The 70,907-nt window shown below is 48.3% G+C and overlaps 2 protein-coding genes across 2 annotated transcripts; one reads left to right on the plus strand and one right to left on the minus strand.

The window, feature by feature from the left end:
* The first annotated feature begins 2,728 nt into the window (after nucleotides 1-2,728).
* Nucleotides 2,729-44,162, plus strand: KIF19 (kinesin family member 19). Its single transcript, XM_044416942.1, has 20 exons — nucleotides 2,729-2,773; nucleotides 5,197-5,277; nucleotides 21,234-21,344; nucleotides 23,806-23,893; nucleotides 24,800-24,936; nucleotides 26,910-27,035; nucleotides 28,673-28,867; nucleotides 29,985-30,131; nucleotides 32,847-32,969; nucleotides 33,940-34,087; nucleotides 35,466-35,640; nucleotides 35,877-36,075; nucleotides 36,248-36,518; nucleotides 37,079-37,200; nucleotides 38,721-38,875; nucleotides 41,000-41,108; nucleotides 41,444-41,543; nucleotides 42,127-42,533; nucleotides 43,245-43,404; nucleotides 44,011-44,162. Exons 1-20 carry the CDS (start codon nucleotides 2,729-2,731, stop codon nucleotides 44,160-44,162), a joined length of 3,051 nt encoding a protein of 1,016 aa, XP_044272877.1.
* A 4,920-nt stretch (nucleotides 44,163-49,082) lies between these two features.
* BTBD17 (BTB domain containing 17) lies at nucleotides 49,083-57,123 on the minus strand. The gene is made up of 3 exons (XM_044416943.1): nucleotides 57,030-57,123; nucleotides 52,674-52,950; nucleotides 49,083-50,163 (listed from the first exon to the last, which is right to left on the minus strand). Exons 1-3 carry the CDS (start codon nucleotides 57,121-57,123, stop codon nucleotides 49,083-49,085), a joined length of 1,452 nt encoding a protein of 483 aa, XP_044272878.1.
* Nucleotides 57,124-70,907: the final 13,784 nt, after the last annotated feature.

Here is a 70,907-nt window from a genome sequence, read left to right on the forward strand (position 1 = left end):
CAGGTGCCGCCATTCTTGGGCAGAGTGACATGTGCAGGGTAATCTAATGAACATTAGCAGTTGGAATAGATGGGGAGCAGCAATGGACAAAATGCACAGGTAAGGCAGTGATCTAGCTATAAAGATCAGTCTTTATAGAAGAGGTGACCTCAGTGGTGTTCCTCATCATTAAGACTGGCTGTGTGCACACACTTCACTCAGGAGAACATCCATTCCACCAGGGTACAGATTGGTGCTGAGATGAACGCTAAATGGAAGTCTAGGTGCTGACTTGATCAGGCAGCAGCCACTCCAGGGATTAGCAGGCAGAGCTAGACATAATCACAGGGGAATGAGTGCTAAGGCTATTTATTTATTGGACATATTTCTGTGCCACTAAGTATTAAAATTCCCCTCAGTGGTTTACATTCCATAATTAAAATCACATTAAAATATTAATATTAAAATAACATTTAAAAAAGTTTTTTTTAAGAAAGAATCCAATTGCAGTGATAACTGCAGGTCAGTACTAATACAGTAATAGCCCAGGCTATGTCTGGAGCAGCCAGTATGAGCCTCCTCTGCACATCAGAACTTTTGCTGCTGGAAGAAACGGAACCTCTGGAGAAGTATCGCAGAAGCAGTGATTTTTTTTGTCATAGAACGCACCAGAACAGAGTTATGGCACCTTTTTTCAACAGATTTTCCAAGTTTTAAAAGTAACTTTGAAAATTTGATGTTTGGTTCACATGGATTTGAATTGCCCTGTCAAGCGTAGCAGGTCGGCGGCAAAATCATTAAAACAGTGCGTGCGGGCTGCTTGTGTGTCAAATCCGATGCATGCGTACTTCGTCCGCGCTGGTTGTGATGGTGCTGCTCGGGTTGTGGTGCTGCTTGGCTTGTGATTGGTCATGTGGTTGCGTGTTGAGTGCTTACTGCGGACAGCGACCATTATGTGTCGTTACACAACTGATGTGTGTGGGTGTGTGTACAGTGATTACGTGCAAAAGGTAAATAATTTCATGAGTTCCAGCACCTTTTTTCTTACAAAAAAAGCACTGTGCAGAAGTAAAGGATTTATGGAATGGGGTGCACATGCTTTTCAGGCCCCAAGGCCCGCATCTGTTGGCAGATGGCAGGCTGAGGGTGATACATCTACACATATATGGTTATATTTTTACACTGCCCAATAGCCGAAGCACATTCATGTGTATACACTGCACAGATCCATGTGCACATGGACTCCCCCATATACAGACATGCAGGTATGCACAAATGCCCACACTCCCCCATGTACACGCGCACACAGTCTTCCTCACTCCGCCTCAAAGTGCAACTGATTAGCTGAATAATAACGGGGAAACTGCTGCCAGGCCTTGACAGCACCGGAGACTACAAAGGGTTGGCAGCTTTAGCTCTAGAGGATGCTAAAAGGGTCAATCTTAGCTTATTCTGAAGCTAAATCTCACCTTTTTGGCACTCTGTGGCCACTTCAGGGTGAGGGGGAGGTGAAGTTTAGATTGGTGTGTTTAGAGCTCTGAAGCTGTTTATTGCTGAAATCCAGTGGTACTTTGCCATTTTCCCCATCCTCCTACAGTTTGCCACAGCAAGGAACTGTGTCCAAGCAAGGCGAAAGTGGTCCTCAGACCTCCTGAGGCGAGACATCTCTCACCTAAAGGTAGAGGCTTGTTGCTGTACTGAGAGACATTAAAGGATAAAGGAGAACACATGGCAATGCAGACAGAACATTGTGTTTGAACATGAGAAGTCCACGGTGAAATCCCGTCAGACAGGCAGACTCACTGAGTGGTCTACTTTACAGGGTTACCATGTCAAAACCGAAAAGCACTCTGAACATTGACAGATGGCTTCCCACCTTTTGCCCTCGTCTGAAAGGACAGATTCCAGCCTGTAAGTCTGGGACTGTAATTTCACTGCATCCTCTTCAATGGATGCCTTTCCTCCAAATCTCAGATCATGAGTGTCGAGGAAACAGGCCAGAAGTTAGTCGGTGGGAAAGCAAGGGCATCCTGCACACAAACAGAGAGAAACTGCTTTGCTCTGCTTTGCTTTGCTTTGCTTTGCTTTGCTTTGCTTTGCTTCCCTTCTTCCAGGACTAAGCCTTGGCACTGAAACAGAAATCAGAAGGCGAGGCAGCGGGAGCTGATCGGAGCTCTCCAGTTCCGACGGATGAAACCCCGGCTTGCTCCATCGCTGCGGCGGCCAACGACGCTCCACTTTTTCTCCGGTCGTGACCGGCAGGGGGCGACGGAGAGCGGAGCAGAGGCCCGGCCCGGCCCGGCCAACGGTACGCCGCTGTGTCACCAGGAGGAAGCCCGCTTCGCTCCTGGTTGTTGTGTACACTTTGGAAAGATCTCCAGGGCACTCGCAACACCCGGAGACAGGCCGAGGCAGGCGGCGGGGCAGGGAAAGGCTGCGCCTCTACTGATCCCGGCGGGGGGACAGCAGAGGCGCCCGAGGCGAGGCGAGGCGTGGACAAGGCGGCAGCTCTCCGGAAAGGGAATGCTGCGGGCTGAAGCGGGGCGCAGTTAACAGGAGCGAGGTTCCGATCATGCCCGTTGCGTGGCGGCGCCGGAGCCTTCCCTCGGGCAGGGGAGCGCCTGCCTTGTTTTCGCCCCGGGAAGCACGGATGTAGCCCGAAATCGACCGGGGAAGGAGGCTCCTCAGCACGTGGCGGCCGCGGCTGTTGGTTCCGCGCCTGAGCGAGCCTCCGCGCAGCGCACCTGCCATGATCATGAAGGAGACGAGCGACTCCAAAGACCAGCAGCTGACGGTGAGTGGAAGTTGCTTCGCCTTTCTTGCTCCCTTTCGCGCAACTTGGAGGAGGAGGAGGAGGTGTTTGGGGGAGCCATGGGATGAGGGAGAAATGACTGCCCACCGCCTGGGGACCAATCATTCAAAGTCCCGCAGGGCTTCCTGAGTGCTCGGGCGAGGAAAATTCAGCACAATACTTTATATTTCCCAGACTATGGGCTTAAAAGGGGGGGAATCTAACGAAGCTGTTTAATACACTGGACTAGGACTGACCTAGTTAACCACTGTGTTGTGTTGGACAGTACCTGAAAATAACAGAGAGGCTTGTGGCACGTGAAAGGCCAACGTATTTATTCTGGCATAAATTTTCTTGAGCTCTGGGCACTTCAGATGCATGAAGTGTTAACCTCAGACTAGCAGGTTTAGATACATCCATCTACCTGAGGTTAACACTTAATGCGCCTTTGTTGATTTTGCTGAAACAGACTGGACGGTGTGGCTGAGAAGGACGACTCAGCATGACTTGTGAGGGTGCTCTCCAGTCTCAAAAGCTCAGTTTCCCCTATCAGAATGGGACTGAGTGCCATCGGCACAGCTGGTCTGGCAGGTTAGCAGCAGGTTAGTAGCACAGCCACCTTTCTGTAGTGGACTTGGCTAAATCCTCTTATGCCCTCGACCTAAGAGGTCAAGGCGTTGTAAACATCTCTCATTACTTATAATGACCCAGGGCAGGACATCTGCCTGAGTTCTCCCCAGTACCTCTCTCAGCAGGGGTGCTCCCAGCTAGTCACTATACAGATGATGGGGTTAACCATCATCCGTATAGTACTGCTGAAGAAAATTCGGATGTATCCTAACAGAGAATCTTGCCCAGTTGTTCTTTGTGGGCAATCTGTGACTGTAGTTTTGTGTATCCGGTATGTATCTTTAAACACACTGTGCAGTCTGATGTATATGACCGGATATTTGGACAAGGAGTAGAGAAGGGCTGTTCTGGCTTGAAGACACAGATGCTGTTAAATAGAGCATAAGTTAACAGGCACATCAGGAAATCACACTGGTAATCAATATTTAGATACTCAGGCTTCTGTTGTACTGTACATACAATCTCTTCCGCATTTATGAACATTATAGTAATGACTGCACCATGTACTCACATAAATGGGCAACCTGGAACTTCCAATATAAATATTCTAAATGAATGCATGCATTGTGCAAGATAATTCTCCTTAAGAAAACCCCAGTTAGCTGAAATTCCAGCTTATTTAGGAAAATTCTCGTGGAAGGTATTGTGTTTGAACATATATGAACAAGGTTCTGGTCATACGTAATCACTCTCTCCATTTTCCATACTTTGCATTTCCTGGCTGCTTTCGAGTGGCCCTATGGCTTAAGGTGGGTGATGTGTACACGTACAACAAACGGAATGAATTAGGGTTGAGAGAGGGGGTTTTAAAATGGTGCGTGGATACAAGCAGTGTTTCATGAGAGCAACCTGTGATGCTGTATTAAGTGGATTTGGGAAGTGAAAAGGCATCTTAAGCAGCATTTCCAGAGCTGCCAAAGGAAGAAACAACCACATATTGCAGACAGAACAACACATAGCTGTAAGGGCTGGTTTCTCCAGCAACAGCTGGTATTTAATTTTCTATTAACTTAACAGCTTCTAAAATACATAGGCACACTTTTGCCTGAACTTGTACCTTTTTGGGGCTCTCTCCTCGAAACCTTTCCTTCAGATTTCAGATATCAGGTTATGAAAGAGGAGAATGCACTCTGCATGTGCTTAGGGGTACTTTCTTCAAGGGGACAACCCCTCCATTGAAATAAGCCCCGGGGTGGCTCCCTGCTCAACTGAAGTCCCAGAAGTGATTTCAGACAAGACAGCAGGCATCAGGGGGCAACATCTGGCTTTGTTGGCACTTGCACGGTAAAGAGCAGGTATTTCGGTGTGCAAACAGCTCAAGTCACTGAACATCTTGCAGCTTCAGGCTGTTGGCTTTAGAGGGCGAGTGGGGAAAAGAAATGAACCTCGTGGGCTCATGTGGCTGAAGCGACTTCTGTTGATCCATGGCTTGGTAGTGTGTGAAGCGGAGACGCTGCTCTCGGAGCGGTGTTTCCTTTCTTCCAGGAAAAATACTGTAATTGTCTGTGTGCGGCTGCCTGCCAGGCCTGCAAGAGGCACAGTTGGTTGCCTCTCCAGTGGCAGATGTTACCTCAGGTGAAGCATACTGGGCAGGGAGCAGTTGGAAGAAATTGACCAGAAGTGGACTGAGTCAAATTTAGAAGCAGAAGGAACGTCTTCCATGTATTGTGCCTCTGAGTGGCCATGACAGGGAGGGCTGCCATAAAGGTAGGCACTGCGTCTGTCTCTCCCTCCTTTCCTACTTTGCTAGCAGCAGGATATCTCTGTAGCTCATCCATCTCCTCTGTGTGTTCTAGGTGGCGCTTCGCATACGGCCGATCAGCATGGTAGAGCTGGAGGAAGGAGCCACGCTGATCGCCCACAAAGTGGATGACCAGGTAACAAGACTTTCATGAAGGGGCAGGAAGGGCACTCTGTAAGGGGTGGCTCTTGAGTGAGCTTGTGAACTGGGCTTTGAAATCCAGAATCAAAGCGAGCTTCAGGAAGTGATTGGATAATGGGGCCGTTTGTTAATCTAAACATGCACAAAAGCATCCCGTGAGACACTTTGCTGACAACCAGGGCAATCTGAAGTTTCAGTGCACAGGCGGCAAGGGGTGCTACCTCTTTGCATAATGAGAACTGCTGTGGGTCTGGTCAGCTTTCCAAACTGTAAGTTGTGGCAACTCATCCCGGAGGTAAGGCTGGCACTGGTTGATTGGGGAGAAAAAGGCATTCACAATATACAAAACTAGGAAAGTGCTTTTTGCCGTTTGTCTATTTAGTCCACTGTGGTTTACCCCAGCCTTCCCCAGTCCAGTGTCCCCCAGATTTTTTGGACTGCAGCTCTCTTCAGTTTCTACCAGTGAGTCCAATGGTCAGGGATGATAGGAGTTGCAGTCTAAAACATCTGGAGGGCACCCAATTGGGGAAGAGTGGTCTGGCATCAATTTTTCAGGGCCTTAGGCAAAAGTCTTCTTGATCACGAGTGACTTGATTCTTTGAACTGGAGGTGCCAAAGATTAAGTATGGGGTCCGTTTGCATCCAAAGCACGCCCTCTGCAGTACTGCTTGCAAAGCAGATGCCACCCACACGGATCCCTCTTGAGCTGAGTGGAGGCTTTATTCCTAGCATCCTCCATGCTGGAGCTTCTTGTTCCCCACTTCCTGTGCTCTGTATGATTCGTTTGAGAGTGATTAAATTTCTATTTCATGTGCTCTGTGGTTCGGGTTTGGCACTGAAAACAGGCTGGCCCTTGGTTCAAATGAGACTCTGGTGGTGGAGGCACTGATGGATGTTAAAGCGGGTGGGAAGGAGGAATGCTGGAGGTGTCACAATACCAGGACTGACAATTGCCATGCCAGAGGAGGGAGCCGGGATGCCAATTTTTTTTTTTAAGTCAGTGAGCTATGAATGAGAGGCCTCAAAAGGAAAAAGACATGAAGCACTGTGCGTGTTTGAGCCCAGGTAGCTGGAATGATCTAGACCAGTGATGGTGAACCTTTTAGAGACCGAGTGCCCAAACTGCAACCCAAAACTCACTTATTTATCGCAAAGCGCCAACACTGCAATAAAACCTGAATTCTGAGGTTTTAGTTTAGAAAAAACAACTCATACATTAACATCTTTTGTCTTAAAAGAAAAACACAATAACAGAACTTTCAATGATACAAACAGCTTTTTATTGAAAGGTAAAAGTTTGCATTTGGCGTGCTTTTGCACAGTTAATGTGATCTTTGCCGTTGTATGCATGCTGATAATTTGTCAAACCTTGGCTCAAATATGCTGGGGGGACAACATAACATTAAAAGAATTTTAGTCTCTTAATTAGAACATCTCTTTGTTAAATTTTAGATATTAAATTTCAATTTTTCATAAGAAAACTCAAAGCTAAAATCTTGTGTTAATAAAAATGAATGTATTAAAACTCACAGCCAGTCCAAGCAAATGTGTGTGTGTGTGTGTGTGTGTGTGTATCCTTGGCAGTGCACTGACTGGCCATGTGAAAGCTCAGATGAGTTGCGGCTAATGAGTCGCATCTCGTGACGTCATCACCTGGTGCCGCTACTCCTTTCCGAGTATGCGCATAGTCCCTATGTGCGCTGTTATCCGATGCTCGGCTGCTGGAGCGATGCTGGGGCGACTTGGCTCACATGCCAACAGAGGGGGCTGTCTGCCCACTGTGGCACGCGTGCCATAGGTTCACCACCACTGATCTAGATCAATGTTTTCCAGACTTCCTGTCTGTGGAAAGAACTTTACAACATGTTTACTTGCAGTGGAGTCTCTTGGGTCTTTGCAGTGGCTTCTGGGGTGCACTGTAAGACACACTTTTGGTTCATGTCAGGCTTGGCTGCTGCCATGATGAATGGTGTGTCTGTCTTTCAGAGAAGATTACTATTGCACGCACGCGCACACACAATCCTGAAGTAAAGTTACTTGATTTGTGTGATTAAAGATCTTAGCAGCCCTTTGCACTGAAAGTCTTGGGTGACCTAAAGGACAATTCTTCCTCAGTGAGATGGATGATGACAGATAGATAGGTGTTGTTGATGACGATAGATAGATAGATAGATAGATAGATAGATAGATAGATAGACAGACCCACTGAAGTAGATAGATGGGCAGGTAGGCAGAGGTCTAGCCATGTTTCTCAGCATTCTAGGATGCTTAGCAATAATGAATGGTGTCAATAGTTCCAGAAATCAGAGTAACCATTTGTGTCCTTCTGACAAAAATAATAGTTGCCAAGAGCATCCTTCTCAAAGGCAGTGCATGTTCCATATATCTTTGCAATCTGTAATACAGGTACTAATGGGACAGTGTTTTACACTGTGTCGTGTACAAATGGGCCAGGTAGTGGGGAGGAAACCCAGATGCAAATGCAATGTCATTTCATTGGGTATATGGGTCAAATAGAAGCAAAGTAATAATGATGTAATATCAGTAGCCAATACCATAATATCTTTTCAGTTAACAGCCAGTGAGAACAATATGTTTTAAAAAGTGGCCACAAAATGAACTAGACATCTAACTTTCAGAAGGGAATTTCATAGGTTAGGGGACACCAGTGAGAAGACCCTATCTTTAGTAAAAGCTGTAGCAACAGCAATTTTTAATTAATTACTTTAAAGATTTCAGTATATGCAATTCTTACATTAAAATAAAGAAATGGTAAGGAGTGGAATCATGTGGTATCCTTTACTTTTGCATCTGCTTTTTGCCTATCAAGGGCAGACAACTTCTATTGTCTTAAAAGCCAATCTCAACCTATTTGCTAGGCTTGGGGGAGAATTTTGATAAGAAATTACAAAATTCACACTTCTTGAATCAATAGGTGAATTGAAGCACAATTCATTATTCATACTTCTCAGATTTTTGCAGTGCAGTTACCCAGAAAAAAGGAGTGGGAGAGAAATACAAAACTGCATGTGTTGGGAGAAATTGCTTAGAAAAAATACTGAAAGCATTATATTAAGGAAAACTGCTTGCAAAAATGTTTATGTTAAGAAAAATACATATTTTAGAAAATGCAAACAAAAATGTATACAATTTCATACAAACTATTTGTGTAAGTTATGACTTGATGTGAGAATGAATGTACAGTTGGAAAAAAGAGAAACTTAGGCAAACTCATGTGAACAAGTCCATCCAGCCCTATTCCTTCACCCTCCCTCCTTTCAATACCGTTGCCTCATCTTGCTCTTTTCCACTCTCTCTTGGCCTTTGCCTTCTTGTTAAATGATTGTTTCACTTCTGCGGTCTCTCCAGAGCAGGTTGAGGGAGATCTACCAGGAAGGCCAGATGAGGCTGGGGTTATGCAGGCACAGATTGGAGTCACTCCCCTAGATGTTGAGGAGCTTCTCAGGGCCCTGGATGTTACTAAGGCGCCAGGTCCTGAGGGGTTACACCCGGGAATTGGCAGGGGTACTTCAGGAATTGAACGGGGTACTCTCGCATCTGTTGAGCTTCAGTTTTGAGGCCTCATGGAAAATGGAAGATGTTCTAGAGGATTGGAGGGTGGTGCCAGTGATCCTCATCTTCAAAAAGGGTACCAGAGGGGACAAGGGGAATTACAGGCCAGTTAGGCTTATGTCCATTCTGGGAAAGACAATGGAAATGCTTATAATAGGGAAAACTCTAGAAGCCCTAGATAGGGAAGGGAGGTTGGCAGCCATGCAACATGGCTTCCACAAAAGTAGGTCCTTCCAGATAAACCTTGTGGAATTCTGTGAGAAGGTTTTGAGGTGGCTAGACAGAGGGGGCCTGGTGGATGTGGTTTACTTGGATTTCGGCAGGGCCTTTGACAAGGTGCCACATGATATCCTGGTTGAGAAATTGATGAGCTTCAGGATAGGTTGATGCACTGTCCGATGGATTAGGGCATGGTTGATGGACCACAAGCAGAGGGTGACTGACTATCAGTGGGGAATCATCAGGATGGTTGACCTGGCTCACCAGGACTCACTTCTGGGACTGATTCTGTTCAACCTTTTTTATCAGTGACTTCTTCATTTTGGGACCAGGTTTATAGGAAATTCTCTCACCATGGTTTCAAAGAAAGGGTAAAAGCTAGAATGGAATTGATTCCCATATGTAAGTGCACTGGTAAATGAAGATTTCATGCTTACTCAGTGTTGGCAGAGCTGCTGGCATCTTTCAAATTTATGAAATAAGTGAAGTTAACTAAAAATGAATTCTGGCTGGCTTTGGATGCATACAGCTGCAGTGTGGCCCTTCTCGTATAAAATGTCTAATGTGGCAGGGTTGATCAGAAAGATGACTTCCATGCTAATCTCAGAGGACTCAAATCCCTTCAGCATGCCAAGGAAAGCTCCACTTCTGGCCCATCTCATATGTGCTTCCAGTTTCACAGCCCACCAATATTTTACCCACAACTCCACAGCCCATGAATCTTGATGTTCTGCACCAATGTTCACATTGCCCCAGCTTCACTTTTGCCGGCTTCTATAGCTTCTCACAAGATTTCCCTAAGCCTTTAGCTCTCATGCTTCCACCTCCTGCTTCCTTCTACCTCCTTCTTTCCAATTGGGTGACCAATTCTGGGCTACACATTACAAGAGGGACATAGCAAGGTTGGAATCAGTTCAGTGCAGGGTCACAAGGAGGGTAGCCAGATTGTGAGGATGCCGTATGAGATGAGACTGAGGGAACTGGGACTTTTCAGCTTGCAGAAGAGGAGGCTGTGAGGGATCTTATAGCAACATACAGGTATGAGAAGGGTGTCACAAAGTAGAGGGTCATGACCTTTTCTCCCCTACGGTAGAGGGGTGGATGTGTTCCTATAGGGAAAGCTAAAGGAACCAGGTTTTAAGTTGGATGTCAGGAAGTACTTCCTGATGGTTAGGACCCCTAGGATATGAATTGGGAGGTGGTAGAGACCCCATCAGTGAGGGCATTCAAGGAAAGATTGGACACCCACATGTTGGACATTATATGAGAGAACTGGCTTGTGCCAGGGGTCAGACTAGATGGCCCAGGAGCTCCCTTCTGACTTCCTATGTTTCTTTGTTTCTCCAGCTACCATTTTGAGCTTCACAGAGCCGCACCTGGGTAAAGGCCCTATCATTAATGAACACTGGATGTTCCTCATTGATCAAAAATGCTGCATTTCCATTGGGTTTCTCATGGATGCCTCTCTGCTAATGCCTCTTAAACTTTGCTTCTGTCCAGAGCACAGCAAGGAGGAGCTGCCACTAAACACACTGGGAAATGTGTCTCATTAGCAGCTGCTAAGTAGGCAGGCTTGGTTCCCTTTGTTAGAAGGCAAAATAGGGGTGTTCATTAGAAGGATGTTCCTCACTCCCCTGGAGAGTCGCTGGGAAGAGCTGACTGACTGACCCAGCAGGCTTGGCTCCCGAGGCCCAGACAATCCCCCGCGGGAGGCAAGCCCTGTGCCCGGAGCTGTATTTGTTATGACTGAGGGATTGCATCAGGTCTCTCAATAATCCAGGACTTAGTGTGATTTTGTAAAAGAGGGGTAGAGGCAGAGACGGATGATATTTTATCAGAAACAGCTTAAAAGTGGGACGGTATACTCAGGCCTGTATATATACAGGGTATATATACTCAGTATACCCAAACTGTTTGCTGCGTGAGGCAAAGGCAAGGTGGGGCTTCCCCAGCACTCCATCCCACATTTCATGTTCAGAAGCCCCCCAGACTGGCAGTTGAACGAACAACAGCACAGCATCCTCCGCTGCAGCTGAGTGCAGTGGGTTACCTTAGGGAACTCAGGACAGATGCTGCTGTATCCATTCCTGCCCCGCGGCATCCGCTGCCCGCGTCAACCACCTCTCCCCGCCTTCTCAGGCAAGCCCTGCTCTGTATGTTCATTTTCTTGCAGGTTTGCATACACAGATTTTGCAGGGGGGGTGTTATTGTAATGAGGTGATGCTGAGACAAAAGGAATGTATGATATGGTGGCAAGCTAACTTCTGCCCCTTAAATCACTTTGAGCTCTCTGCTTCTCTTCCATAATGAAGACATACTCCTAAATCTTGTCTCCTTCTACCCATCCTTAAACTGGAGCTGCACATTTCTGCCTGTCCCCTCTGAGTAATCACTTGTGACTGTAATTCAATCATGTCAACCAGAAGATAAATAAAGGCAATAATTACAGAGTTTCTGAGACTTCAAGAAAACAAAAGTACATCATTCATGATTTTGCAAGGAATAGAAATGAAAAAATAAAGCTTTCAAATGAACTGTTCTCTTTGAAAAATGTTAGCAATTGGATTTGGCCATTAGAATAACAATAATTATAGAAATCAACAGTATATGTACTATTATTTGCAGTGGTTCCAGACGAGGCCTCCTAGCACAACCATCAAAAGACATTGTGCTGTTGTTCCTTCTTTTCCTCCTTAAGAGGTTTATTTATTTATTTTTCATTGTAAGGAACAAGACAGACACGGTGGAGAAACATAGTGACTAGATTCCCTTTAAATTTATGTGAATGGGTCAGGGAGATTACACAATAGCAGCGTTGTCAGGCAAAACAGTGACAAAGCCCTAAAAGTGGTATTTCTGCCTTTTAGGAGGTGGGAGGGGGACCATACAAAAACCTGGAAACAACCACTTGATTAGTGGTTGGAAGGCATGAGACCAGGAAAAGGGGGCATGGACACCTGGAAATGCTAGACAGCTGGATTTGGACCCCTGCATGGTTATATTTGACCCCCAGGCCTGAGGGTATGTGCTCTGGCCTGCAGGAAGGCTGCTTGTTTATTGGTCTGTGTCTATTTCACTGCATGTGTACGAGGCAGAAAGGCCTAATGGGCCGGAGTTCCCATTGCACATCCACAGCATGATGTTGGGGCAAAAATCGCGTGTGTGTTAATCTCCTAGAACAGCCGGTGTGAAACTGTTGTACATGGAAGTGATGTCCATAGAGGAACCCACAGTGCGTGAAGCGGTAGGCAAGGGTCTGGTAGGCAAGGGGTAGGACGGCAATGATGTTAAATACACTGACGCCGCTAAGAGGCAACTGTCTGCTAACAGTCCCTCCCAGTCCCTGCGCCTCACAGAGTCCTTCGCTTTGACCTTCAGCTGCTTTTCCTCTCTGTGGCAACAGTGCAGGGCAGACTGACGGAGGGACTAGGGCTCTTTGAAAGGCAGGCGCTGGCTGCAGATTGTGCGAGCAGATAAGGAGTTTCTGTTGCTCACTGCGGTTATGCCTGATCCCCCAGTGCTACAGCATGAAGGGGTCCCTCCCTTTCTCCTAGATCCAAGGTTGCCGTGGAGACAGCCTCCCTCGTTGCCCCATCCAGCTGAGGACAATGCTTTATAGGCCATGCCAGCAAATTGTTTATGGGAGTGATTTGTCGTCATGACAATAATGCACTGCAGTCAAAAGCTGGGAGGGGGGCAGATTAAATGCTAAAAAGGAACAAATCTAGAGCTCTTTCTGGGGTATGATACTAGTGGAGGGATTCCTAGAGATCCTTTTAAACACATGTACACACACACAACCACGCTACCTCTGTTGTGTGTACAAGTTTCCCCACAGGCTTACTGACCCCTGCTCTTGCCACTGGCCAGGGTAAAAGTTTAGTCAGAACTCCTTTTAGGGTGTGCAAAGTAAATGGAACAGAGTCTGTCTGCCCATTGTCTCAAAGCCCAGGGCACATAAAGCATGTTAGTTATCTAACCTCTCTTTTCCTAATCATCAAAAGTCAGGGCAATTCAATTAAAAATCTTTCTCTCTCCCCAGAAGAGGGAGATCGCTGTCAAGAGGCTGTGCTGGCTAGCAGGCAGGCCTGTCTCCTGGCACTTTCCATCTTCCAAATTAACCCCTGGCTGTGGCATTAGGACTTCCCAGGCCTGAACTCTCTCTCCTGCCACCCAGGGAGAAAACTTCATTGGCAGATGCTGTCTTCTCAGTTTGCTCTGCCATCCTTTCCAGATAGAGGAGAGCAACTAGTCCTGTTCCATTTGTGTTTTATTAATTGAATTGTGCACACGTTTTAATTTCCCTGTTGCCCAACAGAGAGAACAACCTGTAACAAGCACAGGTGGAAAAAACAACCTCCCTCCCAACATTGAGATGCTTTATAAACTGGCCAGATGGCAAACATATCCTCACATGCCCCCATCCCACATCCACGGGATTATTCTGAGGTTTAGCTAAGTGTGATCTGAGGAGAGTTGGCTGTAACAAGGGGTTCCTCATTTCCCAGCCTCATTGCAGAATTTGTATAAATCATTCATTGTGCCCTACAAATTGTGATGCACCCAGAAAGAAATTCTGAAGTAGCAGCAATAAAAGATCTAGAAACATAGAAACACAGCAAGTCAGAAGGGGTCTCCCAGGCCATCTAGTCTGACCTCCGGCACCAGCCAGCTCCGCTCAAGTCATGCCTACCATGTGCACATCCAGCCTATCCTTGAACACCCACACCGATGGGGCCTCAACCACCTCCCGGGGAAGCCCATTCCACACCCTCGGGGTCCTGACTGTCAGGAAGTGCTTCCTGGCATCCAAATGGAACCGTGGCTCCCTGAGCTTTGCTCCATTAGAGTGCGTCCTGCCTTCCTCTGCAGGGGAGAACAGGTCTCTACCCATCTCCATGTGACATCCCCTCACGTACCTGTATGTCACCAACAGATCCCCTCAGTGAGTCTCCTCTTCTCCAGGCTGAAGAGACCCAGTTCTCTCAGTCTCGCCTCATGCCCATCCCTGCAAAGCGGCCACCAACCTTGTAGCTCCTACGCTGCACTGACTCTAACCCGGCTATATCCTTACTGTAATGAGGGGCCCAAAACTGAGTCTAACAATAACATGGACAAGCTTTTCCGTGCCTTTTCTCCAGTCTTCTGGTAGCTGAGCTGAATTAAAATTGGAGTCACAGTTTGGTGTGATGCTCCAAAAAGTTTTCTTTTGTAGAAGTAGCAGAGTAGGAATTAACCACCATAAGAGGAGCCTTGACTTTGGAATTCCTTGTGTTTCTTCTTCCTTGTAGTCTTCACGCAATGATCATTTACTGACCACTCTAGTTTAGTTTAGTTTAGTTTAGTTTAGTTCAATTCACTTGAATTTCTTCTTTCATGTTATGCTTTACTTGTGACAACACTGTTAATTCCTAAAGCTGTGTAACCTGTCGAAGAAATGCACACATATGTGAACACACACACACGATCAAAAAAAGGCTCATCTTATGCATTTTCTAAGTCCGTGGTAAGATCAAAGAAATGGCTTATGCAGCAAAAGGATACAGCAGGGAATCATTCTATGATGTTCGTGCACTGGGAGCTGTTGAATGATCCAGTGGAATTGGATACAGTAGGATTAGCTGCCACTGGGACAAGGTTAGGTCAGACCAATGACTCACTAAGGGGGGCATAGGCCACCTCCTCTGTAAATAGGGGGGATCTGCTTTGGCATCCCCCAGGAGGCTGGCCATAGCACACAGTTTAGAGATTTTTTTCCCCTAGATGTCCTCCCCTTTGCATCGGAACTGGGAAGCACAAACACACACGCACGCACACACACGTGCAGCATTTTATTATGCCTGCAAGATTTCCTTCCCTGCACTGACAATCCATCTTCCTAAACATCATGCTTTGCCTTTAGCAGCTGCAACTGGTGAAGTTTCTGGCATGGATATGTATTGGCAGGATAACACTTTGCCTGTTGCCTTGCTATCTGATTGCTGCTGGTAAAATACGGATCTTGTCTCTGTCCTAGAAAGTAAGTGAATGAGAAAGAAAAAGCGAACGAACAAAAGAAAGACTCCCCATTTACAAATGTCCTTCACAGTAGTGGGTCACCTTCCTTCTTCAGATCCTCTGCTCAAGGCTTGGGACAAGGCCACACAGAGGCTCAATTGTCCAATTAAAGTGATGGGGCTGGCCAGATGGATTTTTGGCAGTTCACAAAGCTCCCATTAATGCCCACTGAAACAATGTGCCGATTCTCTGGGCACAATGGGCAAGACAGCTGCCAACAGTTTCACCTGAAACAGGAGTACCATTCAGATCTAAGTGCTGGGGAAAGAACAGGAGCATGAGAGGAGAGATGGGGACACATCCATAGCCTTGACAAAACCTTTCTGTGGTAGGAGCTGGCATCATTGCAGTGCGCAAACACGGAGCAAATCCGAACAGAGCCATGCTCCTTTTCTGGAGTTGCAGCACACGCATGCTGCCCTTCTGTATTCCCAGCCCTGATAGCACGGGATGGGAGAAACCTCCACTTGAGACCCTAGAGAGCAACAAACAGACAAAGCCAGATGGAGAAATAATATGCCTAAGTAAAGAGTTGGGTTGCCAAGCTTTAGCTTAGCTTTTGAAATTGTTTTAAGGGACAATCCTATGTGTGGTTAGACTGAAAAAAGTCCTACAGTGCAGCATGCCCTAGCCAGCTATGCTGATTGGTGCATGCAGGGAGTTGTAGGACATTTTTCTGTCTAAATTGCCTAGGATTGTGCCCTAAAATTGAGTTAGGTTTTTAAATGCTGTGTTAATACTTTATTAATTTATTATATTTATATCCCACCTTTCTCCCATTGTGAAACTCAAAGGTGGCTGCCTGCAGTTCTCAGGTGATCCCCCGTCCAGGCTCAGACCTGCTTAGCTTCAACAATGGTGGATTCCTTGTGTGCTTCCAGACCATACTCTGGGCCCTACTTTATGAAGTATTTTACTTTTTAAATATTTCATTATGCTGTTCTATTGTACGCCTTGTTAGGTTTCAAAAAGGCAGTACAGAAATCCTTTATATAAATAACAAACAATACAGCCCAATAGCTTTTGATCAAAATGAACATCTACAACTGATTTTTGATCTTTGTTGAATGTATGTAGGACCCTTCAGTTCCATGTGAATCCCAACCATTACTGAAATCATAGAGCAGGAAACCATTTCAGTCAAGGAGCTTGTGTGAATCTCTTTCCACCCTTTATCTACTACAGTGGTCTTATTAGAGGGCTTGGAAAACAAAAACAAAACCTCTGAACTACATTTAATACATATAGATTAAGTCAGCCCTCATACTTCTCTCTCATAATAATTGTTAATGCTCACATAATAAGATTTTGTAGCAAGTAATTGTTTTGCAGCACCAAAACCAATAAAGAACCTTGTGACACCTTCAAGACTTAAAACTTTTATTCTGGCATAAACAAGCTTTTGTGGACTGCAGCCCACTTCAGCAGATGCAATAATAAGATTTGTTTCCCAGCCCTAGTGTAGTCTTTCTTTGATCCCTTTTCAATGTTTTCTTTTTGAAATGCAGGTGTCATACCTGTGTATAGAGTTTCAGCAGTGTGCTCTCCACAGAAAACACTTTGCTACTTCTTAATAGATCCCTTTATCCATTACAAAAGGAAGCCTGTTATTCCCTTTTAAGTTGCATCCTTGCTCCTGAAACCCTCCCCTTGGTATAGGTAAGGAGAATAAAAGGATGCCTATACCTCCAAGCTGTCTCCAGAGTTAGATGGAGGCTAATGGAGCCTGGACCATCAATAATTTGAGAGGCAACTAAAGAACAACAACCTCCTTTTGTCTGTAGAACAGACATGCACCAAGAGGTGCTCAGCCAAGCAATAGCCGACTAATTAACTTCCTTCCCTCCCCCTTCACTGCTGGGTCTCTTCAGTGGCCAGTTATGCAGCCTTTGCAACCCTGCATCCCTCATTAACATCAGAGGGTGATTGTGCTACTTTAGTAGCACTGAGGTGCACTGAAATGCTTTAATGTGGATCTAGCTGTAAATGCTAGTAGCAGGTAGAGTCTTTGTTTGACTGACAATTCACTCATCAGGGTTTCTCTTAAAGGAAGAATAAAACTGGTGGAAGATCTTAAAATTTTGGAGAGGTGCTGCAGTATGGTTACTACATTTATATTCCCTCCCCAAGAGCTTAAGGCATCATATATTGTTCTTACTGTCTTCATTTTTATCTGCCCTACAACCCTGTGAGGTAGGTTAGGCTGAGAGAGGGTGGCTCGTCCAAGCTCACCCAGTGAACTTTGCGACTGAATGGGGATTGAACTCTGAACTCCACACACCTAGCCTTAAACGCAGACCACAGTTCTGTACCACAGTGCCTGATCTTTCCTCGTGTTTTTTCAAGCTACCTATTCTTATCTGGAGCTTATTGTCATGACTGCCTTACTCAGAGCCCCTTTGAAGGCCTCTTTGCGATGGTGAAACCCAAGCTAATGTTGCTACCAAGAGCAATCTGATCTCTGCAAACACAAGGATGACAAGCTGTGCTCCCGGGGGACAGATGCTGACATCTACTGTGTCATTGGTTGCTACCTTTATGGCAGGTATCCAGTTCTGCTACCGAGCAGTTTGACAGGAAGCATGAACAGCCCTTCCCATTCTCAGTGAAGGTTTTCAGACAGATCGAGGGAAGTCCTTAGCACAGTACATAGTTCACTGCCATACGCGTTAGTGATGGCGTTAAAGGGGCATTGGACAAATTCATGGAGGGCAGGCCATCAACAGCTACTAGTACAGGAGGCTATGTGCTACCTCCAGAATCAGAGGCAGTAGGTCTGAATGCATCAATTGCTGGGGAGCATGGATAGGATGGCACTGTCACATTCATATCCTGCTTGAAGGATCCTGTGAGTGACTTGTTGACCACTGTGTGGATGGAATGCTGGACTGGGATCCTTGGTCCAATTCAGCATATCAGTTACATACACACGGTCACCTTCAGATGGCCACTGGGGCTGCTGTTACAAAAACATCACCAGGCTAAGAAACAGTCTTAAGGAGATGAAGCTTAGCAGTCATCTGCTGCAAACCAGCCAGAGCACTTTAGGAAAACCTTCTGTGACTCAGGTTGATTTGCTTCAATTCTACAGAATCTTAGGCATGTTTCAGTGCAATTCTTTTTAAAATAAATACAAATCCAATAATTTCTTTGCTCCTTTTTGTGTTGGCAGCAATAGAAGGAAACAGATACACACTCCTTAGCAAACAGACAAATGTCAAAGGACATCAGGGAATCAGGGCGGTATCCTCTCCAACTTTGCCTTTCCTAGACACACTCTCTCTCTCTCTCTCTCTCTCTCTCTTACGTATTTCCTTTCCCAGCTCCTTCTATAGCTACTGATCTTGTTGGGATGAAGCCAAACAGACACCTGATCTAAGCCTAGTCAAGGCGTCCCTGTGGCTAGTATGGGCCTGTCCCCTTTGTCACCCCAGAAGAGGGTTGGCAGGCCTCAGAGAAGCACAAAAGAAGATTAATGTTCCCCAAGTGGGCGGGCGCCTGGTAAAGGGTAGCCGTCGGTGCCAAAGTGGTAACAGCTGATCTGGCCATTCTGTACTTCCTCCCCTTCAGACTTATCTTACTCTCTAGAACTCTCCTATTCCACCTCTCCAGTTCTGCCAGGCTCCTTCGGCCCTGAGGGCTTTGAGAGGTGAGGTTGTAGCTCATGGAGAAGGCCTTCAGGTTCAGTCCCAGCCCAGCTAGGCAACGATGAACTTGGTGGACAAGGGTCTTTCCACCCAGAGGAGCATCTGCCTGGCATTTTGCAACCCATGACCCACCCGAGTTCCTTTTCTTCAGTGGGCACAGCAGGATTTTGCATCCATGTGAGTGACTGCTCAGTGCATCCAGGCTGCCTTTCCCTGCCCCTCCCTTTACTCTGCACCCCTCCTGCAGCACCTTTTCTCCATTCTGAGCACGTGCATTGGTGAGTGTAACTTACCTGCACATCCCACTTTTCTAAATATCAATAAAGATAATAATGATGATGACACTGCAGTATTTCAGAATTCCTTACTTTCTAATGGCTCCTACATCTGCTAGCTTGCCACTTCATTTCTCAGCAAATATGACTACTGAAAGCGGGGCCTACTGGCAGGAAACCGAGGGCAGGCCCTCACTCAAATTCCCTCCTTTCACATCACAAAGCTGTCTCACTGTTACTGTCTTCCTGTGACACTGGGCTTTTGTGGAAAGATCTGTTTCTCAAGACCTCACTGTGATACTCTCCTTGCACGCCAAGACCATGGAACAAATATGGCCCACTTGCCGTCTTTATCTTGGCTCCACCCACTGCTGGCTTCTGGCCCTCAAGAGTGTCTCTGAAAGAAAAAGGCCATTGGGCTGAAAGAGATTCAGCTCCCCTGCTCAAGACAGTCACTAGCGAGGGTGGCATTCTGCATTCCCATGACAGGTCTGTCCCCTTCTCAATCAGTACGGAAGACCTCTGAGTAGATCTGTTCTTTGGCTGGTGATAGGCTCATGAGCACACAGCTGGGCTAGGGTGATAATATCCAAGCTATTAGTCTCAGCTCCTCAGCTGCTCTCAGCTAACCACGTGAGGCAGCAGAATATCAATCTAGCTGGTTCCTCATCAGATCCCAGCGCATGCTACTCGATTGTTGTCCCTCTGAGTGTTTCCCAGCACATCTGTGCTTATTACGAATGGTGCAGTCTAATTAGTTAGGAGCCAGTTTGCAGTGCCCCAGGAGGATCTGGGTGTGCTGTGGTGGCTTTTAAAAGCTGTTATACCTTAAGGAAGATGATTGCAGGAAGGAACAGCTGCCTTGGATATGATGTCATTAGAGCTAGACATTTTATTAGCCACAGAGTCTAACCAGGTGTTGTTCCAAACCACTGAGGGTGTAATCCTATGCATGTTTAGACAGGTTGGACACTTCCCAGCATTCCTCAATCAGCAGTGCTGACTGGGGAATGTTGGGAGTTGTATAAACTTATTCTGTCAAAATATTTATAGGACTGCCTCCTTAATGCTGTAATCCGCACTTAGAGTTCTGTGCTTCACGAGGAAGGAAAAGATGAACACCAGGTTGCCTGATTCTAAACTGTTTGATCTCACAGAGAGCTTGGACTTATACCCCTATCTGGGCAACAGAGCAGTCTCTTCAGCCAGTTTCTGCTTCTCAGACCTCCAGCTTCCTTCAGCCCCAGCCACTGATCACAAAATCTCTAAGCTTGAGAACAGAACCTGCAGAAAAACTTGGATGCAGTCAGACACCCACTGGCCAGCAAGTTCCAAATAGTGGACTGGCACATAACCTTTGGGTTACAAGAACCTAGCAAATGAATCAGTAGGCTGCAGCATTTGTCTGTTTGGAAAGATGTAAAGATGACAGGATGATTTTACATTCTGGGTTATGTGACAACAGCACCTGAAGGGAAGCAAGATTCCAGTGCTGCATCTCTCCAGATAAGGCCAGAGATGGATCATAATTTTGTAGAAAGATGTGTACTGATAGGAAATCCAGAGGTGTGGTAGAGAAATATTCTTGAAAATGGTATACTCCTGCTTCCTCCAACTTGATTGCAGCCAGGTGTGTTGTATAGCCATTAGCAGGGAATTATGGGAATTGATGTCCAGCAATCTGGGAAGCACTAGGTTGGGAAAAGTTAATACGCACTCTCATTTCTTTTGTCCCACTCTCGGTCCTGGTGTCAAATAGATTTTGTTGACCTTTGAAGCTCTACCAGAATTGCTGATCCTGTATGACTGAGGACAAGAGTAGGATACCCCAAGCAACGACGCTTCTTTCATCCCACATTCAACATCCTTTAACATTCAGTTTATTTTGTGACTCTTCAGTCTGTGTTTGAAGACTATAGTTCAAAAAGATGCTGGCACAAATGTCCTCTATTACTGTTTTCTGGCAGGGGAGCAGAGAAAGGATGAGGAAATGTGGAAAGACTGGATTTGGGCATGAGTCTGCAAATATGTCTGTAAAGTTTCTCCTTTGAACAAAAGACAAAAGAATGCATGTTCTGTCCACTGCCCAGCTGGTTTGGGAATGTAATGGGTACCAATGCGCTCCACCTACTAATCCAGTGTAATGTGTATGGAAAAAATGCAGATATGCTTCCCTGCAGATGGTTGTCCTGATGGACCCTATGGAAGATCCTGATGATGTGCTCCGTGCCAACCGCTCAAGAGAGAAATCCTATATGTTTGATGTGGCCTTTGATTTTGCTGCTACACAGGTAAGGGGCCCAAGCAGCCATGCTTGCTTACCAAGGACCCTAACTCAAAGTCGACAGGATGTGGCAGGTATATGTGACAGTGATCTGTCTTATTTCAAAATGGAAAGTTGTGAAGGGAGACTGAGAATTTAGTCAGAGGAAGGATGGGGAGAAATACATTTTACTCTGTGAGGTGTTTTCTGTTCCAAATCACGTTTTCCATGCTGGGGAAATTTTGCAGGCATCATTCCTGCTAAAAGTAGAAAAGTGAGTGGGGAACTATCCAGGGAGAAAGGTTTAAACATTGAAACCTTCCCCCACCCCATTGTTGCATCTTTCCCAATTGCAGCTTCCCATAGCTGGTTTCATTGGAAGAGCTATTCAGGAGGGTGTTACACGTGTCTGCCATGTAATGTCTGGTTCAGCTCTAAGGCACTTCTGTAATCCCAGCCTCCCTTTCCTGCTTGTCTCAGGTGTAGTACCAGGTGGCAGACGGGATGTCTGGGCCAAGCCACAAGCTCCAGTTTCACCAGCTCCCTTTCAAACTAATTTGCACATTCGAGAGAAACTGGAGCTCCTTGAGAGAGATCTGTCACTCCTCTGCCAGTTGTTCTCCTTGAGTAAGACACTGGGAAGGAGGCTGGGGTGGCGAAGATCAAGGAGGGAAATTTTATGGACCAAGGAGCATAAGTGGCTGACAGTGCATGTCCAAGCAGATGCCTTAGGTTGGGTGGGTACAACCATGCAGCAATTAATCCCCATTGCTCAGAGCATGATGGCAGAGAAGGAACACTGAATTCTTGGGTGCTGTGAGCACCTTTGCCCCGACTTTTTGTGAATCTGTAACAGTACTGTCAAAATGGCATGTTCCTTGGACTGTAAAGTGAATTCTCCAAGAAGGTATGAGCAGTTGCTACTAGAGGCAAGACTGCACATACAGAGAGAGGGCGGGGGGCAAGTCCCTTAGCCAAGTTGCTATGCTGCAGGTCCTTTTTACAAGAGTTTAAATTCTATGGATGTTGTGGTCATCCATAGAATATGTATTACCCAGTTTAGGTTAAAAGTGAATATTCCCAGGACCAAAATGTTTGGAGCTGCTTTTTCTGTTAACGCTTTCCCAGATAGGACACAAGGTCAGTGTAAAAAAAAAAAAAAGGGAAGGAGATACCTGTTTGTTTTAACTTGACAATGGCCAGTGATAATTCACTTTTCTGCTAACATGCAGAAAAGAAGAAAGGAGTTAGGAAGATTTTGATGAATCCCAAATTCATGTTTGAGTTGAGAAAAAATAGTGTCTCTGGTCGTTATAAAGGTACAGCAGTGAGCATTCCTTCGAAGTTCTTGCTTCCTGTACAAGCAAAAGTAATACACTAAGCAGAAGCTGGTAGGACCAGGCCAAGATAGTGCACTGTGCCAAGAGTTTAGGGATGCATCCAGGCCTTCTCTGTGCTATTAAAAACAATACTGGTGCATGTTTGACCTTACTAAAGGAAGCAAGATGAGTGGCTACATGAGAAAGAGCCTTCTTTGTTGTGGTGTCTCACTTCAGCCTCCCCAAAAGATTCATCTGGTGCCTTGGTTGTAGTGTTCTGGTGCCTAGCAAAACCATTTTTTTATCCCAGGTGTTTTAAAGAATCCATTCTAGATTTGTATGTCTGTTTCATTTATTCTTGAGCTGTTTGTTGTTTTGCATTGCATTGAATCTTTGCATTGTATTTTATATTTTAATAATTTCAGTAGTATTTTGGTCTTTTAACTGTTTGTAATCCACCCAAAGAACAGGTGTTATTGGCTGGATATGGAATGTAATAAATAAAGTAATAAATAATTCTCAGGTTGCACACTGCAGCATCGGCATCCCTAAAATGCAGGTTTCCCAAGACTTCACTTGAGAAGATTCCGCCTCCAAATAGAGAGTTAGAAACAGAGAGTTTGAAAGATCATTGGAAACTCTGAAGAATTTAATTGTTCATGATAATGAGACATTTCTTGAAATGCATCGGCACACAGAAAACAGTTGGAATTAAATCTTGCAGCTGTCTGGTTTTGTTTAGCTTTTACAGCTGCCTTTTTATTTTCTGTTAGACTTGGGTCCCTGTTTGTTTGTTTGTTTGTTTGTTTTTGCAGTGCACCAATCTTTTTTCAGGGCAACTTGTTTAACAGTCAATTAAAACAACATCGTACAGTACCAGAAAAGTGCAAAAAAGTAAAACATCAGGTAATGCAGCATAAAACCAGTTCAAATTAATAGCTAAGCTATTCTGTCTTGAGGAATGCTCAGTGTCTGTAGGAGAACTCACCACGATAGTATTTGAGCAGCTCTGCCATGCAGTGTTTGGCTTTAGAGCAAGTTTGTAGCTCAGCAAACGAGCTGGTAGTGGTAGAGGATTTGTTGATATTAGCTTCTTCAAATTTAGAGTATTTGCCTTCCTGGAAACAAACGGATTCATTGATACCCTCATTTTCTTATTTCCCCCCGCAGGAGATGGTTTATCGTGCCACCACCAAAGGCCTCATCCAAGGTGTCATCTCTGGCTACAATGCTACCATTTTTGCCTATGGCCCCACAGGTAAGAGAACTGGCTTAGCTCTGAATGTGAGGCACCTACGCGCTGCAGTGTGCTTTTGTGACAACCAAGCTCTGGATGCTGTAAGCATAGGCAGTTTTAGTTGTACACAAACCCCAGAACAGCTACTTCTGTTGTGGATAGGTATCTGCATTCTCTCTGTGTGAGGTAAAGTAGGATCAAGGGAAGACATCTTTAGACTAAACCCCTGGTTCAAACTCAGTAGGATTTGGGCTTTTTTTTTTTTAAAGGACCCATTACTTTTTAGAAAATGAACCTTCATTTGATTAACAACAGATCAACAGCAGGGGGTTGGACCCGATGGTTTTCATGGCCCCTTCCAACTGTACTATTCTATTATCTATAATTCTGTGATTCTGTGGAGAAAGAAATAGGTGTAAATGCTCTATTATTCAGTCCCAGAACAAAGTCACATGCATACCATGCCCTCATCTTGCTCCAGTGTAACTCATTCAGCCCATTCCCTTCTATTCCAGAAAACCAATTTCAGAGACTCGCCTGCCTCCAAAGTACATTATTATTCCCCATAGTTCATCTCTAACTATTCTGAGCACAAAAGCAAGAGAACTGAATGCCCAGAGAGCCAGTCACTTCCTCTACTTCGGAGGCAAGCAACTTGTGGCTTTCCTGATATTTTGGCATACAAGACCCATCAGCTATAGGGATGATGAGAGTTGTTGGCCAAGATTTCTGGAAGGGCAGTTTATCTGCCCCTGTTCTAGTTTACCTTATGGTAGTTTTCAGTGTGTTAAGAAATTACCTCTGTTGGAAAGTGAACCACAGAATTTATTTAAAAGGCAAATGTAAGATAAGCATTCCAACTTTTGATGGCCAAAGACGGAAATACGTTCCCTAGTTAGCAAACATTCCTTCTCCTTTCAATTTCAGGCTGTGGAAAGACCTATACGATGCTTGGCACAGACAATGAACCTGGCATCTATGTGCGGACACTCAACGATCTCTTCCATGCTATTGAGGAGACCAGCAATGACATGGAGTATGATGTGTCCATGTCCTACTTAGAGGTGGGTCTCTGCTTGGATCCAGGGATCTGGATGTGTGAGTGAGAGTAGGGAAGAGAGAGAAAGCGAGGGAAAGCACAGGTGGATGTGGTATTTGCTTTTTTGTCTCCCGCACATCGGCACACAACCAGTTTTGAGGAGCGCTCCAGTCGCAGCTGCACCCCACATTGTTTTGTTCTTTAGATGTGTGCAGGAAAGCAACTGGTGAAGAGGCTGACACACACGTGTGCAATGTGCAAACAAAGGTGTGGGTCTGGGATGCACAAACGACTGATATCCCTAAAGCTGGGCTGCCAGGAGCATCTCGAGCTCATACTTATTTGCATATCAGAGTGTTGTTCCCTTCTTGCTCCTTTGCCTTTAAAACAGGGGCAGGAAAGACTGGAAAGGAAGTAGCCATCACAAGAAAAGCACATTCGTGTCTTCAATCCTGCAGTTGTCCAGCTGTTCCTGCCTCCCCCCACCCCATAAGCTGTCACTCCCCTGACACCATCCTCCATCATCCTTTCTCCTTTTATGGCTGCTTTACACCATACTGTGCAGAGATAATCACCTTGGTGACACATCAGAGCACAAGCTAGTATAATATTGACAAAGGTTAGCAGCTTGCAACAAGCAGCCACCTGGCAACAAGGGCAGGAGTAAGCGATGGGCCAGGGCAGGCAAAGGAATGAGAGGCCCTTCCTGCTTTTCCCAAGACAAAACTGGAGCGGAGGAGTGACCTCCCATCCCATCCTCTGCCAGCTCCGTCTCCTTTCTGTGGCATCCCAGCTCTCAGCCTCCTCTCTCCTTCCCCTAAATCTCTCCAGGATTAATCAGAAATTAGGCCAGGGAAGCCACAGTGTTCAGAGAGCCCAGGCTGGCTGAAGGGCACCATGGTTGCTCCAGGCTGACCACTAATGTGACTGAACCTTCGGTGCCTCCTCCAAGCTCGTTGTCCGTGCGCCTTGGGGAAGAAACTGGATGACAAAGAGAGAGGGCCTCACTGCAGCCCTAACACTGATTGGATTGATGAGATTCCCACTCTTACGGCCAGTGCCAGGAATCCAAGGCCGTCACCACTGATTCAGAGGGAGGCCTCGTAACGAGTCATGGCCAACCGTGGCTTTCCAGCTGGTTGGTCTGTTCGGACGAGACGTTCAGGCAGTATGTCACCCTGTTTTCTTATCTGTGACCCAATAAGCAGCTGCTGAGGCCCCATTAGGAAGGGGAAGAGAAGAACAAAGGGCAACGCGGGCTGCCATCACGGCTCTGCGATTGTGCTTCCAAGAGTTTGGGGCACTGGCACTCAGTGGGTTTTATCCTGCTAACAGCCCATGCTGTGGTCACAGGAAGAACAAGTGCAGGGCAACTCATGCACCAAAAGTGGCTCAGGGGGTAACATCCTAGCAGCCCCTCCATTGCCAAATCCACGTCCCATTGTTCCTTATGGTAAAAAGGAAAAAGAAGAGAAGAGAAGAAAAAAGGGCACATGTGCTGGACAGGCAGAACAAAGAAGCCATCAGTCGGCACGTATCCATCGCACTCCATGGCAGCTTTTCCAAATGCGTTGGACTGCAGCCACAGGCTGGCTCAGGGCGGGGGAGTTGTAGCCAAGCACATTTGCAGAGCACCAGATATACCTGGATTGCAACTGTTAACTCTCTCTAAGGAAATCGGGCTGCCAGTGATGTCCTTGGGGTGCTCTCTAGAACCATAGATCAGCTTGGGTGCTGGAAATGTTCTTAGGTCTTACTTGGTTGTTATCCTGGTGATGTGGCTGCAGGGTGAAGCAGCACCTGCTTCCCCTCTCTTGCTAGCTGAGTTTCAACCTCGTAAGCATTTCCATCCTTCTAGTCTCTGTGACCGAGACCCTGACAGGCAAATGCACGAGAAGCCGATAGCCATCCCTTTCCAGAAGCAGCCAAAAGGCAGCTGAGGCTTGCCACAGAGCCTCAGCTGCTGTCATGGGCATCTACTCCCTTTCACCTCACTAGATCTATAATGAGATGATCCGGGACCTGCTCAACCCTTCCCTGGGCTATCTGGACCTCCGTGAAGATTCAAAAGGTGTCATCCAAGTTGCCGGCATCACTGAAGTGTCCACCATCAATGCTAAGGAGGTGAGTGAGAATAAACCATTGTATGCAAGTGGCGAAGAAAGCCATACATGCCTGCAGCCTAGTGATCCCAATTACCAAGTGTGTGTTCTACCTGTGTACTTTTTAGAGTGGCTGGTTGGGAACTGTTCTGAGTGAAGGTCCAAATCCAGCCCATTGGATTGAAAGAAGAGGCACCCTAGGTCAGACTTAGCCCAGGTTAAGGTCAGACTTAGCCCAGGATCTATCTAGCCCAAGTTCTAGTCTCCTGGTGTGGCCAGGGCAGCATGGTTTGTCCTTGTCTGTAGGAAAGCTTCCAGTCTAGCATCCCCACATTGTATCCTGGTTAATGACCCACAAATTATCAGATCCTGTTTATTAAATCTGACATTGATGTGGTTTATTGCTAGCAATTTGAGAAGATAAAGCCAACCCAGTTTGTTTGTTTGTTTGTTTGTTCTGCAGCTTATTGCGAGGGTGAGACAAGTATTGAACTAGGAATAAGGCTGAGTTTATAATGGCAGTTCTTGTTTGCAGTGGAGATTTAATTTTTGAGGTGAAAGGGGAAACCATAGTCTGAGATGGAATAAGACCTGTTATTGTCTTCCTCTGGATATTGGTTAAGTGGAGAAAAATTAGCCCAGTACTGCATAGCAAGTATTAGTGCTCGGGTTTGGACAGAGAGCCAACTCCTATGCATGTTTACTCAGAAGTAATTCTCAGTATGTTTGATGATGCTTACTCCCAGATAAGTATGCATAGGCCTACAGACTTAGAAGACCTGGGGGTGAAACTGCTAATATGGACTCTTTTACCTGGTTTCTCCCTAGCTGAGAAAGATGGCTATTAAGGATTTTGTTTATCTGGTTTTTCCTTAATAGCACAGCATGATTTTGCCAACAAGAGACTGAGTGGTGTAGTAGGACATGGAATTGCAGAGCACTGTTGTCTTCTATGCCCCTCGAATGCTTCAGCATCCCAGGGCATGGCTCCTTTTCTTCTGCCCTGGACTCCAGTGAAAATTCCCATGAGTTTTACTTGGCTCAAGATGTCCTCTTTTGCTTCTCCTTGATGACTGTATCCTGGGGATCTCTTCACCCACCTTATGCCATCATTCTGTGGGTGGCAATCACTTTGATTTGTAATGTTATTGCTCTGGAAGGGTTCTGCATTGCATAAGCCAGGTTAAAACCAATAGCGGCTTCTCATGAACAAACCTGTTAAGTTGCTTAACACCCTGTCCTGTTCTCCTTGAGAGACCAGGGAGGGAGGAGGATTCTGGACTCCCACTGCTGGACTGCCTGTTCATCCCAATATTCCTGTAAAAGCAGAGTCTGCACTGGCTGCAGTGGGAAACCGCTGGACCCTCCAGGAGAAAAGGATCCTTTTCCCACTCTAGAAAGCAGAGAGGAGGGGAAGCTCTGAGATACCACACTAAAATACTCTCCCGTGAGATGAAAAAGTGAGGAATAGTCTCCTTACAAATCTGCCTTACGTGGAAATGCGCTAAAGGCCTGCTCCTTTTGTCTGGGCTCTTCCTCTTTCCACTGGCAGTTGCACAGAAATGCCAGAGCTTGAATAATTATCCCACTTGAACTGCACCCAAAGGTCTCCATGGGTGCTGGATGCTCTGTTCCTTCAGTCACTTCTCCTCCATGCAGATAATGCAGCTGCTGATGAAGGGCAATAAGCAGCGGACGCAGGAGCCCACTGCGGCCAACCGGACCTCCTCACGCTCCCATGCGGTGCTGCAGGTCACCGTGCGCCAGAAGAGCCGCATCAAGAACATCATGCAGGAGGTGCGCTTGGGCCGACTCTTCATGATTGACTTGGCTGGCTCGGAGAGGGCCTCCCAGGTAAGAGAAGAGGGGAGGCAGTTCTCCTTCTCACCACCCATGGCAGGAAGCAGGGAAGGAAATCCTGGCAAGGAGCAGCAGGCACCTGATCCAGAAGGGTTGGTGCAAGACCTCGGTCCTGAACCCTGGCCGACCCCTGCGGTCGACCTGAGAATGGGCAGCTTTCAGGTCTGTGGCCAGGATTACCCAGTTACTCCAACTTCAAGTCTACAATTGCAAATGATGAAAACAGTGATCCATGAAGGGGAAAAAACAAGCATTAATAATAATTAATAGCATAACAAGAAATCATGATGCTTATTGATAGTATAAAATTGATTAATGGCCCCTCCAACTCAGGGAGGGATAGAAAAGGGATGCAGTGAAAGATAAGGGTGGGCTACTAACAAAGGTCAGCCTTCAGAAAAAGAAGATCCCAGTTTTATTTATTTATTTCTCCACCACGCCACAACTGAAGTTCTCTGAGTTGCTCACACCAGGTTATAGATTTGCCAGATGCATTAAAAAAGTGGTCTGTGGGGTGAAGTCTGCTGCCATTCCAGTCTTTCAGAAGGGCCTGCCAGAACTCACCCGCCTAACTGTGCAGTTCCCATGTGGAGTCCATCTAAATGGCCCATTTGGAACAAGAAGTGGCAAAGAAACCAGCTTGGGACTGAAATCCTTTTGGAACTGCCTAGGATATCCTCACTTCAGTAAGCGGGACCTCCTTGAAGAAAAGTGTGTGTGTAACTATACACAAGTCAGACATGCACTTCCGAATAAATCCGCACTCAGGGCTGTCATGCTGCTGTGCCTCAGCTCTTCTCGCACAGTTGCGCCAACGGTGCCTTCTCCTTTGCCCGCCACTGTCCTGTCCTGCCCCAGCTTCCTCATTCCTCTGTTCTCACCTGAACCTGCACCACCACCCCATACGTCTGATTCACCTCTGCTTTCTTTTCTTTTCTGCCCTGCTTTGCATCTGTGAAGCCAAGCGACGTGCTGGGGATGCCGAAGGACACAGATTCCAGCCCACTCTTAAACTCAGAGTCAGGGAAAATGCCTCAATTCGTTGCATGCCTGGTCTTTGCTGGAACAATGACTTCATTCTTGTACCCATCCTACTCGCCTTCCCCCACAGACGCAGAACCGCGGGAAGCGCATGAAGGAGGGAGCTCACATCAACCGCTCACTTCTGGCTCTTGGCAACTGCATCAATGCTCTCAGTGACAGGGCAGGTGTCAAGTACGTCAATTACCGGGACAGCAAGCTCACCCGCCTTCTAAAGGTAGGCACAGCGGAAGGCAGGACTGCCAAGGGCAGGGCGCAATTGATCCGCATGGCGGAAGGTGGGCATGGCCTGAGTGGACCTGCCCACTCTGTCACATGATCTTCGGATCATAGAATGGCAGAGTCGGAAGGGGCCAAGAAGGCCACTGGGGCCAACACCTGCTGTTGCAGGCCACCAGTTCACACCATTCTGAAGCAAGCCAAACTCTGGGAAGAATGTTGTACCTGTGTGTATTAGAGAAAGGACTCCTAAAAGGGATTAAACATTTCAATTTTTTAAAATGGCAGCTCATGCCTTTGCCTGCCCTATACACATGCTTGGAAAAACCTGCCCCTTGTCTTGTGTGGAGCAGCATATGAAAGCATGCATCATTGGCTGTTGCTGGCAGGGCAACAAAGGGCAGTAGCAGGATGAAGGGAACACACAGGCCCCCTTTTTTGTTGTGAAAACATTTTACAAAGGCTGTTGGAGCAAAGCTTTAGGGTGCACACAACAGCACCTGCAAATTATTTTGGAGAAACGGGTACCAAAAGGGGCCTGTTTGTTCCTTTCCTCCCCAATTCCTCCCTCCTCTAGCAGCAGCGGCAGCAGCCCACCAAGCAACCTCTGGCCTGGCAGCAGTCGCAGCAGGGCATGATGCAGTAAACGGAGGTGCTGCACTGGCCGATCAAGGCAGAGCTGCACACCAGCTTAGATCCATGTGTTTCCCCACGTGGGAGAGTGATAGTGAGCCAGATTCATCAGGCACCACCTTGGGAGCACATAGCCAGTAAGGCTATGAACTGGCATGAACTGACTTGTACACAACGTTCCTCATCAGAAGGCAGCACTGAGGGAAGGGGCCTTCTCTCCCTGATGGGGCCCACCTGGCATGAACACTGATGCAATTTCAGTGCCAAGCTAAGGCTTTCGTCTTCCTCAAGTCATTTGGCAGCACATGGTGAGGTTTTCATAGAATAGTAGGGTCGGAAGGGGCTTATAAGGCCATCCAGTCCCATCCCTTGCTCAGCGCAGGACTCCAAGTTCAACCATCCCTCTCAGATGCCTATCCAGTTGCACTGTGAATGTCTCTAGTGTGGGAGAGCCCACAGCCTCCCTCAGTAACTGGTTCCATTGTCGTACTGCTCTAACAGTCAGTAATTTTTTTCTGATATCTAACCAGAACCTGGCTTCCTGTAACTAGAGCCCTTTATTTAGTGCCCTGCGCCCTGGGGTGATCAAGAAGAGATCCTGCCCTTCCTCTTTGTGACAGCCTTTCAAGGACTTGCAGAGGGCTATCCTGTCTCCCTTCAATCTTCTCTTCTCAAGAATAAACTGGCCCAGCTCTTTCAAGCTTTCCTCACAGGACTTTACTTCTAGTCCCCTGGTCATCTTTGCTGCCCTCCTCTAAACTATTTCCAGTTTGCCTGCGAATTTTAAATTGGTCTTGATTTTTTTTCTTAATGATTATTTTAAATGTGTGGGTTTTATAATGCATTTATAAGGTTTAAATCTTTGTTAAGTAACCAAAGGGCTTCAGCTACTGGGGAATTTAGAAATGGAATAGAATGAAATAGACTGATGAAGAAATAAGCATCGCACTGCTCCACCCCCCTTATTGGCCACGCACCCCCCAAGGGCAGTAAACAGATTGGTTCAACTTGTTGCCATTCTCACTTTCTAGAAAATACTTCGATTTATACTGGGGTGTGGTTGCAGCCACAACTGGCCAATGCACTGCTTTCCTTTACTGTGTGCCAGAGTTTTGCCCTATTGTCATTGCTGCCTGTCTGTGGGGTTGTTTGAGGGCTGCCCCAAACTGCTGGGTTCTGGGCCTTTGCCTTAGAGTCCAGCCCTAGCAGTGCCACTGTGAGCATTACAAGAGAAGAAATCTTGGAAGGACCATTTTCCCAGTATGTTGTGGCTATGGGCCCTCAAGGGGTCTCCAACTTCTCTGAGAAAAAAACAAGCAGTGGTTAACAAAGGAAAAAGATTGATTTCAAAACACATCAAGCAAAGTAAATATTCTTTCTGGGTACCTGAGAATATTCTCTTTTGTTTTCCGCCCTAGCTGTGCCACTGTGTAGTGTGTGGGGTTTTGCGGGGAGACAAAGAAATTTTGGTTTTTGGTTGCAGCCTAATATTCACTGTGACATATAGTTCTGTCCTTCGTGCTTGTGTATTAGGAATCAGATAGCCCCAAATGTAGATCATCTGGGATTACAAGGCTATAGTTACCTGCTGTCGTTGTGTCTGGAGCATCGTGAGGCATGATGGGTATGCAAGGGGGCTTCGCCCGTTGCAAGCCTTGGAGTCCCAGGACCTTGGATAGCTCCATGCAGACAACTCTCCTTTGATGCCTCATGGACCGATAGGACTACCCATACTGGACTCAACCACCCCTTTATTCTAAGGAGGGAGTGCTTTAGACCAGAACCAAGCACCCTCTCACTGGCCAGTCAACTCCCACCTTGTTGTGTTACCCACACGAGGGGGCAAAGGAGTTCATTTTCTCAAGAGAATCTGACTGAGGATCCCCAAGGTCCCAGCTTGGTCAGCTTTGGCGTAAGGATCACTTGGCTGTCCAGCTCAGGCTTGGCATCAAGACCTGAGCCTGGGTTTGGCACCTCCATGTTCTTCCTAATGCAGTCAATTCCTTCTCCTCTGACTGCCGCCAAGTTTCCAGTGTGTGAGCCCTACGTTAAGCTCTACAGCCTTGCTCTGTTATCCCAGGACTCATTAGGTGGGAACAGCCGGACAGTCATGATTGCTCACATCAGCCCTGCCAGCAGTGCCTTCGAGGAGTCGCGCAGCACCCTAACCTATGCTGAACGTGCCAAGAGTATCCGCACCACGGTATGATCCTGCACTCCCTGTGCTTGCTTTCCTCATTCTCCTGTTGATCTAGAATTGTGACTTCCCTTTTATACATTGGGTTAGACAGGATCTGTAGTCTTTTATATGGATGAAGCTGATCCTTCAGTCCTGATTATGCACTTCAGATACTCATGTCAGGCACGTAAATACTTGAATCCAGTCTTGTATTTAAGAAATTGCCAGATAGCCACAAGCAACACGGAAATCCATGCAGACCAGTTATTCACAGTGGGCTGTCAAAAGGTCTGAGTTTTGTCTTCAAAAGTGCTGGAATACCCTTGACTTTTCCTCTCACATCTCAGGGTTTAAGGGACTATAACTTCAGTTGGTCCCGAATGTGGCATTGAAGATATTAGTGTATTTTTGCTCATGGGATCATATCACAGCAGCTTTGCACAGCTACACTGCTTACCAGTCTTTACCTGTGCAAAGTCGAAAGCACCAGTGATTCTTTTTCAATGTGAAACAGCTTGGGTCCAAACTGTCTTGGGGATCACCTCCTCTCATGCCAGCCTGCTCATACCCGAAGGGCTGCTGAAGGGCTCTTCCTGTATCTCACAGCAAAAAGGAGGCTTGGTCAGTGGGGACAAGAGGAAGGGACTTCATTGCTCATTCAGGCACAGTTGGCTCCCACTTTTGCTCTTTTCACCAGTTAGTAAGAAGGTTTTTGTTCCAGCAACTGGGTAGAGGATTCCCTATCCAAAGTTTTTGTTTCAATTGCTGAACCCATGTTTTCTCTCTGTGATTCATATGGAATGTTCCTGCATCTTATAAAAGGTTTCCATTCTCATTAGTGGCCCTGAGTGGTCCATAAGCACAAGGCAGACAAATAAATAAACGACAGATGCTGCAAACTTCATGTCCTGTCAGCATTTATATCCATCTCTCTCTCTCTCTCTCCCCCTCTCTCTCCCTCTCTCTCTCTCTGTGCATGTGTGCATATTGGCAGGTGAAGCGTAACCTTCTTAATGTCTCCTATCACATCGCCCAGTACACAAGCATCATTGCTGACCTCCGTAGCGAGATTCACCGGCTGCAACGCAAGATCGAGCAGCAAGAGCCACGCCGGCTGCGCCCTGACATCCGTAGTATCCAAGGTAGAAGGAGCAAGGGATGGCCTGGGGGTCAATATATGGGGGATTATGCCAGTTCAGAAGGAGAAGGCTGTCTGTGGCTTCTGGGCATGATGTCCACACTGCCTCCAGGATCGGAGTCCGCGTGCTGAGAGACAGCCACAGAAAAGGGCTCTTGCCCCCATGCCCTGCTTGAGATGGGCTGCTAAGAATGGTGGGCCATTTTGGGAAACAGGATGCTGAACCAGGCAAGCCTCTGGTCTGATCCAGCAGGGCCCATCTTACGTCTTTGCAGTGGAACCTTGGCTCACAAATGCCTCAGTTCACGACCAAATCAGGTCGCAAACAGAAATTTAAGAAAAATGTTTACTCGGGTCGCGATCTCTGCATCGGGTGATGATCTTGATCGCACCCATCTCCCCCCCAGCGCACCCGCGAGCGCACCCACCTATGGCTGCAATCACGGTTGCACTCATGCAGGGAGCATGGGGGTGATCGCGGTCATGCCGGGGGTGGGGGGGAGATGGCCTCGATCTTTGTTGTTCTTTGTCACTTTGGTTCAAATTTTTGTGATTAAAAAAATAGTTACAGAATGGATTAACCATATTTACATTGAACATTATGGGGAAATTTGACTTGATTCACGACCAATTTGGGTCACAATCATAGTCGTGGAACGGATTAAATTCATGAGCCAAGGTACCACTATATATTATAAAGTGTGTTATGGGGGACAGGGGGAAATTGGGTTGGTTGAAGCCCCCAAACATATTTTGAAAACTGCAGGTCATACAGTTTATACTTCAAACTCAAAAGGACCCCACTGACAGATAGGCTTGGTAGTACATCAAGACATTTTGGAGAAAGTGGATACAAGTGGTGAGATACAGAATTTGGTTGCCCTAGAACAGTGATGGAGAACCATTTGGAGACCGAGTGCCCAAACTGCAACCCAAAACCCACTTATTTATCGCAAAGTGCCAACACTGCAATAAAACCTGAATATTGATGTTTTAGGTTAGAAAAAACAACTCACAGTCAGTCCAAGCAAATGTGTATATATATCTTTGGCAGTGCACTGATTGGCCATGCAAAAGGTTGGAGGAGTCGTGGCTAATGAGTCCTTTCAGAGCATGTGCATGGCCCCCATGTGCGCTGTTATCCGATGCTCAGCTGCTGGGCGATGCTGGGGCGACTTGGCTCACGTGCCGACAGAGGGGGTTCTGCGTGCCCAGTGTGACACGCGTGCCATAGGTTCATCGCCACTGCCCTAGAAGTACTTTGGAGGAAACAGAAAAAGAATATGTAGCTTCCTGTCTCTCTCTCCTCTCTCTTTCTCTCAACATTTTTGCATCTGTTGAAAGCTTCTTCTCCCCCTACCCTTGCCCACGGTGCATCTCAGCTGAAGTGCAGCTCCACAGGAACCCCTTTGAGAGGCAGGAGATGGACCAGCTCCGGCAACAGCTGATCAGCACCTTTCGGGAGCAAATGGATGTGCGGCGCCACCTCATGGAGCTGGAGAACAATTACATGGAGATCCAGATTGAAAGCTCCCGCCACCTGCTTACCATTGCCGAGTAAGCCGAGGGCCAGGGCAGGCAGGGCATGTTCCAGGGCCTCTGGAACAGCCCTGTTCAAATCCTCAGGGTCAGCCTGCACTGGCTCCTAGGCTGTCACTGTCTTGTGACGGGTAGGAGAAAAACATGTGTGGGTGCCCTTATTGCCTGTCTGCTGACAAGCCCTGGTCCTGATGCATGCCTTCCATCTTCCTTCTCCCCACCACCCTGCCCACCTGCCCTGCCCCACGCTGCAGCTGGGAGCAGGAGAAGGCCCGTCGGGATCAGAAGTGGCGAGAGGAACAGAGGAAAGAGAGCTACAGCAAGGATGAGAGCGAGAAGGACTCTGACACCGGTGATGACCTGTCAGATGTGCCAGAACCACCGGAGGTGACCTCAGCGCGGGAGCACATCGCCACCCTGCTGGGGGAGCAAGATAAGCTACATAAGCAGAAGGTGTCAAAACCCACAGCGATTGAGGGGTGTCCGCTAAAATGGGGAGAGGAGGGAGCCCAGGATTGCTGCCGCAAGGCTATGGCCGCATGGGTGGGGTGAAGGCGTCACCTCTAGCGTAAACTTTGCTGTGCCTGCTGGCCCCGTGACCTTGCGCAACTCTTCTCTGTGCCAGGCAGAGCTGGAGAGGAGGTTCTGGGAAGTCCGGCAGCGTGGGCACCGGCTGGAGGAGGCCTTGCCGTGGCGCATCAGCTCGGAAGAGCAGCGGGAGGTCCTGAGCCTGCTGTGCAAAGTCCACGAGCTGGAGGTGGAGAACACAGCCATACAGTCCGGCGCCCTGCTCAAGGACAACCTCATCCGCCACCAGGAGCGGACCGTGCGCCGCTTCGAGCGCCACCGCAGCCTCTGCCACCGCATCATCCACGAGCAGCGGCAGGTCATTCACGGTACGGCCCCCGCTGCCACTTGCCGGCGTTGCCCTAGCGCTGTGCCCCCAGTCGCGCGCTGCCAGAGTCATGCATTCGTGTGCGGCAGAGTGCTGTCAAGGTGGAAATCTGCTCCCACAGCCCATCTCTCTCCGGAGCATTTTCAAGCTCCATGAGACTCGGAGTGGCCCTTTCTGTTGGACGAAATCACTCCACCCACTGCTCTGTGGCAGGGTGCAGTGCTGCGAGGTGCAGCTTGATGCCCTGACTCAGACCGATGGTGCCAAGGCAAGAGGCCCATTCTGAAGGTCAACCATGGCCTAGAACATTTACTGATTGATTGATTGATTGATTATTAGGCTATTTTTATCCCATCCAATACGGATCGCCTCTGGACGGCTTACAATATGATAAATGCCTAATAAATACATCAACCAATAACAAGATAAAATGCAACTGAGACCATTTCTAGCAGTGGTCTCTGTCTCCATCCCACTCAGGCCAGGGACTAAAACCGACACGCAACTGGAGTGTTTGCTCCTTCCATGGGTAGCCCTTCTTTTCTCTCCTCTCCCTGTCAGATTCTCAGCTGTGTGTGCCATCCCACCTGGAACAGCTGTATCAGACCTACCTGCACGAACTGGAGGAAGGTGGCTTAGACCGTGTCACCATCATTGACCGTGCGGCTGCTCGAGCCCTCAAGGTACTGCACAGCCCCCGGGTCTGAATCCAGCGCAAAACACATTGAGCTGCACTTGCATCCGCTTTGAAATGCTCACCTGGGCCACACTGTCTGCACCTTGCAGGAACCAAGGCCTATCAGCCTCCCTTTATGAAGGAAATGCCTGGTTTGGCTTTACCTTACCGTGTATTATTAACTAATCATATTTACATGAATTTTTAATGAACATTGTTACTAGACTTTCCTCTTTTTCCCTTCAGACACAATACAGATAAAATAAGAGGAGTGGGTTGGGGAGATGAGACCAAGTTGGCACACGTTGAAAGGTACCCATACTTTCTCATCGACACTCAAACACACATAAATCTCTAAAGTCTGCTGTCTGTGATGAGCTGTGTGTTGAAATACAGGATGGGCAGGCCACTGAAGAACTAAAGTGGTGGACTAAGACTTCCAGTTTAGAAGCTTAATTTATTTAGCTCTGGGGAGTCCTGTCAGAATCCACTTTGGTCAGCTGATAAATCCCAAAGTACAGGAAAGTAATATGGAAAGTCATGAATTTACCAAATTTAAGGATATTTCAGTGAAGTTTCCACTATAAAACGGATAGGCAGAAATACCTTCATCCAAACAGGATCCACTGCAGGACATGCCCAGATCCAACGAGGGAGAGCTATGGAATCAATACCAGAGCACAGATACCTGGCAGATATGGCCGTGCTTTTCCTGAAGAGATAGCCGGACTTCTCATGAGTACAGAACGGCAATTTGTGCTGTGTTTGTGTTTCAGTTCAAGAGGAGCATCATGCACAGAAGCAAGGGCAACCTCCCTTTGTTTCATGCACGGGACGTTCCAGTTCCACTGCTCTCTGTTGAGCTGCACATCAAGTGTAGCCTAGCCTCAACCCATGCAAGTTCAGACCAAAAAGCAACCTACAACTCCCATCGTGGGCTTTCTTCTGTCTACACACGCATCAGATTAGCCCCTTACTCATGTCCAGTAATAGTTCTTAATGCTACGTTGTAGCCAGTTTAATGGGGTGGAGGTTATATATGGTTATACAAGTTACATAACATGTATTAAGATATATCACTTAATATAGAATCTCTAGGCAGTTTGTGTAAAGCTAAAGCCTTGGGCTATTTGGACCTGGCCAGGCACTGCAGCCTTTCTGAGATCCTCACCAAGGCCAGGCCCGCAGGCAGAGGGGCTTTCTGACATACCCACCTTCAACAGAATTCAAATCAAAACAGAGGCAGCCCTCACAGTCCAGTCATCCTCACCTCTGCTTGGATCCTTGGACATATCGCTGCGTCTGAGTGGAATTGTCAGGAATAAATTAGAAGCTGGCGCCTGGAGGCACCAAGCAGTTTGTCCTGTTAGAGGAAAAGCTATGGATGGGTTTCCTAACGCTGTTACTATTCCCTCACAAAATCCTCCACAGGCCATCAGCTGTGCTTTTTCAGCAGAGAATGCCTCACAGAATTGCTTTTGCCTGTAACTGCAGACCGTCAAGTGTGTGCACTCTTGTCACCTGCAGGACACATCTGTGCCAAAGCTCCCTCCGCTCCCAGTGGAAAACATCCTGGACTCTGACCAGGAGAGTGTGAAGACGCTGGGCTCGGAGTCTCAGCAGCTGCCCTGGCGGGATCCCCGGAGGGGAGCCCTCCCTCCCCTCATCCCGGAGACTGACAGGTAAGATCCATTTGGGACCCCCTGCGCACGTGCCTGCTGTGGGTTGCAGGAGGGACGTCTCAATTTGGCCTTCCCCTCACAGCATACCAGGACTGGTGGGTCGCCAAGCCTCGATAGCAGGCTTCTGCACTTTACGGGTAAGCAGTCCTAGAGGGAAAGAGCACTTGTCAGCCAGAAAAAGGGGGAATGCACAAAAGGGCACAGGAAAGGCACCAGAATGCAGAAAATACACCATTGCCCCCATTCTGACCTGTCCTCTTCCTCGCAGCCTCGATTTTTTCTCTCTCGGTCCTCTCCCCAAGCACCCATGAGCCTTTCTCATCTCAGCCTTGACTCGCACCAGAGCTCTCTTTCCTTACCTCTCCGTTTCACGCCATTGCTGCCCTGTTGCTCTTTATGGCAGATGAAGCCACTCGCTTGAAAGCCAGTCCACCAGCCCCCCATGAAATCACTTCACTTCAGTGGACTTCCTCGTGCCCACACGGTCTTCCTTGCAGTGGTCTGTCCTGAGCACCCGGCTCCAGGAGCAGTTTCCTGCTCCCGGAAGGGTGAGAGAGTGTAATGAAGCCGAGCATGCTCCATCTTGCTCCGAGGGGAAGTACGGATGTGATGCCGAAAGACCTCCAGCTTTCTGTTGAGCTTTTTGCTCGGCACAGGTCACTTCTGCCACGTGCCTTTTTTGACCAGGCCCCCAGGATCTGAGGACTGTATCAAGTGAGCTGCAACGCTTCCTCTTTATCAGAGCAGCTGCTTTGCCTCTGGAAGGTCCCAAGTTCAGTCTCTGCTACCTCCTTGCAGGGATGCCACCAGTCAGTGCTGACAAAACTGGGCTAGATGGACCAAGGGCTGGGCTAACTATAAGGCAGTTCCCTATTTTAACAAAGTCTCTTTATCGCTTCATGGATCCTTATGAGAAACCCTGAGCAGGGGGTCTGCGGGAAGGCAAGCCAGACATGTTGTTAGAAATAAGGCATGTGGGCAAATGACATTTCAAGAATGGCACTCTGATCCTTGTGTTGCAGAAGAACAAATAAAAGATCTGTTGTCTTCTTAAACTGCATCACCTTCCTCTCTGAAGAAGAACCAGCCTGGCTGAACCCCAAAATCAGCATAGCGTGATGTGCTTTCCTGCAGTTCTCAGCAGGAGGAAGCACGTTACCTGTGGATCAGCAGTGGCTGACACTACTCTGCTCCACCAGTGAGCATGTTTAGGACCTGAGGGACAGAGAGCCAGGGTGCTGCGGTAGTTAAGAGCACGGGGCTGGGACTCGGGAAATCCTGCTCAGGCATGCAGGCAACTGGGTGGCTTGGGACCAGTCACAGAGTCTCAGCCCATCCTACCTCACAGGGCTGTTGTTGTGAGCATAAGATTTCAAACAGCAGGAAGAGAATGCTGCAAGCGCCTTTGAGGTCTTTCAAACAAAAAAAGTGACTTATTATTATTAATAAGCCCAATGAATAAGTAATACAGCTGAGGACAGTTGAACTGCTTTGTGTAGAAGGCTGGAGAAAGTTTTCAAAAGGGTGAAAGCTCCCTTGTCTCCCAGAGGAGGATCGTGAGATGACCGGTGCATCTCCCCTTAGAGACGTGGAGCTGCTTTCTCCATCTGGCTTAGCACCATTAAGCTAGCAGTGTGTCCTGGCTCCCTCCAGGCTGGAAATGACGGAGATTCAACCTGAGACCTTTTTCAGGCTAGCCGTGGCCTCTGCAACTAATCTGCAGCAGCAGCATGGGCTGAACACAGGGAACTCTTTGGCCCCAAGGCAGGGCAGAAGAAGGCCTGTGGCAGCAGACACAGGCCCGGGAAATGTCCATTCCTGCCGGACAGCCACAAAGCATCTTGCACGCTCTCAGGCACACGCAGGTGTCCTCTCTTTGCACGTCAGCGGCACAGCCCAGTGGCTTTGCGTCTGCATCAGAAGATCCAGCTCAGGCCGGGCCTTAGGCTCCCGTGCAGTCTCTCTGAAATCAGCGCCCTCCAACTGTCTTGCAATGCAGCTCCCATCATCCCCGACCCTTCACCACGCCAGCTGGGAATGCTGGAGCTGAGTCCGGAGAACTCAGAGCCTCTCTTGGAAAAGGATGTTGCCATCGTGACAGGCGGGTGTCCATTCTCGTTTCAGCAGTGAAGCCAGCCAGGTGTTCAAGACAAGTCCTCGGGCCCGGCAGATGAAGAATTCTGCCGTCGTGACGCCACCCCCCATCCACGTCAACGGCATGGTCAGTCAAGAGGTACGAGCAGCAGTGAGGCAGAGGCTGGAACTGGGGAGGCAGTGCTCCTCTGTTGCAAGCCAGCACGAGCACTCAGCTATAGTCAGAGGCAGTGCCACCCAGTGGGTAAGGCTGTGCAAAGATCTCTCACTGCACTCCAAGCAGCATCCTGAACTGGGAAACGAAGAGCTGCAGTAAGCTGGGAGCAAGTAGGATGGTGGCAAAATCCAGTACTGGCACCCAGTTGCAGCAGGGATGCCGTACCAGGTGGGGAGGCACAAACAAGAAGGAACCGGCAGTATTTGGCAGGAAGGTTTTTCTCTCTGGACTTGACCCACCTCCCTTCTTCTCCACAGTATGTGCCCCGAGACAGTCTGGCCAGCCTGGGTAGCCAGCGAAATTCCTCTCCGGACAGCAGCGATCACTGTTCCGATGGCATCCCCCCAACTCGCAGAGGTGACTGTAATGTGGATTTTTCAGGGCAGGGCCGGCTCTACCGTTGGGTAGGATGGCAGTTGTTGCAGTGGGCAGAGGACCGGAGGAGGTAGCAAGGCGTTGAAGGATGGAGTCTCCCACCGTCAGGTGGAGCAGAGGATGCTGCCGCCCCACTGCCCATTCCAAAGAAAGACGGAATTCTCACTCCCGTACACTTTTGTACACTGCATGTGGGGGGCTGCCACTTTGTCCTTTGCGTCTGGCGCCAAAGCATCTGGGGCCCACCCTGTTTGAGGGCTAAATATTTCCCCACGAACCCGTGCCTGGTCTCAGTCAGAAGCTGGCAATCGTAAGATGGTGCTCTTTTTAGACCCAGTTTCTCACACTGCCATTGGAGAGGGATTGCTGTAGTCCCATCCCCCTTGGGCAGAAATGTAATGGGGAAATGGGGAGCCCCCCACTTCACATTCCCAAAAAGGCAGCTGTGCTGCTGTTGCATCCCACAGGCTGCTTGGAGCCTGATCAGGGACCCCCAAAGCTTGGGCCAAGGAAGCGTGCGTTTGCAAATACATTCTGCCAATCTTTTGGCATGTGAATCCTGCAGTGGCAGAACGCAAGGAAATCACGAGTGGTACCAAAAGCATCGCTGTGAAGGCGGCCCGGCGCCGCTCCCGAGTGCTGGAGTCCGACCGGCTGAACCTGCTGGAGCCGACCAAGGAGCACAGCAGCCTGTCCCTGCACTCGCTGAGCGAGAGCGAGGACCCACTGTGCCGGGAGACCCCTGCCCTCGGCCGGCCCGCCAGCCCCAGCCTGCAGCACGCCATCAGTGAGGACAACCTGTCCAGCAGCACCAGCGAGACCATCCCCAGGAGGAATGGCCCCAGGCGCTCCCCCGGGCCCTGGCTGCGGGCCGGCAAAAAGGGAAGCAAGAAGCTCCACAAGAGGGAAGAGTCCCTGGAGGCCAAGAAAAGGAAACGGAGGTCACGCTCCTTTGAGGTCACTGGCCACAGGGTAAGGTTTGGGGTCCCAGAACTGAAGCCTGCTGGGGACTGACTGCTCTAGCCAGACTGGGGAGAGGGGGCTGCCACCCAGCTCTTCCCATGGTCAGTCTAGAGCTGAACCAGGTTTCCACAGCGGCTTTTGTGCTGTGATCAGGAGTGGGGGGGATTTCCCAAGCAGCCTGCAGGCAAACGCTCTTCTGAGGACCTCCCCTGAGCCTCCGCTGCCCTCTTCAGGATGCACGGTGTCACCCTTGCTTCAGTCCCCTACAGGCAATCCACAGGGGGGTTAAGTTCTCTTTTCCTAAAAGCAGCCTTTTAGGAAAGGGTTCATGTGTGATCGTCCTACAGCTCTGAGATTACAAGCTACAAACATGCCCAGCCAGGCTAGAGTGCCTTCCTCGCCCACGGAGCCCATTTTGAACAGCACAGAGGGCTTGGGAGGAACGTGTGTGCAGCCTGGGTTGCTTCAACTTGGTACTCCAACATGAAATGAAAGGCAAGAACGCACGTGCAGGAAGGCTCCGTCTGTGAAAAGCAGCCTGTCAGAAGGCCGCTCTTGCAGAATACATGAGCAACACAGTAGGGCGCCTCTGCCAGCAGGGCCTCCCCTCCAAATGCTCCTTGCACATGCGCCTTCATACGAAACCTTTGTGCAGTTAGAGAGTCCCCCAGTCACAAAGCCCCTTCTCAGTCTGCATGTGTCTCTAACCCCCACCTGCAGCTCCCATGTCCAAAGAACAACGCTGCCCGCCGGCACCCGCTGGAAAGCAGTTCCGAGCACAAGATCGTGGCGGCGGGAGGGGCGCACAACCCCCGCAGCATTGGAAAGCCCGCAGTGCCGCTGGCCAGAGTCAGGCTCCTGCATGCCCAGCCATCTTCAGGTGGGTGAGCCGAGGGGCGTCGGGCTGGATCTTGCCCTTCGCTGCTGCGCTGCATGGTAGCAAAGTGCCCATAGGTCATCGCGAGGCACTGGGGTGCCGAGAGTACGGAAAGCCTCTGTCCTCCAGAGCACGTACAAGGACTCGCCTTCATGCTGTGCGGCGATTTAGCTAGGATAAGCATCACCACACGCTTGAGGGTTGGAAAGTTGCAGGGGAGGCACAGCTGGATGGAAGCCTTCCAACTGATGTGAAGGTCGGAGTGACTTGGGGGGCTTCCAGAGGGCTCCTAGTCCAGCCGAAAGTCATTTTAAAACTCTTTCATTTCCTCCCTAATGTCTGTTGGGGTGGGAAGGACAAAGGCAGAAAGAGTAGCAGTGAGAAAATGTGGAAGGATTACAAATGGAAGATGCTGTCATGTGGTTTTCCCCGTAAAATCTGTGCCTGAGGCAAGATGATCGCACAATAAAAGCCTGGTCTGGAGGCACCCTTTATCATGGAGGAATTTCAGGAGCATGTGGGTGAGAAGCCAGCCCTGGTTAGCATTCAGATATGATACAAATAGGCATGAATTCCAAGGATTCTCCCTCTCCTGTTCTTCCCTTTCAGGCCCCAGTGAGGCCTCCACTCTCTCTGTCACGTCCAATCAAGCTGGTATCTCCAGGAAAACCCAACCAAGCCAGCGCCCACCTCGTCTGAACTGTAGCACAATGAACAGTACCGACCCTCCTGGCAAAACCTGCAGGAACCGGCGATGCTAAGAACTGAGGAGACTCAAGCAGCTTGAGAGGCTGCCCCAGGGAGCTGCTTTTGGTGCCCAGTCAGGAGACGCGGTGGCGAAAGGCATTGCGGGAAAGTAGCACACTGCAGAAATAGCTGTGGCAACCGCACGGAAAACCCCCCAACAGGTTGCCTGCTTGGTTGCGAGTGCTCCTGTCGAGACTGGGTCTCGCCACAAAGGCCTGTTCAGCTCCGGGACTGGATCCCTCAGATGGAGATCATTCGTGCTGCGGATGGGCAGAAAAACGCCTGCCACCCAGAGACATCCAGACAGAACTGAAGAACTCCTGACTCCACTAGCATGCGTCTCTTCTTGAGATGGAGGCTCTTACCTCTGTGTTGTGCCTTGCACTTGAGGAGAACAGAGTGCCGCAGCAGCTCTGCGGCCTGCTGTGAGACAGGCTGCCCCACAGACAGTGTGTATATGCTAAGTAGCCAGGCACACTCCTGAATTAGCAGCCTTTCAGAATATCTCAATAAAGGATAGGCTCTGGGGAATGAAAGGGGCAACACCCGAAGCCCCCCCCCCCCCCGATTTCTGGTCATGATCATGGTGGAAGGTGGTCTCCTGGTAAGAGGCATTTGGGCTCCTTGAGCCATGCCTAGTTTCGTGAACTAGGTCTTTGATGCACCATACAGGTCTATTCAGGAACTATGATGTCATTCATTAGACAGGTAATGTCTTCAGGTGGCAGGAACTTCCTGGTGAGCCTGTTGTTGGGTTGGATGCCGTGAAGCCTCCTTCAGAAGCACTTTGTCATGGGAGCTGCAGATAGTCCTGCAAAATGTGTGCAGCAGAGTTTCAAATCTTGCCGTTTTATGTCTAAGGAGCTGCAGTGGGCCAGGAAAGAGAAGTGTGCATTTGCCAATACCAACCCCAACGCGTTTCCGGAACTCATCTTCAGACTTTGGTATTCCTGGCTGTTGGTGCTGGGTCGATGAGGCTCTATTCCCACGAAACACACGATACGATGTCTCATCTAGCTGGCCGAGCCCAAGGGTCCCATACGGGGGTGGCCTTAAACAGGTGCACATGGGTTTGTGTCCATCAGTCTTGCTGGTGTGTTGGACTGAAACTCCCAACATCCCCAGCCAGCATGAGTAGTGACATAGCCGTGCTGCCTGGAAATGGTGAGAGTTGTCGCCCAACACAGCTGGGAGCACCAGCTTGGGAAGGGCTGATGTACATCTTAGGATATTTTGCCCCCTATTAAGGGAACAATTGCAGGTAGCACAGTGGGCTCCCCCCAGAAGCACTCTTCCTCTTCCTGCCCAGCTATGATGCCTATAGGTTTTCTCACAAGATATAGCCCTAAAAAATCATTCCTACTCTCACTTCCCAAGATACTATTCTTCATGTGACTCCCTTCCCCCTGGGTCCTTCTTTGTTCACTGCTGTTTACCTGCTGTTGCTGCTGTACTAAAAAAAAAGATGAAATGAAGTATCTGTTCATGATCTATGTCTGAGGACTGGTTTGGGAGCACCCCCTTCTAAAATCTCCCCACTGTAGAATTGGTTCAGTTGTGGAATGGCTGTTAACAAAACAAGGTATTGGCCTAGAATCCCTTCCTTGCTCTTTTTCTGAAAGATTTTCTAGCTGTGAAGGCAGACTTCTCATGCCAGGATGTCAGAGCTGTAAATCTGGGCTTCCTGTGACCTCAAATGTGTGACTAGGCCTGTACAGTGACTACCAGCCTTCACCTAAATATTCGTGCTGGGCTGTGTTCGTGCAGCACCGGGTCAAGTTCAAGCACTCTGCGGCACTAGACTGGTGCAGCAGCCACTCCTCCTCTGACCACACCTGGCTGTGGCACAGCAAGTCTTGAAGCTGCATTAGGTATCGGGGGGGCGGTGGGGGGGGGGGGCGTTCTCATGCCATCTCCTTTTTTTGCTGCCCGGGCTGCTTTATACACATGCTCCTTACTGCACAAGAAATGCAAGTATGTGTGAACTGCATCGTTTATAAATAGCACACGTTGTGATGTTCCTGACACACTTCTGCTAGCAGGACAGACTCACTTTGCATACATTAATTCAGTAATAATTAGAACAGTTCCTGTGATAAGGACCAAACCAGGTGAGATAGTGGGCAATCTGCTGTTTGTCGCGTATTAAATGGTGAATGCAGGTGGGGGGAGGGGGGCAATTCAGATCTTACTATGCATTGGGCAGGCATGGGAGACAGGTTACTTCTGTGCTATTTTCCCCACTTGCAATCACTCCCCAAGGTTGCTCTTTGCCCAGTAGGGCAAAACCAAAAGTACCCAGTGGTATCTGCATTGCAGGAGGAAAAGATTTGTCATCTCCTTCTGCCGGAACTATGATCTCAAACTAAATCCTCTCCATGCAGGGGCTGCCCTTGCTTCTTTCTTGCTGTGTGTATGTGTGTGTGGGGATGGTGGGGAGGGGAGGGGAGGGGAGGGGGACCACAAATTGTCATTTGAAAAAATCCATAGGAGAGTCAGTCATGGATTTTCTGCCATCTTGTCTTGTGCCATAATCGGGTAAGTATTATTATGTGAAGATAATGACTTGGTCTGAGGAGTTTATGTCTGAGCGGTGATTTGAAATGGAAACTCCCAGCTTGTGCTCTTATGTACTTGGTGCCTACATGATCCTCCCTCGGCTGCCACTCATCTGTATTTTGCTAACAAACGCTGCCAGATGCATGCACTGCCATGCCATTAGTCAGTGAGGCTGTTCGCCGTTATTTGATACGCTTTGCCCCAGGACAACCAGTGATGTACATGGGATCCTTCGCATCAGACTGCGCATTGCTCTGATCTAAGTGGATACCCTTGGAGTATAGGAATGAAGACTTTTATAGAAGTGCATTTGTGCAGCTAAACTCTGGGTCGCTTACACCTAATTAGTTAGCATTCCTTAAAAGGTTGTACACAGCCTCAAGGCCAAGAGTAGATTCCTTTGCTCTGAAAGGTGTGCAGGTTATGGTAGGTGCAGGTTTGAAACTGTTGTAAGAATTGTTTACAGAGGTAGCTATGGTAGGTATTTCAGATCAACACTATGAACAGAGGTATGTGTGCATATGTGGGTTACAACTTCACACTAAGAACTGTCCAATGAATGCTTTTTTCTCTTCTAGACAGGAAACATATTGCTGATGCATGCCTGATAGATCTATCAAAGCGAGACAGATCAATTAAATGTTCTCCCTCTCCCACACATGTGTGCACACACACTCCAAAAATAACAACTTCCATTCCCTTTTTCAAACATTATGATATTTCAGTCACTTCCAGCCAGTTTAGGCTGGTGGGAGATGAGGACAGAAAGAAAGGCTTAGGTTTTTGCAAAATCTGCACTATGAATAGACCTGACCCCACCCCCACCCCCAGTGCTATTGGAACAAGAGCAACTGCCCCTACCTGGAACTTTAGGAAAGGAAGCCACGTAAGTATGCAGAAGACAGAGCCACAACAGAAACGGGAAGGGGGAGACCAAGAGAGGAATGGGAGGAAGATGAGACGCTAGCGTGCGAGCACTGGTGGGGCAGAAACATGTGAGGGAAGCTTGAGAAGAAGACAACAACATCTCCTGAAGGCAAGAGTGGGAAATAATTCCCCTCTCGGAATAGCACCACACAGTCACTCCAACGTGTCTCCAGTTTTTCATTCAGAAATCTCTCACTGATGAGCCACGCCAAAGGCAGGTAATGCAGGGGTAGCAGGAGTGCCTGGAACTGGTGAGAGGTCCTGTCCTGCTGCATCTTCTCCAGTGCCAAACCAGGATTCCACCATCGCTGAATATCACCAGCTTCAAGCCAAGAAGGGATCATGATGCGCACAGCCCGAGCTGCTGCATAATGCATCATGGCAGTCAATCCTGCCCCGGCTCTGCTCTTCATGGACTGAACTAGCAGTTATGACTAAAAGAACTGCCATTCTGCTTTCACAATTATTATGTTATCCTCAACATTAACCATGTGTCCCTTTGCTAGGAAGGGCAACTTGAAAGTGATAAAATCTGCAAGACGATGATGATGATGACGTGGACAATAATTTTTCCCAGGTGATGCAAGTAATGGCTCATCTCCTCCTCCCATGTTTATGCCTGCTAAAAGGGTTTTTTAAATTTTTGTAATGTGTCAAGAATCTGCAAAACCTGCATGGCTGCCTGCAACAGTTGGGCAAGGAAGTGTAGATGTACACAAACCATAGACAGCCAGGCCCCTTTCAACGCTTAACAATGAGTCTCTAACTGAGATCTGTGCAGACAAACTGGATTATGCTGATACGAAGACAATTGTGTTGGTATGATGCTTCACATAAAGCAATTTCTTGCCTTCAAAGATCCCTCCAGCTGGTATCTTAATGTACTATGGGAGTTTGGGGAGTGCTAGAAGATCTGGAGATATAAACACACGAGAATGAGAAGAAAAGCTCAGTTTCAAAAGTATTCCAAGGAATTTTTTTCTGCCAGGGTGCTGCTTTCTGTGACTACGTCCATCCTATGGCAACACAAACTTCCGGGCAGGACAAGCATATGAGAGATTCTAAAGGAGGGGAGAGAAAGCACTTGCTGAGGGCAAGAGTTTTCTCTGAGAATGTCCTATTGAAAAAGCACCACTGAGATTCTCAAGTTCTTCCTGAGATTCTTAAAATAAGGGGAAGGAGCTATATATAAGCGGCAGAAATGGATAAGGGAACCCCCACGCCCAGCTATGATCTTGTGTTTAGATTTCACACCTATCTTTAAAATATCCCCAGATTCGCAGTTGGGGAAGTTAGTTTTGTGCAAGAAGCACTCTGTGCCACTCCGGCACACGCCGATTGCAAGATGCAGAGCCTGAGTTAGCCAGCCGAGTCTTGCATGGTGGATTTGTTGCTGCTCTTCAGTGCAAACCAGTATATCTTGCCCTGCCTTGTCTTGCTCTTCGCTTCTACTTCTTGACCTTGATTAGAGAATGGTAGACGGGTTTGACGATGATATGCAGGTGCAGAGAGTTGTCGATGAGGTATTCAGAGGTGCGTTTCTGCAAGTCAGCGTGCAGCAGGAAATCGGCCACTTCGTCTGTGCTCTGGTGGAAGCTGTAGGCATGTTTGACGAAGACTTTGCCTTGCTGCCGCACACCCACCAGGATCGTCTTCTGGAAACTGACACCAGCGAAGTCAGAGCTGGTGGTGGCCGGAGTGATAACCAGGCGAGGGCGCCCATCCTCAATCCTGATCGACTGGATGGCCCCAGAGACGGAGTCAGAGTAGACGGGGCGCAGGCTGACCGGAAGCCAACGTGGGGAGAAGAGGACGTTCCAAGTCACCCTCTTGGCAGAGTCGTGGTTGCTGGGCCCCAGCTGGGTTTGAAAGCTGGTGCTGCGGTCATCCCGGGCTGGGTTGTTGATGACCCACTGGGAGCCCCAGGAGGTGGAGAGGTAGTTGCGGGGCAGGAACATGCTGCAGTTGACATCGAAGTATTTGGCAAAGTGGATCGGGGAAGCCGAATGGAACTGGAAGGCTTGGAAGAGCAGGTCCTGCACAGCGCTGTAGTGCCTGACCATCACCGGAGACTGCTTCTGCAAGTGGAAGAGGTGGCTGGGAGAAATCATCGGGTAGCGCAGGGCTCTCAGCATCTTCTGCACTACGGAGTCCTCCGGCTGGTGAGTGGCAACCCATTCCTCCACGGCTGTGTACAGCTCCAGCTCGCTCTGCAGAACCAGGTCAGAGCGCTGCAGCAGCAGCAGCAGCAGATCGACGCTCACAGAGGCCCACTCGCCACTGCTCATGACGGCAGAGAGGTTCCAGGCCAGGAACTGGAGGCAGCTCTCCTGGAGAGCCTCGTCGCCGATCCTCACGGCGTAGTGGTACCAGCCCACCACGTGACCCTGGCTGGACTCACTGGCCAGGTGGCCCTTCATGTACTCAGCCACCCCTCGCTGCAGGCTAGAGATGTGGTACTTGCTGGCCAGCCGGTGAAGTGGGATGGCCTGATGGAGAAGTATGGAGATCTCACCACAGTATAGGTACCTAGAGCAGAAGGAGGCAAAAAGCATTGATTCTGACGGTTTTAATTCATGTTCAAATCCATCACATTTGTGATCTCCTTTCCCCTGGCCTACAAATTCAGGGTTTCCTTATGAAAGAACCTGCAGTCCGGATCACAAAATTTTTCATTGAATTCATGTGAGATTCTCTGCTTAATTTTAGACTCTACATGAACTTGGGATCTAAAACAAATGCAGGTTCTATTTTCATGTTGCAAATGACTGTTTGCAATGAAAGCCTGAAGACTGGAATAAAAGAATGCAAAGAGAGACTCCCATTTAGCCAGAGAGAAGGGCAGTGCCCCCATCTCATGGCAATAGCTGAGATCACTGGACTGCTGGTTTTACACTGACTCCTGGGTGCTCTCTCTCTTTGTTGAAGATTAGGACAAAAGCAAAATTGGTGCCGGCAGCCAGGGAAGGGACACAGTGCTGTGCAGGGCACTGCCTCTTCCACCCCCTGAAAGCCTTGCCCAAGCTTCTCCTTTTCATAGAGAAGATCTGGTAATTTAAGAAAGACAGATGAGATTTAGTCAGGAAACCAGATTGCAAATTATATGTCATGCATACATTTCCAAGCGCAGAAAGTTGAGATGTATGAATCAGGTAGATGGCAGATTCAGAATGGCAGTGGACCACCAGGCTTTTGAGATCTGTAGTGTCTCATGTTGCTTTACCAGAAGCCCAAGGCTGGGTGCAAAAGAGTGGCAAGGGGAAGGGAGCAGATGCACTCTTCAAACTAAGGAACAGAGTGCCCTGAGCACATGGTCAGCCTGGGAAATGGTTTTTAGTACCAGTCCTTTCACACAAAAATCTGTTTCTCAGTCGTTCTCCCACATCTTGGTTTCAGCAACCTGTTAGGGCAGTTCCAAAAGTCTTTTTGTTGCTAAATTCTTTCAACTGAGAGTCAGAAAATCCAGGCGGATCTCCCAGAGATCTCCCAGTGGGTCCCAACCAACCTTTATTACATCCATGGCAAAGAACACACGCACACATGAAAGGGAATCAGCCTGAGGTCCAACATTCCTATGGACAAAACCTGTTCTAGTTTTAGTAACAGATCCTTCTTCGGCTTTTACCATCACCAGTTGAAAAACATTCCTCTAGATCCTCCCAACATCTGTAGCATACCTCTCAAATGCCTCCCGCTCTGATCATTACAATTTGGATTGATACAGCATGATCAAACAAAGGACAAAAAGCTACCCAGAGTGTTTCTCCCCCTACCCACTATATGGCACAGGGAGACACCGGAGGAAAAGGAGGAAGATGGCAGAAAGAGTAAACGGGGAAAACATGCCGTTGTTTCAAGGACATGTATCATATTAGGCTTAGCTTCAGTAGGAAATGGGAAAGAATAGCTGGGTTCATAGGATGCCTTCTATAAGATTCATTATCGTTATGCTCTTTGCTCCATTTTCTAACCATGCCCCTTACTAGGTTCCCCTGGCCAATTGGCTTTATTCTTGTGGAATTGTATTTCATTTTAAGTGATACCATTAAGCAATTTGGGATTCTAGAGGTTTGCTCTGGCTCTTCCTTTCTAACATTACACAAGCATGCAAACACACACACATGCATTCTGCTTTGGTTTTCTCAATGCACAAGCAAAGTGCTTTAAAAAATATAGTCTTCCTGCTTGTGTGGTTTCCTTGCCCACCTGTGTTGCTTGCTGTAGGCAGTACCAGTGTTCATGCAGAGCTAGTATTATGGACAGAGGAAAGAATTGGCTACATTCCCTATTGGAATTACTTGGGATGACAGTGGCAGCTTAAGGTATCATCATATTTGGTGTCAAAGTAAATGAGATGCTGTAGATCCATACTTGGATCTGTCATCTTTTAATTTCTCGTTAAAACAACAGGATGGGATGAGGAATTGGAATACTCACAATACTGGAAGGAAGTTTATGGTGCAATCCTATACATGTTTAGACAGAAAAAAGTACTACAACTCCCAGCAGGCCCCAGCTGAGACCACACTCTTAAGCATGTTTCCAGTCTAAATTGTACCCATAGAAATTGGGTGAGATATTTTGTTCAGGAGAGCAGTACAGGGGGAAGCCTTCTGCAGGGTCCTGCTCTCAATCTAATTGTCATGGCTGCTTGCTTGTCACTCACTCACTCATTCACTCACTCTGTCTCTCTCATGCACACAGAGTTTTCAGAAGAGATGGAAGGTCTAATCACACATCTCTAAAATCTTGTCTAATTTGACCCTCCTTTGTTCCTTGCCCGCCAAGCTACATTTCCCAGCAAGCAGTACTCGAAACTCTTGATGACAGACAAAACCGAGCCCAAGGATCCCTCAACAGGGTTCAGCCAGGCCACTGGCAGAGAGGGAAGGAAACAGTGGGCAAACGCTCCCCTTTCAGAAAGGACTGGTGTGTGAGCTGTTCAAATCCACAGAGGCTACTCAGCCACTGCTTCCCTTCTGACTATTTCAGTGAGTTCTTCCGCTCGCGTGTGCAGAGCACGTGCAGCGGCCCCTTACCTTATGAACTTCTCGAAAAGGGCTGCGCCGTCGGGCGGCTCGTGCAGGGTGAGCACCGTCTGGTTCTGCAGGAGGCTCTCAAAGACATCGCTCTGCAAGCTGAGCATCAGCTGGTGGGTGTGAAAGATCTTGATTTCATCCGAGCCGGCGGTGCGCACCCGCAGCGTGGTGTCACTGGCATTCCCGTTATGCAGGAGCTCTTGCAGTCGCTGCAGCAAGGACAGCGAGTGGTTGATGGTGGCCACCGCGGACTCCCCGCCGAGGTCTGCCTTCTGGACTGCAGAGAGTGGGACGGAGAACAGCACAAACAGGAAGTGACACGCCAACATGCTAACACACTAGTCAGCATTAGAGTGTTCATCACAACAGCAGTATGTTTTTGGCATACTGAGAGACACGGGGGCAATCTTTGACATGAAATATCTTTCATTAAGAGAAATGTTTCTGGGCTTGGTCTTGTTTTTAAGCTGTCCCTTTTCTTTTGGAGACAGTCACTGTGTGGATGGATACTGCGTTCAGATGTAATGCCAGAAGCACAATCTTGGGCGAGCCTTGGACCCATAGGCAGCCCATTCCCCTTTCCTCTCCTGGCATAAGCACAAGGAAGAGAGCAAAAGTGTTGCCTGCCATCGATTAACCACTGTAATTCATCTTCTCCAAAGCAAGAATTGGCTTTGCTAACTATGGCTCAGGGCACAAGCCAAGATAGTTCACTGCAGTTCGAAGATGACTTGTTTCCAAATCCATAGATAACACCACAGTTTGTGTGAGTTTGAATATAACCAGTAACCACGGTTAGCTGAAAATTGAAGAAAATCCTTCCAGTTCCTTTCTCACAGCCATGGTAGAGGGGGAGAAGGGAAAGGACAAGCTCAGAATCTCATACTTATCATGTTAAAGCTTAGTTTTCCACTGTGTGTGAACCAACCTACCTGGTCCTCTGCCTCCCGAATATGCCTTCAGCTGTTTGTTAAATAATTGCTATAGTCTATGACTCTCTTTGGCAAACTAAGCTTTGCAGAAAATTAAAAAGACGTGCAGCCAAACATTCTTACAGCTGGAGAGATTTCCTTTTCCTAAATGAGAGTCTTCAAAGTACAAAACGACTCTCTGCCAGAGATCTTGTGGTACCTGATATTTGGAAAGGAAATTTTTGATAGGAAATATACTTCTTTTCTGGATGGACCTAGCTCCTTAAACTTCTGTGGTACCCAACACAGTGGGAGTTGAGCAACTGTAAATCCCTTTCAGCTGTGGCTAGTGACCGATGGTCCCGCCTAGCATGAGTTCAAGATGCAGCCCCCGTTGTGGCCTGAACTTGCGTTATTAAGCCAACATCAGTGCTGTGCCGTGCCGTGACATGCCGTGCCTTCAAGGTCATTTATCGAGCTGGGAAGACACTGACCCAGCCAAGGTCCTTTCCCAATTTCAAGGATTCCTAGACTGAAGCTATAGCAGGGTACCGGGAAAAACATTTGCAAAACAAAGATCAGGGCCACGGGTCCATTTTATAACTACACTTGCTGTACCTGCCTTCCTCAAAGTGAAGCCCCCCCAGACAATTTGGACTGCAACTCCCATCAGTCCCACACAGCATGGCTAAGAGTCAGGAATGCTGGGAGTTGTAGTTCAAAACATCCGGCAGGCACAGGATTGGGCCAAAAAGGGCTATACAAAGGAGCGCAAACATGCTGGAGAGAAAAATGAGATAGGGTTTGATGGGACTAATCTTTTGCAACCTTCGAAGCCTAGAATGGGTCGTCAATGCCCCTTTGCTGAAACAAGCTAGAAGAAAATCGGCTCCTCGCACCCGACAATCTCTGTGAAGGGTTTTGAAGGAGACAACTATTGGAGCTTGGAGAAAGTAGCCCGCTCTGCACTAAGGCGAAAACATGCGTGTGTACAAAACCCCTGTTGGCTGACTAGCGTAGACAAGCAGGAGATCAGAAGTGGTATAGCTGAACCGCTGCCTGGTAGAACTGCTGACCATTTGCCTCCACTTACTAAGCTGTTTGTACATAAAAAGGGTTTTACAAAAAATGCCCTTCGGCTGATACACGCCCGTGCACATACTGTCAAAGCCAAGCAGGCTCAGGAGGATGGCCCCTTGGAACTTGGCCCCCCTCTGATGCTGTGGGGAGCACACAACAGGTTGCTTAAGGCAACCTGGGCTTGCTCCAATGACAGCCTTTGCGTAATGTTCCCAGTGAAAATAAAGGGACTTGTGTTCTTATTTCTGCTTGCTCATGCTTCCCTCATTTTTAATGGACCACAATAATCTTTCCAAATCTGTAAGATAATCAATTCCTTTACAAACTTGAAAGATGCATCATTTTCAAAATTTCAACACGTCTCAACACTTTCAATTTCCAGCAAGCCCCCAAAATTGCAAGGGACGGAATGAGATCATTCGAGTCAGCAGCCTTTGACTGCTTCCGACTCCCTAACACGGACGGTGGTAATTAATGTCACAGCTCTGCCTAATCCGAGGGAGCTCTTGCGAGCGGCACAGCATCCACTTTATACTATTGGGCGCTGGCTCTGAGCCAGCATTCTCACAGCCATCATTAACTCAATGAAATCACTGCCGCCGGATAAATTAAATGCGAGCACCGAGCCAAGTTACACTCCTTGGCCTCCCTAGAGAAAGAAAGCTTCGCCTGTTCATCCTCCCAGCATCTTGGCTTGTGTCTCCTGCTCAGCTCAACTTGGGCAGGGATAAAAGGTTAAAACCCAAAAGCAAATGAATCCCACTCCCTGGAAGGACAAAGGGACACAGTGGGATGGGAAAGAGCTGCTTAAAGGGGAAGGCATCCAACGTGGCTGTTTCCATGCAAACATCACTTTTGTTGAAGCCTCTTTCAAAAGGAAGGCATATGTGACTTTGCTCCAGAGAACAGGGAAGGGGGTGGGTTGACAGCTAGAAAATCTCCCTTTTCAACTTGGAGTCTCCCTACTTGCCTTTCCGTGTGGTCCTTGCTGCTGCAGTTGATTCTCACAGCCATCCTGAGAGGTAGGCTGGGCTGTAAGTCAGTGACTGGCCCAAAGGCGTCCAGTGAGCTTCATGGCCAAACCGGGACTACAACTCAGATCTCCCAGGTCCAAGGCCAAGACTCTCACCACACCACCACACTGGCTCTTTACACACATAGGCTGCCTTACAAACCAGACACAACACCCCTGCATAGGATCTAGTTGATTTGTTATGAAACATCTTGCTCTCTGATACCCAAAATGTTCAGATTTTCAAGCGTGGCTGTAAGATCTAGCTCATCATATCTAGCCAAAACCAGATGAGGGAGATGTCATTGACTAGGTGCAGCGACAGAGAAACTCACATCACAAGAAATTTGCATTAGCACCGCACACGCTGGCGGTTGCAATGGGAGTGTGGAATCAGAGGCAACACTCCCACCCAACTTTTCTTTTGACTTCTGTGCACACTCCTTGGCCCTTCTTAGACCTGCAGTGAATCTGGCCCACATATTATATCTCCTAAATCCATGTGTTATCCATAGGATTAGCTTCTTAGAGAGGCAAAAACAGCACAGTTCAATCGAGCTGAGTCGGGGATCGGCAACCGGAGATTCAGCCTCTCGCCTCAGAGGGTGAGCATGATATTCAGCCTCGAAAAGGGGCAGGAAGAATTCTTGTTGTTGTTACTTTTAGTAATATATCACATGGCTTTTCTTTTACAGTAATAATCAAGCCACTTCTCAATAATACGCACAGTGCTCTAGTCTGTAAGTTCTCCTGAGGGCGCAATCCACCTTGCCGTAAGTGGTCTTTTTTGGTGTGTGTCAGCAACTGTTGTAGGGCAGAGAATTGAATGAACCAGACATTCAAGGTCAAGGTTACAATGAGCGCTGGCTGGACTTGGCCTGCTCAGTGGATGCACCGGTTAACATGACCAGTTCGGGCATTATTCTAGCAGAGCAGGGTGATCCCTAGGAATAAACCCCCGCCTTGGGCAACCCTGGCTCCAGTGCCTCGGTCAGAATTCTTGCGTGACCTTGGGAAAAATCATCCACTCATCGAAAGGGCAGAAGTGTGGGATACTTTGCTCTGGAACAGCACCGTCCAGCTCCCCCTCACCCTGGGATGCTACCGCCAAGTTCCAAGCTGCGTGGTTGGAATCGTCCAAGGGATGGGACATTGGATTCCCTCCTTCTTGGGTCTCCATGGTCCATCACATTGCACTGGGCTAATACATGTCTACAGAGTGGGTCTTCCGTGTTCTCCGGCCCAAAAGCTTCTGCACCACAAGTCCCTGCATGGTGGACCAGAGCGACTCCTGATGCCCCAGCCCAGCCCACTCACCTAGCGAAGCTCCTTCCCAGGCGCCTTCCCCCTTACCTGCTTGGACAGCTAGGCATAGCAGTGACAGAGCAGCAAAGGAGCAGGCCCATCGCCTGGGAGTGGCAGGCCGGACCCCTGTCCCTTTAGCCATCGCTCCTTCCTTGCGCGTGTCCGCAGAGGGAATAAGCCCTTGACTGAGTGTGCTAATGTGCCTGACTCTTTATGTAGGACACTGACTCTCCCAGCCCCGCTTGCCATTGATTGGTGGAAAACTGGTGACAGCTGTTACCAAGGAAACCACTTAAGGTTGTGAATTGATGCCTTTGGGGCATTGTGGACTCCCTGGGCTGCTGGCTGAGCCTCCCTGGGACAGCAAGACTACCTTGAGCCTGCAGCATGCAGGATGCAGTACGTGAAGCAAAGAGGATCCATCTTCATGCTTGCCTCCTGGTCGTTCTCTAACTTCAAAATTTCTGATTTGCAAAATAAGTTAGTTGTTCTTGTTTTCACTGCATGGTTGTGCCACTGGCTAGAGAGCCTGCCAACCAGGGTGAAAAAACTTTTTCCACTTTTGCATTTGTCCTGATTTGCATCATGGGAACAAAATAGGCTTCCTTAGCTTGGGCAGATTGCAGATTTGCAAAATGACTGCAAATTTACCATATTTGCTCAAGAAGAATGGGACACACTATTTTCTGCCATTTGACTCGGGGAGATATACATGCATCATTACTATACCATATCCACTTCCAAGCAACATGCTTTTCGAGAGAGTGTGATGGCACAGGAGCCCACGCAAAACTAAAAAAATCATGGACTAGGCTCACACAGCACAGCAACCTATGTGTGTTGGCCTGTTGTCCACAACCAGACTGCTTCCTGCAGTGGGCAACAAGCTACCATGCCAACCCATGGCTTGGACTAGAGGTTGTTGCAGCACGATGGGTAGCCATGTCACCCAGTCCAGGTAACTGACTCTCTTGTGGCCACAAGGAAGTGGCAAATGATCCACTCAAGCAGACTGGCAAAAAGTCCTTGCCGCTCCTGCCAAGCTCGCCTGAGCCACGGCCAGCGACAGCCACTCCAGCAAGTGCCCAAGAGGTTTGGTCTGGTCTCCCCCACACTGACTGTGGCACTTTGATAGCTGCTGTAGTTTTCAGTCTTTTACCTTTTTTCTGGAGATAGTTGCTCACAATCTCTAAAGGCCAGCCCCTTCAAAATGCCCCAGCAGCACACTGTGTGGCTTTCGCTATTACATCACCCGTTGAAAGAAAATAACACTCAAGATTTGCACAAAACTCTTCCTCTCTCTCTCTCTCTCTCTCTCTCACACACACACACACACACACACATTCTTTTCTCTCTCTTTTCTTCTTTCCCCCTTTTGATATTCACAGAATAGATTGCCATTTCGTGTGAACTCAGTGATGGACGACACAGCAGTATGTGCTGGAGGGAGTGTAGCTCAATGGTGGAGCACCTGCTTTGCGCAGAGAAAGTCCTGGACAGGACGGGGAACGCCTGCCTGGCTGCCCCGAGAGCCAGTGTCAGTCACACATTGGCAATACTGGGCAAGCGGACCAACGACCGGACCCCGCCTAGGGCAGCTTCTGAAGTCCCCATGTTCTCAGGAGCTGCGGCTTGCCACTGAAGAAGAGCTGAGGGAGAGAGGAGGGGCTGCATTGCCAGCCGCCACCAAGCAGCAACCAGAGGACGCCTAGTGCATCCTGTGCAGTCGTTGTCATGCAGCATCAAAACAGACACACTGCTGCCCTGCACTGCTGCAAACTGATGCTGCCGCTGGGTGTGTTACGACGCAGCCCACAGAACCATCTGCCAGCGACCCTGAGCCAGGTCCCTGTGCCCACATCATCCGATGCCTCCGGATCCGCCCAGCCGAGAATGAAGGGAACAGTTTGGAGGGGCAGGGGGAACTGTGGCCAAGCCCCACCTCTGGGAATGGCAGCTCCCTCAGCACAGGAGTCAAGGGGACTGGACTACTCCAGGCTGCTCACTTTCCAAGAGTCCCCCGATTGGGAAGGAGAAGCCAGAATCCCAGCCCAGCAAAGCCAGCTAGGCTGCCACCAAGATTTCCCTGCAATGCTGTTTGAGGGGGCAAGACTCAGCAGGGATGGCCTAAGACATTTTTCAGCCTGATGCAATGGGCAAACTGAAGGATGACATGCCATGTACAAGAACCAAATGGACTGGCAGAGACTCTGTCTTAAGTATTTATAATGCATTCCCCACTACGTCTGAAGACAGTAAGCTAACTTAGGAGGCACAGAGCAGGCCACATGGCACGTGGGTCTCTCCTAACACCGTGTTGCCACCTCTCACCACCTGCCACCCAAGACAACCGCTTAACTCTGTCTAATGGTAGGGCCGGCCCTGAGATTCAGTCCTCAGGCCCTTTCAGCCTTATTGGACAGTATCCTCTTCTGTTGGAATTGTTTGCAGCTCTTGCACAGCTCATCAAGAGCAGGGCTTTTATACCATCACTGAGGCTTGTAGCCTGACTGGAAAAGAACAAGAGTGGTGGGCAGCTGGGAAGCCCCCTGTAGATGCTCCTTGACTGTAGTTTGGCAGCAGCAACCAGGAATTGCAGCATAAATGGACTGCAAAAGCTTTGGAAGCATATGGCAACTTGCAATATAGAAAGATACACTTTAACGTCTCATGCGTGGAGATGAACCAAAGCAGCAAACCTGAGTTAATCAGTCTTCATAATTAAGCCATTATTATTTTAATGACAAATGAAATTCCAGCACAGTGCTTATTCGAAGACTCAGGAAGGACTGCCACTCTTCGAGCTACTGTATGTAGACATTCATTTTCTTATTCTTGTATACATGAGGTTTCAACCAGCCCCACCCACAACCCACAACCCCCAACGGTGGCTTTTGCCTGCTGTGTGTGTACACAGTTTGAAGACAAGCGGCCTTTCAGAGGGAATCAGGTGCGAAGGACTCCATGCCTCCATCAACCACGAAGCCAGCAGCATAGGAACTGCTCCTGCCATCCACAGTCCACACTGCAGAGCACCTGTGTGAGCAAGGCAACAGCATGGGCAGAGTTTGCATGGCTCTTTCCGACCCAATCAACCACTTCTGGCTTGAGACAATGGCAGGGGAAGGACTGAACTGTCTATGCCCACTTGGAAATGTTATGCAAAGGGAGCGATGAACTCAAAGGCAATGGAATCCGAGCACTGACATCAGTGCCAGTGCATCATTTATAGCCTAGATTGTACACAATACGGATGAGCCTTGATGGGCTGGCACCAAGCTCAGGCATGGCTGGGTACCTGCTGAGGTCCCACAGCCCAAAAGGGCCCCATTGACAAGAGCTTCGTGGATTTGCTCCTCCTCTTCCACAGTGCAACCTACCTGTTCACTTGCTTCTTGCTCCATGGTTATGAAGAAGAGGTAGAGCAGAAGATGCTCCCCCACCTGAGCCAGGGTCATCTCATCAATCTGTGACTAAGATTGAAATAGTTTAAGAAGCTGCCTCATTGGGAGGACAACCACCAGTCCATCCAGCTATGATGGAATATACTTAGCCAGCCACGGTTCTGCTTGCTATTGCTTGTGAAAGGAGCTTGGCTGATTGACACTGGCACCAACTTGGCAAACGAGGTGGGAATCAAGCAGAAAAGCCAGACAAGAAAGAGTGGGAGGGGAGTGTTTACACTTCGCTTGCCTGCTTAATACAAGAGCAGATGCCAGCATAAATTCCATCAATCCAGACAGCTACTCGATAAATGGGAACCGGCTAATCTTCCCCCAGCTGCGACCAAAGTAGAAGCAGAATGGAGGAAGGTCAATGTCTGCTGGAGCAGGCCCTGCGGCAGGGACAGCCCTGGGTGGGAATGAACCGATGCAGAAGAGGGGCTTCAAGGTGACTCCTGCTGGCAAGCAGACAGACTAATGGAAGCCTCATCCCCAGCAGCTTGGCTGGAAGAGATTGAGCGAGAGAAATGGGGGGGGGGGCAGGGGGAGTTCCTGGCTAACCCAATCCAGGGACAATTTTCCAGTGTCCTGAACAGAACCTACCAATCCTACATGGTGGGACAGCAGGCAGACTCTAGAGCTGAAGATTTTTTTTTTTTTTAACGAAATCCTCAATATCTACCAACTGGAACCTGGTGCAAAAGATGAAGAAAGAGCAGGGATGCCCCCCCCCTTCCCCCTGGGTGCTTTAGCCTACCACTTTCTATCAGCCTTAGCCAGCAGTATTTCCTCAGCCCTACCAATGTTAGTTTCCTCAAATCCTTCATGCCACCAGCATGGTTACAGAAAGTACAGAGGAACTACGTATATTTACACCCAGATGGTAAGAACCGGGCATTGCCTAATGCAGGGAGAATGGAAAGCCTAACAGGCCAAGTTCCTTCTTTCCCACATTACAAACACATACAGCTTTGACTGGCACATATTGCCCTGAGCAGCATCACATCCTAAATACATAAGGATCGAGCAAAGCCCCAAAGAATAAGGCCCAAGTATAGGTTTCCACAGGCCTCGGGTAAAGGACATTCCATTCACTTCCAACATTACTCCGACAATCGCACCCCAACAAGCCCGCAGCTAAATTCCAAATATGGCGGCGGCAGTGGCTGCGGTGGCTGCTGCTGCTTTAGCATACAATACTCCCAGGCACTTATATCTCTTGGGAAGAGTATGTGTGAAGCTGCCTCCTCACTGATCAAAGGAGAGCCCCAGACACTGAAAGAAGACCAGGCATTCGTTCCTTGCATCTAGTATCCACAGCAAAAGAGTGAAGGAATGGCAAAGGGCCGCTGAGGATGGAAGGATCGGGAGCCAGAATACCCCACAGCAAGTCAGCTCCCTGCTTGGCTACAGCCCTGCAAACAAGCACAGCTGCAGAGGTTCATGGGAAACAGGACCCCAGCCTCGGCACTACTGGGCTTCTAATCCAAAATATGAACTCATGCCCATTACAGATCCCATCTGATGGAAGGGGCCCTCAGCCCCGTCTCCCTGGCCCCAGTCAGCTGCTCAGACCTCCCACACCTTGGACTGTGTCAAAAAACACAGCATCAAGGGACCTCAGCTGTGGACATGGGTGCTCAGGCATCAAAGGAACCATCTTCTGAAATAAATGCAGCTGTACTTCGCCTATTGCAGAAAATTCCCACATGCAGATTTAAATCCCAGTCAGGGAAAGAGGTGGAGGGGGCTCGGATGCTATTTCCAGGCTGCCTTTGAGGATTTAGAAATGGAGCTTCCAGATGTTTGTTTACTGACACAGTTATTGTAACCATCAATTCCTCTTCAATCCTACGCAGATGGCAGAGGCAAAGATACGTCTTATGGGTAACCTGGAACTTGCTGTGCTGTTGCAATGCTTAAGAAAGTGATTTTTCTGTTTTTCAAGCTTTGGGGACTACTTTTCTGGACTCTGCATTTCAGCCAGTTTTTAGCAAAATCGTTTCTCTCCCCATCCCCTGCCACACCCATGTTCCATGTGTTCATTTTCACTACAGGGTTTTAATCTGAAGAGCATTTCATTAAGGCTCCAGCTTGATGTTGTGGCCCCAGGCCCAAAGTTGCAAGGAATCAAAATAGAGGAGAGTGCCACTGAACATGTACAGAGATCACCTCTTTAAGCAGTGACGAATCATAGCCACTCTTGGAATTAAGAGGGGAAGCCACCAAGCTAGTCTTCCAGAATCAGGCATAAATTCCCCAGAACTTCTCATAGAAGAAATGAAGTGCCATAATTTATTTATTAGATTTATGACCCATTTTTTTCTTTTTTAAAGAACTCAAAGTGACATACAACCTTCTCCTCCTCTCAATCTTATCCCCACAACAAAAACCCGTGAGGAGGCTGGGCAGAGAGTCTGCAACTAGCCTAAAGTCACCCAGCTGGCTCCATGGCTGAGCGGGGACCAGAACCCAGGCCGCCCGAGTCCCAGACCCGTGCCCTTAACCACTGCTCTCACCAGCTCTTCTTGTTCTTGAAGCACTGTTCTGCCACAGCGCTATGCATCAAAACTCCCTAACAACCTCGGAATTTCTCTTCACCCAATGTGTATTAGTGCCCCTGAATCAACAAAACCTATCAAGCTCCCGATGAACGAAAGTGCTCCAGGTCTCTTGGCCACAGAGCAATAAGCAACATGCTCCACTCAGACGTCAGGTCAGCGCAGCAGCAGCTGCCTCCAGGCAGCCTTCTCCAAGGACCACTTCCAATCGATCCCAGGAAATTTAGAGTGTATTTACTCACCATTAACATGGCTGCCATTGTTGACTCAGGGTTGTGATTTCTTGCTGGGTGAAGGGAAGCACACGTGGAATTATGCCCTGAAACACACAAATGGATGTAAAAAGCAGGTGATGAGAAAGGGGGCAGGTGTCACGGAGCAGAGGCATTGGCTACTCGGAGGCATTGTGCCATAGCGGATCAAGGGGCTGTTGGAAACAGAGAGCATTGCAACCAGCTCCATCCGTCCACTGGGAAAGAGCACTTCCAAGCACTGGAACAAAATAATCTTTTTTTTTTTTTTTTCCTGCTTCACCTGATGGCCTGCGGTTTCCTACAAAAGGCTAGGACTCCTCCACATACGGCTTTCAACCACCTCTTCACTGAGGCTCCTGTTTTCTGCAGGATTAAGATCCAGCCCTGTCCATGTCCTACCGCCCCTGCTCTTCTCCCTTTGCCCTTCTTTATGTTTGATTACACAACCACAAGGTGGTGCTGTGGTATAGCGGAACTGCAAAACTGGCTGAGCTTCTCTTTCTGCTATTTCCAAATAATGAAACACGTTCCTCAGCTTAAATGGTGGCAAAGAAGGAGAGAGGCCTGAAGGAGGAGGATGTCATGCAAAGCACCCAGAGAGCTTTGACTATTGGGCGGTAGAGAAATTAAATAAACTAGAATTAAAATCATAAAGCACCCAGAAGATGCTGTGACTCGGGAATCACAAGTGCAGCCTAAATGCGCACAACCTCCACAAGGATAAAAGGTTCAGCGTCAGTTCATGCAGCTGGTGTGTGTGCCACGTTCCACACATTTCTCTCCCTCTGGTTTCCCAGGGCTGCCCCATGGCCCCCTTAAAACTCCACAGAGCGAATCGGGAAACCCTGAATGAGGTGAGCTGTGACGTGGAGAGGAAGAAGGAGCCCTATAAGCTGGTTCAAGTGGCCTTCCAGAGCATAGCCCTTCCTTTCACTGAAGGCAGTTCCTAGGTCCAACTCCTGGGAAAGGACTTGGCGTCAGAAAGAGTCATTTATGTGCATGAAGCAGTGGGGAAAATGCCAATCATTAATCTTTTCAACCTCTTTTGTTTCACCCTAGGGGGCTGGAGAGTATTTTTGGCACCTGGTGGCAAATAAATGTAATAAACAATAGGTAACTATTTTCATGCCCTTGCTTGATTCCTGATCCTTATTTGCATTCTGAAATAGGATACTAATCCACATGAATTACTCTTTGTATAGAAGCAAGGGGGTAATAACAATTCCAGATTTGGCAAATATTTTCATAGGCAACTGTAAACATAATCACAGACCCTGGGCATCATCAGCCCATAGAGGCCTCTGCACATGTGTTGGATCAAAAGCCCCAGCCAAAGGTTGGATGTGCTTGCACATGGGCGTGGGAATCTATACCAAGTGTAAAGGCTATGGACCAGCTCCAGACTTAGCCATATGAAGAACAAACTCACTGAAAGCAATGGGACTTAAGTTAGTCAGGCTCCAATCCTAGACATCCACGAGCTCTTTAAATACATACTCAAGGCACATTCTGGAAAAATTAATCACACATGAATACCTTTCCGAATCATGATTAGAGCTGCATCAGTGTGAGCAATGATTAATCTCTGCTATCAAACCTCACCACCACACACAAACACACACACCTATGCACATGGTCTCTGACTGATATTATCCCCAGTTCATCAGCACGCATGCATTAAAGACCAAACACGTCTGCCTTTTACCACCATTACTGTGAATGTGGCAGGCTAAAAAGCTAACAAATCTGCAGTAAGTAACCTTAAGTAGATATACTACAACAAACACCAGATGGGCTCTTTCTGATTCACTAATCAAATTCAAAAACTGATTTCCAGCTACATGCAGTATCTCTAAAGTAGATTTTACCAATTTAGTTTGTCTGAATTTCTACACTTGATTTGTCTGATTTATAATAGAGTCGCCAGCTACACTCGATTAGTTCGTTAACAGTGGATTGGATTCATTCTGCATTTCAGTCCATCAAAATTCAATCAGCCACTACAAACACCTGTGATTATTGATCAGGCTCTCCAGACACAAAATGATCACTTCAGTAGCAAACCTTTGCATGCAGTTGCATCCAGATTCATGCTGCATCAGCCGCAGTGACGGAGTGGGCAGCCCTCCAGACCTGCAGGACAGAATAAGTTAAGGGAGAAAGGGGGACTCCCAAAACTCTGGCAAGTGGCCCTTCCTTGAGCAGAGCCCCCCCCCCCCCAGTGTATCAACTTCACAAGGACAGTCATATCAAGAAAAATAGCCCAAAATGAACCCGCTGTACCCTCCTTGTGCTCTGGCAATCACCCAGCCAGTCCAAGAAGCTACGATTTTCCAGGGCATATCTCAGTTCCAAGCAGGAAGCAATGCCCAGCCATGACACACAGGCACCAGGTTCTCACATCAAAAGTGCTCCCCCCATTTTGTAAAATCAGCTGAAATGGGTTCAAATATTGCCTCTAGCTGTCCTCACGGTTCACCACGCTTGTCTCTGTGGGACAGGGAGTGGGGCAGCCCAGGAGGAGGAGCCATTTCCTGATTTCTCCATCTTCTGAACTGCCAGACGACAGACTTGACAGAATAGGACTCTGGACAGGGAGTGTCTCATAGTGGCGACATGAACTGCAGATACAGGGACTGGATCCAGCTGGAATCTGAATCAACTGTGCTAGCAGAAGTGGACTCCCCCACTTCTATGGCATCCCATCCAGCCCCAGAAAATGATGTGGACAGTCAGAACTTTATTTTTACACAAGACTCTTATTTAATCGGTTATACCTATCTTTGGCTTCATCACAGAACTGGGATCCAAGCAGTACACAAAGAGCTTTTCCGTTACAGATCGACTCCAGGCAGCACTGTAGTCTAGCACAAGCACACAGAAGGAAACTGCACTTTCTTTCACTTTCATAACGAAGCGCTGCATGTTTTCTGCTCTAACAACTTCTTGAAAGCAGCCCATTAACAGGAAGGGAATGATAACCACATGATCATGCTTCGTGTGGAAAAACAAAAGGCGATTCTGTTGGGAACCTGTTCTACATTTGGTTGCATGCAAGCTCAGCAGAGGTGCGCACTGGGCAGCAGGTTTAGTTAAGGGGCTGTTGCTTGCACCCTGGAACTGTTAGAATCCTCACTGAGAGAAGGTAAAAAGGTTTATTTACACACAAACATCCACATGTAACTTGCACATAGGAGGGATGTTGATGGAGGGGAGGAGGAGGGGAGGCAGGACAAAACAAGTCAGGTGATCCTCCTTTTCTGAGGACAAGCCGTTGAATCCCCCATGGCTGAAATTTGGGGACCTGATTTTGACACCCCTTTGCCTTCAGCCCCACCCACCAGTGGAATGTGCCTCTTCCCCGGGAATGTCTCCAAAATGAAATCTGGCCCAGAAGCTGAAAGAGGCTGCCTGTCATGTTCTCCTTGCAACAAGTGCACAAAGCGTTCCTCATTTGTAGTGGTCGTGGAGGTAGCTTTCCTCAAGTGCCATTCCCGCCACAAAGAATTTCCCAGTTGCTCCCAGCATTCAAAGCGAGCCAGCATTTTATTGCGTTTTTATCTTGTGTTGCGAGCCACCCAGAGGCGCTGTGGCACAACCAGGCAGCATACAAATGTTTTAAATAAATAAATTTTCCTGCTGGCTAGTGCATCCCTTGCTACCATGAGTGTTATATGGAATATGGTCAAGGAAAGGGTAGGTGGCAAAATGCATCCCTGCCAGATTTCTTTGTGTCCTTTTAGGGAAAGCAGCAAATCCTGTTACTGCTATTCTCCTTCCCCAGGGAGAATGCAATTAGACTGCCCCCTTCCCAGAATATCTTCTTTAGGAATAACTTTTAAACAACAGAAAGATTGCCTCTGGATTAGAAGCCCAAGCCACCCACCCACCCCATGCAGTTTGGAGGAACACGTGAGGAATTTTTACCCTTTGGAAAGGCGCTGACCATTCCAGACAGCCAATGTGGAGATGAGCTTGGGGAAAGAGATGCAGAGGCGAAAAGCAACGTTAGCCTTGGATGTAAAGCGTGGCCTCGTTGCCAGCCGGCACATACCACTCTCTGCCGCTAAGTGAGTGTGCCGCACTGGGCAAATATGGGCTCTTGTATTCCCAGTGGCGACGGGGCTTAGCACTGCCTGCCATTTGTAGGTTAATTGCTTGACAGTCCATCTGCCGAAGACTCATTTAACCGCTGGCGTGAAAAACAACAGCTTGCCCAGACAAGGCCGGCAGCCCTACAGGGGAGAGAGGAAGGGAGGGGATGGCGGTTGTGGGGGGAGGCAGTTGGCCCAGCTAAATAATTTTCTGGCAGAAACTTCTCTCCACTGACCATCTCTGGGGGCGAGCCAGTTCTGCGATTTCTCCCCACCCCTTGGCTCTGGCAAGTAGTAAAAGTCAAAGGCGTAGAGCCTTGAGGAGCCAGAACAGCTCAAGTCTTAGGCAGGCTTAGGTAAAAAGAGGCCTACAATTCCCAGCAGGCCCCAGCTGTGCTGGCTAGGTCATGCTAGGGGTTGCGGGCCCTTTTTCTGTCTAAACTTGCCCTTGATGGCACCTTCAACTATTAGTATCATTATTCATTATTCCATTACTTTACTATACTGCCCGTAGCCGAAGCTCTCTGGGCAGTTTACAACATTTAAGTCACCCATCCGGATTTCAACCAGACCCGACTCTGATTAGCTTCCAAGATTAGGCAGGATCAGGCATTTCAGGCTTTATGGAAGCTACGGAAGTCTAAGACCTTCCTGCTGCCTCAAGGCTTTTGGCCTATCTTGCTGCAAGATCTCATAAGGACAGAGAGGGAGGCAAAGGGCCAGAGTACCGCATGCGAATTGCAAAAAATGAATTTGGGAATCCTTTTCTGGGTTGTGCGAATTTGTGTGCCACCAAATTGTCCCCAACTCATGGCAACCCTATGAATGAGCAGCCTCCAAAATGCCCCATCCTTGAGAGCCCTGCTCAGCTCTTGCAAATCCAAGGCCACGTTAACACCAGTGTGCAACAAGTCTTTAGAGGAAGCTAGACGTGGGAATTGCCCTTAGATCAGAAACCAGAAGCTACCACTTAGCCCAAAACATCTGTGCACGGAGAAGCCCAAGAGCCAGTCATGCTAGCCCTCCACACCCTGAGGAGGCCACTCTGCCTTTGCAAACCCATGGCAGAGCCACCAAGGCCCCTGGTGAGATGGAGGACCCTGTCCTGGCACTGGGGTTGACACAAGAGTCAGCAGCCAGTCCAGGCGGCTTTTGTAGGGGAGACGGGCGGGGGGGGGGGGCTGCCTTGCTCTCCATCTCAGGCAACAAATGGTTTTCAGCCTGCCCTGCGATAACCCTCAGATAGTGGCAGGATTCAGAACTAGACCCAGGAGGGAAAGAAAGTTACATCCAGCAAAATTTCAAACAGGTGAAGGTGTTCCAAGCCAGCATCTCAGATCCTACCTTCATTCCTGCATCCCTGTGCAATGAGAAGGGATGTCTGGGAGGAAATAAACTTGTCCTCAAACATCCAATGAAGTCCATGGCTAAGAACTGAAGAATCCAGGCCTCCATGGCTATATTCTTACTTGTATTAAACTACAGTGATAGCAGAGACATATGTTATTCTTCACAAGTGAACAAAGCTGCCTTAGCATCCTTTGAGGACAGCTTGATACAGCAAGGCCTTTAAGCAAACCGGTGGTGCTCTCAGATTGGGCACTGCATGCTCAACCCAGCTGACTGAAAACACACCCACTGGCACTCCTAGGAGTGGCCCCATGAGAGCGGCTGTGCGCCCACTCGCCTGCTGGGGGGACCCACCCCACTGCGGGAGGGAGAGGCAGCGATCGAGCTCTCTGTTTCAAATTGCATTACACGCACCTAGCAATTGAAGATGGTACTGCAGGCTGCCAACACCAACCTATTTAACTAATTAAGTATGTTATCAGTTGCTATAGTTTAAATAGACATGCAATACAGCTGGCCATCACAGGCAAGTGACCAGCTGACTTCCAGGTGCCAACCTCAAGGCCCTGAAGCCTATTTTCTGCTTGTTCCTTTTTTAAAAAACAGACATGGACTAAACAACCCTTCAAATGGAGGAAGACTGCAAGTGAAGGACTCTCCTCTGCCAGTGTTTCAAATGTCCTCTGTAAAGGAGGGCACATGGCTACACCATTCCATGTGCCACAGACCTCAGATAAGATCTAGTCTCTTCCTCATCAGCTCTTCTTCTTACTCCAGATGCAAACCTAGCCTGTAAACTAGCCTGAAGGAATCCAGGAAGCCACACAGAACAGGAACAGAAGAGAACATGCTACAAGGGCTGCCTCTCTTAACGTACCTGTCATGCTTAAATTGTATGTAGCCAAAACAAGGCCCTGGAAAAGTCTCTCCACAGGGAAGAATCCAGGAGGTTTGTTTTCCCACCCCCACTTCACAGCCTACACTTCCCACTGCACCTAATTTTGATTTGCCCTTTGCTGACCCTGTACTTATCTGTGTGTCTTTCCATTCAGGTGTGCTTCCTCCAGCAGCTTTCATAAAAATATTTTCTTCTAAATGATAATGCTAGTGATAATGATACTGATAAGATACATATCACATATTTAGAGCAGCAAAACTGCTCTGGAAGCATGAAGACTGCTGCCTCCATTTAGTCCAAACGTGCCTTTCCTCTCCAGATTCAAGATCTTGAGGAAGGACAGGACAAGTTTTAAGTAAGTGTAATTGATTTTCCATACCCTTCCCAGTTCCCTGAGTTTCTTTCTTCCTCTTCTTCTTTTAACAAATCCCTTTTTATTATTTGAATAAGGTGACAAATAAATAAGACATGGCAATTTTTAAAACAAAGAAGGGAATAGCCTGATTGGAACAAAGGGAAGAGCAAGGTAAGAACAATAGTTGATTTGCTGGTATCTACATGTGCACAACTCAGTGGAGACGACCCTGATGCTGGGAATGATTGACAGCAGAAGGAGAAGGGGACGGCAGAGGATGAGGTGGCTGGATGGGGTCACTGAAGAAGTCGGCATGAGTTTAAGTGGACTCCGAGGGATGGTGGAGAACAGGAGAGCCTGGAGGAATGTTGTCCATGGGGTTGTGATGGGTCGGGCATGACTTCGCAACTAACCCAAAACAAAAAACATGCGCTAAGGACATAATCCTATGGTTAGACAGAAAAAGGCCTACATCTCTCAGCAAAAGGTTGCACCTTAAGGCTACACAATCCTATATTAGGTTACATAGGAGTCAGCCTTACTGAACTCAGAGAGACATACTTCAAAGTAGACTGTGAGCCAAGAGGAAACTGGCCAAGAAAGGTGCTGGAAACTCCTTTTCAATTTACTTATTATTTTGTCTTTCTTCACTTTTTGATGCAGCCTTCTGCGTGGGTGCTGGGGAGAACCTTCAAAAACTTCTAGAAGGCTGACCCACTGATACAGTGATGAAAGAGGCAATGGCTTTAGAGCCGCCTCCCCCAGCCTGGTGGCCTTCTGAGGCATTTGGACTGCAACAACCAGAATTCCCATCCAGCAGGGCCATTGACTGGGAATTCTGGCTATTGTAGTCCAAACATGTCTGGAAGGCACCAGGTTGGGAAAGGCTGCTTTAGAGAAGGCAAGATTTAATGTCTAGGCCCAAAATGGAATCACATGCATCTAAATCTTCCCATGGGAACAACTGCGCG

The sequence above is a fragment of the Varanus komodoensis genome, unplaced genomic scaffold (assembly GCF_004798865.1).
Source record: "Varanus komodoensis strain SLA01 unplaced genomic scaffold, ASM479886v1 scaffold84, whole genome shotgun sequence".
NCBI lineage: Eukaryota > Metazoa > Chordata > Lepidosauria > Squamata > Varanidae > Varanus > Varanus komodoensis.

What these genes read in the sequence shown, in the direction of transcription:
- KIF19 (XM_044416942.1), top strand. Translation starts at nt 2,729, where the DNA reads ATGATCATGAAGGAGACGAGCGACTCCAAAGACCAGCAGCTGACG. An exon ending in TGTCCATGTCCTACTTAGAG is followed by an intron (nt 24,937 to 26,909) that starts GTGGGTCTCTGC and finishes TCACCTCACTAG; the next exon opens with ATCTATAATGAGATGATCCG. An exon ending in ACGGCATGGTCAGTCAAGAG is followed by an intron (nt 41,109 to 41,443) that starts GTACGAGCAGCA and finishes TCTTCTCCACAG; the next exon opens with TATGTGCCCCGAGACAGTCT.
- BTBD17 (XM_044416943.1), bottom strand. Translation starts at nt 57,123, where the DNA reads ATGGCTAAAGGGACAGGGGTCCGGCCTGCCACTCCCAGGCGATGGGCC. An exon ending in ATGCCTAGCTGTCCAAGCAG is followed by an intron (nt 52,951 to 57,029) that starts GTAAGGGGGAAG and finishes CACTCTCTGCAG; the next exon opens with TCCAGAAGGCAGACCTCGGC. An exon ending in CTTTTCGAGAAGTTCATAAG is followed by an intron (nt 50,164 to 52,673) that starts GTAAGGGGCCGC and finishes CTTCTGCTCTAG; the next exon opens with GTACCTATACTGTGGTGAGA.